This window comes from Rutilus rutilus (assembly GCF_951802725.1).
Source record: "Rutilus rutilus genome assembly, chromosome: 13".
Classification (NCBI taxonomy): domain Eukaryota; kingdom Metazoa; phylum Chordata; class Actinopteri; order Cypriniformes; family Leuciscidae; genus Rutilus; species Rutilus rutilus.
Genome location: NC_140218.1, coordinates 9,585,153 through 9,652,210, shown reverse-complemented (window position 1 = coordinate 9,652,210; position 67,058 = coordinate 9,585,153). Strand labels below are relative to the sequence as shown.

The 67,058-nt window shown below is 40.4% G+C and overlaps 5 protein-coding genes and 1 long non-coding RNA gene across 9 annotated transcripts in view; 3 read left to right on the top strand and 3 right to left on the bottom strand.

Moving 5' to 3' along the window:
- Nucleotides 1-6,399: 6,399 nt before the first annotated feature.
- Nucleotides 6,400-11,517, top strand: LOC311302912 (uncharacterized protein; the record flags this gene model as incomplete). The annotated part of the gene is made up of 6 exons (XM_084429038.1): nt 6,400-7,266; nt 7,372-7,505; nt 7,865-8,018; nt 9,168-9,416; nt 9,760-10,018; nt 11,320-11,517. The coding sequence occupies exons 1-6, from the start codon at nt 6,905-6,907 to the stop codon at nt 11,515-11,517; spliced, it is 1,356 nt and encodes a 451-aa protein (XP_084285164.1). The 5' UTR covers nt 6,400-6,904.
- A 361-nt stretch (nt 11,518-11,878) lies between these two features.
- LOC311302910 (uncharacterized protein) lies at nt 11,879-27,867 on the bottom strand (the record flags this gene model as incomplete). 3 transcript variants are annotated; one of them, XM_084429035.1, is made up of 13 exons in its annotated part: nt 27,453-27,837; nt 27,265-27,345; nt 23,736-23,942; nt 22,736-22,974; nt 22,538-22,647; nt 20,726-20,922; nt 20,265-20,462; nt 19,059-19,145; nt 18,609-18,859; nt 17,933-18,061; nt 17,710-17,850; nt 17,528-17,633; nt 11,879-12,096 (listed from the first exon to the last, which is right to left on the bottom strand). In XM_084429035.1, the coding sequence occupies exons 1-13, from the start codon at nt 27,514-27,516 to the stop codon at nt 11,879-11,881; spliced, it is 2,028 nt and encodes a 675-aa protein (XP_084285161.1). In that variant the 5' UTR covers nt 27,517-27,837. The 3 variants fall into 3 exon arrangements, with proteins under 3 accessions (XP_084285161.1, XP_084285162.1, XP_084285163.1); XM_084429036.1 differs by lacking the exon at nt 27,453-27,837 and adding an exon at nt 24,032-24,077 and having other exon boundaries at nt 27,265-27,399; XM_084429037.1 differs by lacking the exon at nt 11,879-12,096 and having other exon boundaries at nt 17,710-17,737; nt 27,453-27,867.
- A 325-nt stretch (nt 27,868-28,192) lies between these two features.
- On the top strand, nt 28,193-29,344 carry LOC311301864. Its single transcript, XR_014629516.1, has 3 exons — nt 28,193-28,293; nt 28,800-28,869; nt 29,000-29,344. It is a non-coding gene; the product is annotated as an uncharacterized lncRNA (long non-coding RNA).
- Nucleotides 29,345-52,564: 23,220 nt separating this feature from the next.
- On the bottom strand, nt 52,565-53,767 carry LOC311302377 (general transcription factor II-I repeat domain-containing protein 2-like; the record flags this gene model as incomplete). The annotated part of the gene is made up of 1 exon (XM_084428194.1): nt 52,565-53,767. The coding sequence occupies one exon, from the start codon at nt 53,765-53,767 to the stop codon at nt 52,565-52,567; it is 1,203 nt and encodes a 400-aa protein (XP_084284320.1).
- Nucleotides 53,768-56,453: 2,686 nt separating this feature from the next.
- On the top strand, nt 56,454-61,228 carry LOC311302117 (CD48 antigen-like). 2 transcript variants are annotated; one of them, XM_084427741.1, is made up of 6 exons: nt 56,494-56,597; nt 57,791-57,830; nt 57,978-58,304; nt 60,027-60,086; nt 60,620-60,862; nt 60,987-61,207. In XM_084427741.1, coding segments are annotated over exons 2-6 (771 nt in total). In that variant the 5' UTR covers nt 56,494-56,597; nt 57,791-57,829; the 3' UTR covers nt 61,127-61,207. The 2 variants fall into 2 exon arrangements, with proteins under 2 accessions (XP_084283866.1, XP_084283867.1); XM_084427740.1 differs by lacking the exon at nt 57,791-57,830 and having other exon boundaries at nt 56,454-56,597; nt 60,987-61,228.
- A 4,998-nt stretch (nt 61,229-66,226) lies between these two features.
- LOC311303072 (uncharacterized protein) overlaps nt 66,227-67,058 on the bottom strand; it is a 4,033-nt gene continuing 3,201 nt past the window's right edge. The window contains exon 3 of the mRNA XM_084429343.1: nt 66,227-67,031. Coding sequence (XP_084285469.1) covers nt 66,856-67,031 — 176 coding nt within the window. The 3' untranslated portion in view covers nt 66,227-66,855. The remainder of the gene's footprint in view (nt 67,032-67,058) is intronic.

Here is a 67,058-nt window from a genome sequence, read left to right as displayed (position 1 = left end):
TTCACAGAGACGGTGAGTATCTAATAAATTACCCAGACCTACAACATACATAAAAAGGATAGCTCTGTATAGTTCAAACATGACAAATTTCCGAAAAAGATAATAAATACATAACAATAGAACGAATAAAATACGAAAACATAAGAAATATACACAGTAGCTCGTCACATGCTAATTTGCATAATACCGCCCGAGATATAGTGGGAGACCTCGAGTACCGTAATTATCACAGTATTCACACTCACGGATTCCACCACACTTCTCTCCAAAATGCTCACGTTTTAGAAACAAGAGATTTTTTTTTTTTTTTTTTGTGGTGCTCTTGCCCTTTAGTAATGCTTAATTTCTTAGGCCTATATGAGGCATTTTGCATGACAGAAAATGTGCTGTCAAAAATAAAATACCAAATATTATAATCTCTATGGTAATATCGACTTCACATATTTGGATTGCCTCTTGTCTGTCATAACGTCACGAAGTCTCGTCAGAGTCGTAGTCATACAGCAATGCTATTTTTAGTTAATTGAAATAATAATATGTTAAACTGTGGTAGAAATGGCATCCAAACGCCATCTTTCTGGAGCTGAAAAAAGGAAGAGGAGAATGGTTGAGGAATAAAGACAAGCTCAAAGTAAAGGTGTGTTCTTCTGACTTCTATAAATAGTGCGTTATTTATTGCTGTATTATTAGTTTTACTAATAAATGTAACAATGCCCATGATCGCAGACAGACAGACAGACATGGAAAAATTGGGCCACATTCAGCGTGTTAAGAATTATCTACCCATGCATTTTGTATAGATTTTAATCCTCTGATGAAGTTATCGTAGTTTTTTTTAATTAAGGTGGACCATCTCAGACCTCAAAATGGCCGTTTTACCCCTTTTGATAGGCTATTTATGCAATTAATTTATATTAACTGTCTCTTTTTCTGCAATTTCTCAACTGAGAATAATGGTCATTAATAATCACTATTATAATTTTGAGCAAAATAATTGTGATTATCAGTTCCATTATTATCATGCAGTCCTAACCCACCCCATCCATTCTCCCTTCCCGCTAAAAACAGGTTTCTCCCTCTTTCCAAATTAATATTTAAACATTTCTAAATAATACAAAACATTTTTATTATTGTGATCATCAGTAAAAAGTTAAAATGTAGTAGCCTACTGCATTTCTAGTCATTATGCATAATTACTACTGCATTTACAAAAATACCTTTAATTTATGCTTTATTAATATGCTTTATTTTTTATGTGTGCTTTCTGTCTTTTATGTACTAGGCTAGGGCTATGCTAAAAATCTCTTAGTTTCTTAGTGTTTTTTCATATGTACGTTGAATGTTACACTTTTATAAACTTATATATTGAGCAATCTATAGCCTAATTCTTTTAATATATATATATATATATATATATATATATATATATTATAATTTATGTACAATTCATACATTTTATTTCATTTATTTGAGTTTCATGTAAATATTTTTTTCATTTTTGAATGCTACACTTAATACACATTTACAAACTTAAAGTCCACATGAATTCAAAATTGACCATATTTACTTTGTTTGCCTAAATTGATCGTTTTGTGGTGAACAATTCATCCATCCAAGTCAATCCACACAAAAAAAATTTTTGGCTTCGTAATCTTTAATCAAAATCTGAAAATGCTCCTCCCCTCTGCATTGGAGGACCTTCCCTGATGACGTAAGTTTGACGGCTTGGTTTGGGCAAACGCTTAACCACTCCCCTCAAACCGTTAGTCTGTAATGAGCGAGAGATGGAGAGGAGGAGCACTAGAGTAAAACCCTGCCCTCTGTTCAATATTCCTTTTCACTGGGAAATACGTCACAGCACTGGAGAAAAGTCGTTTGCAACTTCCGGTTCACGCGGACTTTAAATATTGAAATTGTCGTATCATGTGCTTTCTCTTCCTTCATGAAATTGTTATGAGAGTTTTTTTACTCCAGTGGGGCCAATTTTCATGATCTTGCCTAGGGCCCCACAACCCCACAGGCCGGCACTGTGTCCATGGATGATACAAGTAAGTATAATAGAGAGAATAAAGTCTTATCTGAATTCCTCAAAGTCCCATAATGTCCAGTATATCCTCCAGAAAACGGTCAGTCTTAATCCATATGCCTGCTGTACTCAATAGTAGAGTCCATGGACAATAAAGGTGATCGTCAGATGATGGTATGAAGAGCTTCGTGTATAAAGGAACTTATAAAACTTCCTCACATATTCTCAGTCTCACGGACCATAATCCTTCAGAAAACAAACAAGTCCTTCTACAACATTCAAAACAAACCATACTAAATAAACAGTCCAAATAATATAGTTCAAACACTTCCAAAACAGAAGAAAGAAACAAGTTAGACATACATAACATCACTTAATTTTAAAGTTGAGCATAAAACAAATGTTTCTCAACCAGGACTCAACAAACACATGACAAGGCCATGCTTCAGCATTTGCATGATACACCCAGTCCACCATGTTACATGATTTATACACACAAGTTGCCCTCTTGTACCCCTAGTGGTGAGGAAGATAACATACCCTATAACAGGCTTGTGACTGTAATAGCCTTTTCAACTTTGTTGCCATTGGCTTTTGGCTTGCTTAGTTGGGGACATTAAATGTAACATTTAATTTAATATTCAACAATAATATTGATCTGCCTGCATTGACACCATTATACAAGAACTGAACTGAGCTGGACAATGACATCACGGTTTACTCCAGAGCGGCTATATGCATATATATATATATATATATATATATATATATATATAAATTAACTAAATGAAAAACTTTTTTACAACAAAAATGAAACATCACTGAACTTGCTTAAGCTGGACAGTGAAGCAATTTTCTTCTGGAAACAAACTTTTTTGCAATATTTTCCTGTTATCTCCGTAAAGCTGCTTTGAAACAATCTGTATTGTAAAAAGCGCTATATGAATAAATGTGACTTGACTTGACTTGAATGAAGTGGTATGGGCTGAAGGGGAGGCGTATGTGTTTTGGCACTTTTGTCATGGGTTTGGCAAAGCTGGCATGAAGAGATTGCAGACTGAAACCAGTGTATGCAGTGCTGGATCAAAGATTGCCAAAGCTTGGCTGTTCAGAATGAGCTCCTTCTATTTCTCAAAGCTTTTCTGTGTGTCCTCAGTCCAACTGAAAACACCCACATTCTTTAAGTATGCCCTCATACTTAAGTAGGTTGGCACAACCACGAATCCAGGACCCTGGTGCTAGCAAAATAGACTGAATGTGGCAGTCATTGCAGTTATTGCCTTACTCAATAATAGTGTGTCCCAAGGCAACTACCTGCACAATGATGGCTTCTTTGATAACTGCATTTCTAACTTTTTTCTAACTTTTTCTAACTTTCTTATTTTCACCCGATTTACATAGCCTTTACCGCATACGATGGCCTATTTTGTTGTAGCCATCACATGTCTCACAACAGTGGGAGATTAGGGAGAGACCACTTAATTTCCAGCAATGGGAATACTGAGGCCAGACACTAAGTCCATGCCCAGTATAGGGCTGGCTTTCTCAACAACATAGATGCTAGTACTAGCCACTGCATCTCCATAATATACATGCGCAAGGAAGGAAGGAATCTTAATCTTACATCTTGGCTGCCGTTCTGCAGGAGGTAAAAAAAATAGGCTTAAAGGCCAACTAAAAGGCTTTCTTAAAAAGCGTGGGATAAAACCCCATCCCTAGAAAGAAAAGCCATGAATCGCACACTCTGGCAGCGTACAAAGTTAAGAAGACAGGAAAACCCATGTTAATTTCTTTTTTTATTTAGTTATTGTCTCGTTTTCGTATGTGAAAAAACGAAAAGACGAAAATAATGATGAAAATTATTCGTCAACGACATTTTTTCACAGACGAAAACGAGACGATAACTAAATAAAAACAGTTTTGAATGCAAAAACTATGATGAAAAATCTACTGACATTTTTGTCAATGAATAAAAACTAGAAGAAAATGTTAGGGAGGGAGGGTTTGGGAAGAGATCCAGTCAGAACTGATTTCCTGCATTTGTGGTACACTGTTAAATGTTTCTGTTAATTTACGCCCAAATTTCAACATGATTAACCTGTTATTTTTAATAACTGCGCCTTACTGTTAAATTTAGGAAATATATGTTAAATAACACCTCATTTTTGTTATTTAACACCTCATTGTTAAATAACACCTCATTTTTGTTATTTAACCGCAAAATCGAAAATTCAAGCAAAGATGTCGGATAGAGAAAGATCATGATGGTCTGGTATGTTTGGAGATAATTTTTTTTTAGGTTGCTAAACAACGATTACTAACAAACTAAATACTGTATGCATTTACTGAATGAAGATTAGACAAATTAAACACCTGTTTTCTCTACTGCAAATGTTATCAAGAATAATCTTGCATAGCCTATTCCATAGACAGAAATAAGAAAGTTTGCGGTGTTTTATGCATGCGCAAATGTGTTTGTTATCGTGGGTGTAATAGCCTTTTATTACCCTATTAATACCCTACACTCCGGATTTTACGCGAGACGGCTTATACATTTAGTTGAAGAACTGCGCTCCCAGTGTGTGTGTGTGTGTGTGTGTGTGTGTGTGTGCAGGGCCGTGCAGAGACCTCTGGAGGGGCAGGTGCTCAAAGTATAAAAGGGGGGCACATGGAACAAGGCTTTAAATGGGGCTGTGTTTTTCCTGGCTTAAAACGAGGCGGAGGTGGTAAAATCCTAATAATGTATTTTAATAATAAGATAATAAAATGTGTATTTCTTTGTAGATCATCATATAGCCTAATGTGTTTCCCACATCATTTTTGTGGGTGGAGCTTGGTACCTCTAGGGGGGTCCGGGGGCATGCCCCCCCGTAAGAAAATTTTGTACATTTTAAAGATAAATTCATTAATCTGGTGCACTTTGAGTCACCCGAATCTGCCCGAATCCACTGTTAAAAATAAATAATCCACCCGCAAACCGCCCATATTCTTTGATTTAGATATCTGCATCTGATCATCACATTACAATTATTCAAATTCTTAGTGTTAAGCATGATAGTATGGTAACATATCACACTGAAGTAGGCTGATTTAAAATTAACATTTATATAAAATAAAAGTTCTTCTTTTGGCAAAATTACATTTCCTTAATAGCCTAAACAGAGGCTTTTCTCCCTTCAAACTTAAATTGTCAATGTTTCATTACATCACTGTTTGAAATCTCTAATTTTTTGTATCTTTTATAAAGGCCGTCTTTCCCCTAATTTTATTAAATGTATGCTCCAACTTTCATTTCAAATTCTTAAATTTGATCAATATATTATAGTTATTATATTATAGTTACCAATCACATTAAATAATTTACATTGAAAAATTATACTGTAACTGTATTAAATTAGATTATTTTAAATATTTTTGAATATACAAAAATAAGGAATGTTGAAAAGATGATACTTTATGAAACTAAACCGCCAGTAGGAGGCGGCAGGCGACCGTTTTAATGAGCGAGTCATTGAGTGATTCATTCAAACGATTCGTTCAATCGGCTGATTTATTCAGAATGAGGCAGTTTGTGAATGGGTAATTGAATCTTTGACTCAACCGATTCGTTCAAAATGCTGAATCATTCAGTAATGCAACAAGTGTTGCTGTGAGATGCGCGATGATATTTGTTTGGAACTATTTTCACTGCTGAAACAGAACAAAAACAGTCATTGCGTCTAAAATGTAAGTGACTTAATTTTAACTATTTGTTTATTGACCTGTTATGAAATCAGTCTCGGTTTTAATCTTGATGGCATTCAGGGAAACAGTTACTTCTACAGCCTACACACTGCAATATAAACAACATCTCTGCATGCTCTCTTCACGTCGTCCTTGTAAAATAATAATAATAAGTAAACAAACATCAAAATCACTTCGCTGAAAATGAAACGCCACTTACCAGCAGCCGCAGATTTTAAGATATCTTCTGGTAGTGCGCGTAGCCGCGCGAAATTAAAGAATGTGCGTGCAGCGTGAGGAATCGTTCTGGATGAGTTCGTCAGGTGAAAGGTCATCATGTGGATCATTTCATTTACGGCTAAATTATTATTTATTAATTTTACTAATAGTTAGGTTGGGCAGGCATCCACAAAAGGGCCTTTAATTACAAAAAAAGGAGAGGAAATTTTGCCTTGACAAAAGGGCACTTTGGTCACCAAGGGGCAAAGGGGCAGGTGCTCGAGCACCCAACGCCCCCCCCCTCTGCACGTGCCTGTGTGTGTGTGTGTGTGTGTGTGTGTCTCCCCTGTTCTTTCTGAACACGGTGTAAATATCCGTATGACACGCAGCACGCTTGCAGGCGCCCGCGCCTCTTTATTACCGTATGTATGGAGGACCAAACCTGCAGAAATTAAAAATTAATAAATAAATAAATAAATAGATAAATAAATGTGATAAATAGATAAATAAATGTGATAATAGGAAAAGAAAGAAAGAAATAAACGACTTGATAAAATAAATATGATTCATTTTTAATCAAATTCATTTTTGTATTATTTTTTCCCCTTAATGTATTATTTTCTGCTTTTATACATTTTTACATTTTTTAAAAATCGTTTTAACTTTTATTTATTCGTTAATTATTGATTTATTTATGTATTTATTTTTATATTTTTATATTTATTCTTACATTTATTGTTTAGATTTATTTATTTATGCATTCATTTATTTATAGATTTATTTATTTATTGATTCATTTATTTTTACATTTCTTTGTCTTGTATGATAATTAGGTGGGTTGGTCTTGCTTACCATTGGTTCATCGTTGATTGAGGCGCTTGCTCGATTACTCTGGCTTTGTTGTGACGTCGGGTGGTGGTGAGACAGGTGTGTACTATGGCGGACGTTTTACAAATAGCTAGAGAGTTGCGCAACTTAGCAAATGAAGTTGATAACAACGCATCAAATGACTATGTGTTGTTTAGATTAGATGTGCTTATCGATGTTTTAGGAGAGATATTTGCCGACATGAACGTCGAAGAACAGCCTGAATTGTTAGGTTCTTTGCAAAATATTTCCCAACACATTCAAAATCTGTGCGAGTCAGATGGTACTACGGCGGGACGTCCATCGTACTTGCTTCCGATAAGTACTATTGAAACTTATCTCTCAATGGGTCAAACTGCTGTAAACATTGCAAAATTGTTTGGTGTCTCTGAAAGAACTATCCGGAATAGGATGGCGCATCATGGTTTAAGGTAAGCAGCTCCTAGTAGCATAGCCTTATAACCTACTAAGCTTTCACATTAGTGTTTATATTTGTGTGTTGTGTGGTTGATAATAGGTTTATTTTATTCTCATAGAGTAAGCGACCTGTTCTTAACTGTGGAGGACGCTGAACTGGATGCTCTGGTAGAAGATGTACTAAAGCGCCACCCAAATGCCGGATACAAAATGATGGTTGGACATCTCGGTGCACAGGGCATTCGAGTACAGAGTAAGGCGGGTTTTGTACCTTGACATATTAGCATCCTTGAGTAAAAAGCATGTAAAATAGAAATGAAATCAATTATATATATCGCCAATACAGATTATCTACCTGTTTATTACTGTGAAGTTTTTTTGAAATACGTCAGTATTGCAACGTTCATTGTTATTAAATAATTTAAAGCTAGAAAAACATCTCAGAAGTGTACTTATTCAGCTCAGTTAATTTCAAGTTTTTGTATGCACATCTGATAGTGTCAGTACAGTAATATTTTTGAACTTGTCCTTTAGGTCACCACTGAACATGTCAAAGGTGAACTCAAAGACTGGAATATTTACTGCATATTTTGATGAATTTACCTTTTTTAGGGCAACGTGTTCAAGAATGCATGAGACGGGTGGATCCTCAGGGTGTCCTTATGCGCAGTCTTCAACTGAACCCTCGGCGGCGTAGAAAATACTCAGTCCCTGGGCCTGCACCCAACAGTTTATGGCACATCGATGGTAACCATAAGTTAATAAGGTATGCTGACAATAGTAGAATATTATTTATTATTATTTATCATGTTCATCTGGATGCGTTTTCTATTTCAGACTGAAAAGGAAATGTCTGTACAGTTGAACAAAAGAAAATGCAATTTTTGCAAAAAGCAAAAGCATAAATGTGTAATTGGTGGGATGTGTTCATAGATTAATTCGATGCAGATCTCTTTAACACCATGAAATTAAATTTCATAACAACCATGTAGATATAAGTGTGAATTTGTTGGAGTAAGGTTGAACGAACTGTTATAAGAAGATGGCAATCAGACCTTTCCTCACTTAACTGTTCTAAAATGTAGATTCCATTTTGTGTGTGTGTATGTGTAATGCTAGGGAACTGAGGAACCCACTTGAATGAGTGGTGAAATATCTTGATCAACATAGAAACATATCCATTTGACTAGAACATCTTTGAAGATTTATTCTAACATGGTCTGTACAACTGAATTTTCAAAGACATTATTGGTGGAATTATACGAGCAGATCTTTGTGATTGTGTTGTTAAAGGTCCAGTAAGGGATTTCTAGAGAAACACTGTTGATATTTGAAATCACCAAAGCAAAATGCCCATACCCAAAAAGGATAACACCCCTATTTTGATAGCTCTGCCTCTAAATTCACGAAGACCCCTATGTTATGCGACACAGGCACCTCTTCCATCATGAGAGTACTGTATATGGTCAGTTGGAGCACTAAAATAAACTTTATCATCTGCCCTGCTCAGCTTAATCACCTGACTTGAGTATTATTGAACTACTGCGGGACATTTTTGGAGAGAAGTGTGAGTGAGAAGTAGATTCTCAACTTAAACATCTCTGAACAAATTGGCAGATGTTCTGATAGACGACATTCAACTGGAGACTATTAATGTAGTTAATCTGTTAATCTAGTTTAATAAGGTTGTAATCTGTATTAAAGGCACATTTTGATTAAACACAGTAATAAATAAATATTGTCTATTTCACACCTATTTTGTCCAACCCCTGTATGTAAAAGGTATCGTCTTAAGTATGTTATGTACTGTTTTGGCTGTTTTGATTTACTATAGAAAGTAAAATGTATTTTCCATCATTACTCAAAAGACTAGTTGTTAATGTTGTTGAAATAAATTTTCCTATATCTGTTCCAGGTGGCGTATTGTGGTTCATGGTGGAATCGATGGCTTTAGCCGTCTAATCGTATTTTTGAAAGCTGCCACCAATAATAAAGCTGCTACAGTCCTGACCAGCTTTTTAGAAGGTGTGAACCTGTACGGTGTGCCATCACGTGTGAGGTCAGATAAAGGTGGGGAGAATATCGAGGTTGCTCGTTTCATGGTTTCCACCAGAGGAGAGAACAGAAACTCGCACATCACAGGGAAGAGTGTCCATAATCAGAGGTATAATCAAACATATACAATGCCTTGCTACGGTTTCAGGCCCCTGGGTTTTTTTTTTTCTTTTTTACAAAGAAATGCAAACAATTACCAAGATATGCATGGTTTCTAGAATAAAATAAACCATTCAAAAATTGTTACCAGGTAACTACCATCAATCTTGGAAACAAAATTCTTTAATTTCTTTTTTAAATGTTTATAATGTATGTGAAACTAAATCCCCACATCTGTAAAATAGATTTTTTAATTCATATTTTAGGCTATGGAAACTCCACTTCATGTACAACATTATAAATATTGGTCGTTGTTTTAAATGTTCTGTATTTTGGTTATTTTACTGTGTTAGGATTGAAAGGTTGTGGAGAGATGTTTATGCTGGAGTGCTTGATCTCTTCTACACAATCTTCACCAACCTTGAGAATGACGGGCTTCTGAATCCAGATGATGAAGTGCATCTCTATGCCCTCCAAAGGTGCTTCTTGCCACATGTACAGAAACATCTTCAGTACTTTCTGGATGGCTGGAACCACCACAAGTTGCGGACAGAAGGAAACCAGTCACCAATACAGCTCTGGTTAAGTCATCAACTGCAAGACCCTATCCAGGTATTTATATCAAAGCTGGTTAGCAATTATGACATGAATTAAAGGGTTAGTTCACCCAAAAATGAAAATTCTGTCAGTAATTACTCTCCCTCATGTTGTTCCAACCCCGTAAGACCTTCGTTCATCTTCGGAACACAAATTAAGATATTTTTGATTAAATCTGAGAGCTGGATCACTCCTCCATAGGCTTCTAAGTGACTGAAACTTGCTCGCCCAGAAAAGTTATTAAAGAGATCGTTAATATAGTCCAAGTGACTTCAGTGGCTCAATCCTAAGTTTATAAAGCGACGAAAATACTTTTTGTGCGCACAAAAATAATGACTTTATTCCACTATTCATTTCCTTCTCTCTGGGCCTCGAGTTATTTCACGTAGTGTTTTAACGCAGCCCGTCTGTGTTATACGCCACACGTATCTCACACATGACCAGCGTCGGCCAATAGTGAGCCTACGTGGTGACGTATAACACAGAAGCGCTGCGCTAAAACACTATGTGAACCAACTCGAGGCCCAGAGAGAAGGAAATTAATAGTGGAATAAAGTCGTTATTTTTGTTTTTTTGCGCACAAAAAGTATTTTCGTCGCTTTATAAACTTAGGATTGAGCCACTGTGGTCACTTGGACTATATTAACGATCTCTTTAATAACTTTTCTGGGCCAGCAAGTTTCAGTCACTTAGAAGCCTATGGAGGAGTAAGCCAGCTCTCAGATTTAATGAAAAAATATCTTAATTTGTGTTCCGAAGATGAACGGGTCTTACTGTCTTACGGTAGGTCGTCTTACAAGGTCTTATGGGGTTGGAACAACATGAGGGTTGTTAAATACTGACAGAATTTTCATTTTTGGGTGAATAACCCTTTAACATGTGATTGAATGGATAGATAAATATTAGATGATAGATCAGAGGTCTTCAATCCTGCTCCTGGAGAGCCACTGTCCTGCAAAGTTTAGTTCCAACCCTAATCAAACACACCTGATTCAGCTCATCAAGCTCTTCAGAATCGCTTGAGTATTCAAAGGCAGGTGTGCTGAAGCAGGTTGGAACTAAACTCTGCAGGACAGTGGCTCTCCAGGAGCAGGAATGAAGACCTCTGTGATAGATTATAAATTAGAGGATCTTAAATTAGTCTAATGGGCTTCAGTGTGTTTAAATTGAGTTTTAACAGTCTTGGCTCATCAGCAGTTTTTTGGGGATTTTTCTGAGTTTTGATAATCATTTTTAGGAAAACCATAAGTTAGATCAATTAAACAACATATAGCAACCCCAGTCAGAATTTTTTAATTATCAATTGTCTATTACAGGTAGATGCCATGCAATATGGTATTGACTGGAGAGGTCCATGTGGTCACCATGAACCCGGTGTGGTGATTCCTGAAGTACAAATACATCAACTTGCACAGGAGGATGTTGAAAGATTGCCAGACCCAGATGTCCCCCTGTCTGATGTGTTGGAGGTGTACAGAGAGACTGTAATGTTATTATCCGAAATGCTTGAGTAGCAAGTATACACAATTTCAAAGAGCATCAGCAAGTTGCACTTATGTTGCATAAAATTATATGTGCCTGTTTTTGACCTCTTATCAACATTGTTTAAATATGTATCACTTGTTCTGATCTCATTAATGTAATTCAATTAATGCTATTAACCCCCCATTAACAAACCATTTAGTATAGCTAGAATTTCTAGAACAGTATCTTTTTAGTACATCCAAGCAAATAAATTCTTACATTTAATAACAAATGTAATGACATAGCCAAAGCTCTGAACATTGCAGCATACCAAACATGTTTGAGATTTTCTGACTAAATATCCGATTTAGACATGAAACATTTTGAAAAATGGCATCTGATATTATAAACTTAGACCATTCCAAATCCATAATCTGAGCTCCAGATAGCAGCTAAAATATCTCTCTCAAAGGAAACGTAGTCCTTGTAATGACTAGGAAGCTTGAGAGTTTGATAGCATGTGAAAGACTTGGGTAGGTCTCCATCCACCACCTCGACGTCTAGGCTTCTGGGCAGCACATCCCATCCAGTCCAGAATTTCATTAGAAACCGTAAGATATTACTAGAAGCTGCATTAAAAAAGAAAAAAAAAGAAAAAGGCATTTGTAGCATCACAGATTTACATATTGGATTTAAATGTTAATTAAAAATATGCTAACTGCTCATCGTGATTTCAAAATAAGTTAACCCTCACTCAGCATGTTCTTGTTCAAGAAATTACAGTGGCTGTAGCATTTCTAAATGTCCAAATATACAAAATTAAGTGGACTTTTGATTAAATGTTCTAAGCCAATATTAAACAAGGATTAGATTGCGAGGTAAAGTATAAAGGCAATCATTAGACCACAGGGGTCCTTTGCAGGCTCTTGTTATAATACATAATGTACATAAGTTATATTCTTTATATTATATTGCATTATGTGTTTTAACAGTTTTGTTCTAATAAACCATATGATAATTACTTTTGAACCAGTTATTGTCTCATTGTTATTAATAATTGTTCAAATAACTAGATATATATTCTAAGTCAAGGCTGTTGTTCACTTACAAATGTGTGCTATTTTTATTAATCACAAAAAAATAAATCAGATTGCTCAATTAATTGTCGGAATAATGAACCGACTACTCGAATACCAAAATAATCGTTAGTGACAGCTCTATTAACAGTGCACCCATAGACTGTAAAAAATATGGACAAAGCGTCTGTGACGTCACCCATAGACTTTCTGAAGAACGGTTTTGAAGCCGTTTATGGGGGTATGGGGGGCGCCATCTTGGAAAATCCTAACCCCACCCACCTTCTAGCCAATCCATATATGGGCAACTTACATTGTAGGGCTGGGTATCGATTCAGATGTTACAATTCGATTCGATTTCGATTCTCAAGCTCTAATTCGATTCGATTTCGATTCTCGATTCGATTTTCGATTTCGATTCTCGATTCGATTTTTCCAATTTTGATTCTAAATTAATTTCGATTCGACTCACTCAATGAATATTAAATACAAATCCTATATTTATTAAAGGTCCCATGACATGACATTTTCAATTTCTGAGGTTTTTTAACATTAATATGAGTTCCCCTAGCCTGTATATGGTCCCCAAGTTTCTAGAAATTTCAATCGGTATAAATCGAGCTTTTCCTATCTTTCTCTGCCTTTGAGAAAATGGAGGCTCAATCAGGCTGATCTTGAATCCCCTCTTTATGACGTTACAAGGAGAAATGTTACCTCCCCTTTCTCTGCTTTGCCCGCCCAGAGGATATTTCTCGCCCATGAGAAAATGAGCTAGGAAACAGGAACGCGCGCGCGCGATTTTAGTTTGTCCACGAGAGACATAATGGCTTTTGAACGAGCAAAGCATAATAATTGCTCAATAATTGGATGTACAAATGAACACTGAAGGGTCAATACAAAGCTGGGCTTGCTGAACGTCTGAAACTAAAGTCTGGATCAATCTCTTTGGCTCAGCTACACACCTCGGACAAGTAAGTCAACTAATGATATATAAGTGTGTTGCTTTACTGTTTATGGTTAGCTTGTTACACGTAGAATGTGGCTGTCACATGAGCTATGCAGTTTATGTGTGTGAATACACACACTGTAACGCGAGTGTTGTACACTTCTTTGTTATTTGGATAACCGTTTTCCTGTTGGTCATATGGCGCACGCGATATCCGCATTTCAAGATCGCAGAGCTTGATGTAATTGTAATAAGATAAATGACAGACGTTACAGATCTCATGAAAAGGCAACAGTAGGTTAGCGTTAGCTACATGATAATAACTGTAAACCATCCGAATAAAGTACCGTATCCAGACATAATATTTTAAACTAACCATTCGGAAACGTCCTGCTGGAGCTGCTGAGTTGCAGCTTCTCCATCTGGATCAGATTCTGGGTCAAACTGAAATGCTTGAACGACTGCGTGTCTTCGTGCCATTGCAATATATCCAACATAAACAAACATGCATGGTATCGTTGCGCAAGATGGTCAAGGCCACGCCCACCCTCCACCTTGCGCCGCCTTTCTCCTCCTCATTATCATTTAAGGCTACAGACACCGAAACGGCCTGTCTGAAGGAAGCTCATTCTGGGACTGGTTTGTAGTGGCTATAATTCTGCACCGAGGCTGAATTTTTGGAAAGAGATTTCAGATACAGTACTAGGGACCACTAAGGTCTATATTAAAGCCTACAAAAAGTAGCATGTCATGGGACCTTTAAAAAAAGAAAAAGAAAAGAAAAAAAAGTGAACAAGTTTTCAAGTGTTTAATTAATAAAAAGAAATTAAGAGCTACAAACCTGTATATTAAACTCTTTTTATTTTAGGTACACTTGGGTACATTAAAACAGAACCCAACTCTATATTTCAAATGCATACAATGAATAGACAGGATTTTGATGCAAGATGAAAAATTTATGCTGAAAATTGGACAAGTCAGAACAGTCGCATGTCTTGATCAAACAGGTTAACAATCCTCACATAAACCCACATATAAAAACGTTGCATATAATATAATATGTGCCCTTCCTGTCTAACAGCTAGGACATACAGAAATTGAATAAAATTATCAAACAGTCTGTGTTGCATTAATTATAAATTATATATTGACTAATCAAAGTTACAAAAGTTCTTTATTCAAGAGCAGTGAGTGTTTTTCTCTGTTCTCTTTGTTCTTTGATTAACTTAAAGGTCCCATGACATGCTACTTTTTGTAGGCTTTAATATAGACCTTAGTGGTCCCTAGTACTGTATCTGAAATCTCTTTCCAAAAATTCAGCCTCGGTGCAGAATTATAGCCACTACAAACCAGTCCCAGAATGAGCTTCCTTCAGACAGGCCGTTTCGGTGTCTGTAGCTTTAAATACTAATGAGGAGGAGAAAGGCGGCGCAAGGTGGAGGGTGGGCGTGGCCTTGACCATCTTGCGCAACGATACCATGCATGTTTGTTTATGTTGGATATATTGCAATGGCACGAAGACACGCAGTCGTTCAAGCATTTCAGTTTGACCCAGAATCTGATCCAGATGGAGAAGCTGCAACTCAGCAGCTCCAGCAGGACGTTTCCGAATGGTAAGTTTAAAATATTATGTTTGAATACGGTACTTTATTCGGATGGTTTACAGTTATTATCATGTAGCTAACGCTAACCTACTGTTGCCTTTTCATGAGAGATCTGTAACGTCTGTATTTATCTTATTACAATTACATCAAGCTCTGCGATCTTGAAATGCGGATATCGCGCGCGCCATATAACCAACAGGAAAACGGTTATCCAAATAACAAAGAAGTGTACAACACTCGCGTTACAGTGTGTGTATTCACACACATAAACTGCATAGCTCATGTGACAGCCACATTCTACGTGTAACAAGCTAGGTAACCATAAACAGTAAAGCAACCCACTTATATATCATTAGTTGACTTACTTGTCCGAGGTGTGTAGCAGAGCCAAAGAGATTGATCCAGACTTTAGTTTCAGACGTTCAGCAAGCCCAGCTTTGTATTGACCCTTCAGTGTTCATTTGTACATCCAATTATTGAGCAATTATTATGCTTCGCTCGCTCAAAAGCCATGATATCTCTCGTGGACAAACTAAAATCGCGCGCAGCGCGTTCCTGTTTCCTAGCTCATTTTCTCATGGGCGAGAAATATCCTCTGGGCGGGCAAAGCAGAGAAAGGGGAGGTAACATTTCTCCTTGTAACGTCATAAAGAGGGGATTCAAGATCAGCCTGATTGAGCCTCCATTTTCTCAAAGGCAGAGAAAGATAGGAAAAGCTCGATTTATACCGATTGAAATTTCTAGAAACTTGGGGACCATATACAGGCTAGGGGAACTCATATTAATGTTAAAAAACCTCAGAAATTGAAAATTTCATGTCATGGGACCTTTAAATGACAGAGATAATTAGTGGCTACAGTGTACTGTCCCTTTAAGACCAGCCGCTGTTGACAGAGACGCGGAACTCACACGCGGACTCATTCTCTCACGAGGCACAACTCTTCACGTTCGTCATAAGACTGCTCTTATGTTATAAAGATACTCGACAAAAATACATTTTGGCATAATTGTGTGTGTTCTTCGTTCAAGCGCGAAAGATAATTCTATTCTGTGCTGTCTTGTGCGCACGCACGATATCATCGCAAGTTTTTCTGTCACAGTCACGACAGCATTTTGGCAGCATTTTGGTCATATAGCCTAATTGCGTATAGGCTTGTCATAGCGATTGCGATATGATTAAACGTGCAGCACTAATTGAGGTTATTTTATGATTTAGATAAAACTACCATAAAATCTCACAGCATTAGCTATAAAATTGAGTTTGCAAGCCTATGAACAGTGGAGGAAAACTAATACATAAAGATGGAAAAAAAATCGATTCTTGGCGTTTGAGAATCGATTTTGAATCGACCACATTTTAAAAAACGATTAATCGAAAAATCGATTTTTTTGCCCAGCCCTATTACATTGCATTATCCTATACATTTATACATAGGTATGTGCAATCCCCTAGGATCGAACCCACAACCTTGCGTTGTTAACGCAATGCTCTTACCACTGAGCTACAGGAAAGCTATTATTAAAATTTAAAATGACAAAACTCAATCAGTCAAACATACAAAGTCAGCGCTCTAGTCTAACCATACAACGGTAAAGTTAAATAGCTTATAAAGTTATGAAACTTCCCCTCAGCCAAAACGATTGGCCAGGGAACGAATTATAGATTCACGAGACCAAAAATCGCCCGTTAGATATACACAAGAGGAATTATATCTCATGTTTAACCACTACATAGACGTCAGAGTCAGCGGCAAACGTCAGAACGACTAGCCGAGGAAAGGCTGTACCAGGCGGGGTACATGAACGCTGAGCGCCCGGTGATCGTCTGGATCTCACAACTGGATCAAATTTTCATAAATCTTTATAAATAAACCACAGATTTGAGCTTTAAACAACTACATTCTCACCTGAAAAACTCTTAAAACTACATTTCATGATACAGAAACAGTAGTATTATATTTTAACTGTGTTAAAAAATGGCGCTTCTTATGTTGTCATTCTCCTTGGCGCAGCCTATGCTCGTTATCAGCTGTCAGTCAAGCTGTCAATCAAAGTTAACCACGCCCTTATTTGTCATACATTTTATATCTAAATACGATCTAAACTAACGAGTTAGAAAAAAATTCACCCCCCTCACAGTTGTCAGGCACTCGGAACCTATCGAAAAATACAATAAAAGTCCATGGGACCAACCGTTAAAAACATGAATTTATGCTGTGAAAACGGACATTTTAACATGGTGGTCTATAGACATTTGCTCCCTTTTGGGACTTCCCTCTAGCGGATTTTCGATGTATTGCAGTTTTTCGCACTTCCGGGTAGGCTTCATTTTTCAGATTAGAATGTTGCTGCTTGAGTGCAACTCAAAAAACAAAATAATAAAAAAAATCCAGCATCTAAAGCAAAAAAATCTGTTGATTTCTCTTATAATTACCATTTCCAATGAAGGTGCGAAGGAATCCAGTGAGCCTACATGTGTCTTCAAGAGAAGCCTCGCTGTCTTCATCATGTGTTGGCCAAAATATCCTCTCTAAAACCATCTGACACATTGACAAAATTATCATTACTTAAGAATTGTAGAGCTCAACAAAATTACATAAATGGTCCATATCTTACCAGTGGGGTGTACACTGTATCACAAGTCCTAGGAAAGAGAAGAGGAATAGTGTCTTTCCTCTCAGTTAGCAAAGGCCAGATCAATGTTTCCTTCAAACCCCGCCGAAGCTGCTTTACTTGCTTGTAAGTTCTTTCAAGGACCTTCACATAATTTAATTTGGATTGGAAACATACATTACATTTCTAAATTTTAAGAGTATTCCAACCAATAGTGCATACTCACTGCATGAATGAGAAGTTTGTCAAGCAGCCATCTTCTGTTCTCTGATGTCACACCAGGCAAATCCCAGGACACTGCAAGGTCTGTAATAGCCCTCTTTTCCTCCTCTGATAATTCACCTGTGCCTTCCAACTGGTCATAAAATAATAATTATATACATTGCCTGGCCAAAAAAAAGTGTCAAAGTTTGGATTTTAATAGGCAAATACTTAAAGAGTCAATCTTGTATTGACAACACAAGAGGTGAGCACTCTGTAAAGTCTCCAGCACATCCAAAAGACTTTCACTGAGGTTAATGTCAGGACTCAGAGGTGCCAATTCACGTGTGAAAATTATTCCTCCTAATAGTCCATTCTTTCACAATTTGAGCCTGTTGAATCTGGACTTTGTCATCCTAGAATATGGCCATGATGTTTATTCCTACATGTGTGTTTAAGAAATGAAAAGCTGCACACTCCATCAATTAGGGTTAGAAGAACTGTTGCCAAACATATAACATGCTAGAAACATAATAATCACTGCAATAATGATCCAATCATAGTCTCTGAAGTATTTGCCTAATAAAATCTAAACAACAACTTTTTTTTGGCTGCATAGTGTATTTGTTTTTGTGTAAGTAAATGTTTTATTCCCAGCTAATATATTTAATGAAAATTAATAAGAGTAAAGATTAACTAACCATCTCTATTACTTGACGGACATCAGTATCCACACAGTCCAGTATATCTATTGTGGCAGTTTCAGGGGGTCCACCAAAAAGCACGTGGATTATTGCTGGGCTTAAACCAGTTAAGCATGGACCACCATGCAGGAATGAGTGTCCGATTATACGGCCTGCCACCACAAAGAAGTCACTATCCAGAAGACTCTGTGATGTTGAGGGTATCAAGTGATCCTTTTCACCCTCAAAAAGAAGTGTTCCTCCGGGCACTTAAAGAAATAAAGCCAATCACCATGTTACAATCCGGCATGCATTACAATAATACAAAATGCAGAAACCTTAATGCATCAACCCTAAGGCCAATGGCAAGTAATTAACTGTTGATGCCAACAAATTGCTGCAAACTTCTTTCAAAGTTATCCCAAGAAAACAGAAAAAGACAGAACATGTATTGTATAGGTCACTAACCAAGTTGTAGTTCAAAACCATGCTGGAGTTTTGACATGATGGTTGCGAAAACATGACGAGTCACACCGTCTCCAATTGCAGGATCCCCTTAAAGGCAAAGGTATAACAGGACATTAACGCAAACAAAAATCAGATTCAGAACTGTATCACATTATAGCAGGGGTGTCCAATCCTGCTTGTGGAGGGCCACTGTCCTGCAGAGTTTAGCTCCGACCCTGATTAACCACACCTGATCCAACTAATTAAGACCATTAGACTCACTAAAAACTTCAAGGCAAGTCTGTTGGAGCTAGTTGGAGGTTAAGGCCACATTTACGCGTGGTATTTAGAGAAACGAATATTTCCCCCCCCTACGTTTTCAATAATAACATTGTGCACACAACCTTGTTTTCAAAAAAGTTGTAATTTTAATAAAGTTGCATAAATACGCCGTCGAGCGCCATCATAACTATGTCATAGGGCACTCAAATAACGTTAAACATGACGTTAGGCATTTTCTGGTGCATAATGTGACGTTTGAGAACCCATTTCTCCCAGTTGACACGGCAACACATTGGCGGCGTTATCAGAAATCTCCACTTTGGCCGGAGTTTTTAGAAATAATCGTTTTCTATGATAAAAACAGGGTTTTCTTGTGCGTCTTCCCTTCGTGTAAACATGGCTTAAAGGTGAACTAAGTAACTTTTTTACCTTAACTGAACAGCTTCGGAGTCATTGGAATGGTTATATTACTTATTTCGGGTTGAATGGTGGTCGTTTCGCACCCCCCTGGTGCCCGTGAGCGGAAAATCCGCACTTGCAACTTTGAGCCGGCGGGCCGCCGCGTCAGGAAGCATCGCGTGATATCAGGTCTCGCGATGTAAACAATTGCTTTACGGCCAAAAGAAATCTGCTAAAATGCTGTCATTATTGCGCTCCCTCATGCTGTTCGAACCCGAATGAAGAAGATGTTTTAAAGAATGTCCCATCTGCTTTAATGTCGTTGCTCTGCTGGTGTCTGAGAATTGGCAACGAGTTTTTACAACAGTGTTGTCAAATATCTATTCTGAAGCTGTGGGGGGAGCTCTAGAGAGAAACCTGTGAGCAAAAAGCGAGAATACAGCGAAGAAATCCCGGAACTACTGAGCCCTGCTTTAACTCTGCAGGACAGTGGCCCTTCAGGAGCAGGGCTGGACACCCCTGTATTATAGGATTTACTTTACCTACCATGTAGTGTACATTTTAAAGGACAAGCCAATTCTACTTTTGCCATCTTGTAGAAAGTCAAGATTGCTCTCTCCCTGTCTTCAGGACTGTCTCTCATGTCCATCTGGAAACTGAGCTCCTTTCCCCTTTCATGTGTCTTCAAAAGGTTTTCTCTGTACTTCTTTGAGGCCTCTGTTGCATCTGGCTCAAATTTCCAATCTAAAACCAGAGACATTATCCACAGAAACAAACATTAAAAGGCATATGATCAGGTAAAGAAAAAAAAAAAAAACCAAAAAACATGACCCGTAATCTTTGAAGACCGTAGGCACATGTTGTGTTTTCAAATGAACATTATGAGATTTGCTTTTTGTTCTATACCTGTATTTCTCTGCTTAATTTATTAATTGTGGAAATAAATAAATCTAAAAATAAATTAATGCATAATTCAAAGATATATTGTGCAAGTCAACTATACAAACCATCAAGTTCAGTGCTCTCTTCATCTATTGTGATGAGCTGTGAAACTGTCATGCTTTCCTGATCTTGCATTGTGCAGTAACTGGTGCTGGGATTTACATCATTTCTTTCCTGCCTCACAACTGTACTTTCAGTGCTGCTTGAAGTGGCCCTTTCTGTAGCTCTCTCACTCACTACCTCAACACTGACCTCCACTGACCTTCAGAAAAGGGGTAAACACAGACTGTTTAAAGGGATAGTTCATGCAAAAATGGAAACTCTGTCATCAATTCATCCCTCTCATGTTGTTCCAGAACACAAATGAAGGTCTTTTTAATGAAATATGAGTTCTCAATGGACACTATTCTGTCTAATGGAGGGACAGTCAGATTTATCTTCATTTGTGTTGTGAAGATGAATGAAAAACGTTTGGGTTTGGTAAGACATGAGGACAAGTAATTAATAAATTTTTAATTTTTGGGTGAATTTAGCCTTTAAATGGTTTAAAAACAACAACAACAACAACAATAATAATAATAATAATAATAATGACATTTTAGTAACTAGGAGGGTTTATATACACTCACCTAAAGGATTATTAGGAACACCTGTTCAATTTCTCATTAATGCAATTATCTAATCAACCAATCACATGGCAGTTGCTTCAATGGATTTAGGGGTGTGCTCCTGGTCCTGTGAGTATTTCACAATCTGCTCAGTTACTGGGATTTTCACGCACAACCATTTCTAGGGTTTACAAAGAATGGTGTGAAAAGGGAAAAACATCCAGTATGCGGCAGTCCTGTGGGTGAAAATGCCTTGTTGATGCTAGAGGTTAGAGGAGAATGGGCCGACTGATTCAAGCTGATAGAAGAGCAACTTTGACTGAAATAACCACTCGTTACAACCGAGGTATGCAGCAAAGCATTTGTGAAGCCACAACACACACAACCTTGAGGCGGATGGGCTACAACAGCAGAAGACCCCACCGGGTACCACTCATCTCCACTACAAATAAGAAAAAGAGGCTACAATTTGCACAAGCTCACCAAAATTGGACAGTTGAAGACTGGAAAAATGTTGCCTGGTCTGATGAGTCTCGATTTCTGTTGAGACATTCAGATGGTAGAGTCAGAATTTGGCGTAAACAGAATGAGAACATGGATCCATCATGCCTTGTTACCACTGTGCAGGCTGGTGGTGGTGGTGTAATGGTGTGGGGGATGTTTTCTTGGCACACTTTAGGCCTCTTAGTGCCAATTGGGCATCGTTTAAATGCCACGGCCTCCCAGAGCATTGTTTCTGACCATGTCCATCCCTTTATGACCACCATGTACCCATCCTCTGATGGCTACTTCCAGCAGGATAATGCACCATGTCACAAAGCTCGAATCATTTCAAATTGGTTTCTTGAACATGACAATGAGTTCACTGTACTAAAATGGCCCCCACAGTCACCAGATCTCAACCCAATAGAGCATCTTTGGGATGTGGTGGAACGGGAGCTTCGTGCCCTGGATGTGCATCCCACAAATCTCCATCAACTGCAAGACGCTATCCTATCAATATGGGCCAACATTTCTAAAGAATGCTTTCAGCGCCTTGTTGAATCAATGCCACGTAGAATTAAGGCAGTTCTGAAGGCGAAAGGGGGTCAAACACAGTATTAGTATGGTGTTCCTAATAATCCTTTAGGTGAGTGTATACATTGACTGGTTCAAACTGACAAAGTCTACTGTAATTCAATAGATAATAGTTCTGTCCTGTAAACCCAAAACAATGATAAATAAACATTTCCATAAGAGACTCCATTTAAAAAATAAAACCTCAAATACCTCCCGCACTCATCACTGTGAGACTTGATAGCTGCAAAGGAAAATTCGTCTCCACACACAACACATTTCTGAGGTGGTCCAATTAACTCATCTCTGCTAGGAAGACTCGCCTGCAAGAAAACATCACAACAAAATAACATGTCATTCATGTTTAATGTAAATGTTAAAACATTCCCTGTTTGAAAGTATGTAACTTACTGGTTCAACTTCAATGTTACGTTGAAGTGGACGAATGAAAATGGTTGCATGACCAATTTGGTTTTGAGGATCTTTCAAATATTTAACATTGTATCCCTCATTTGGACAGGGTATCAGGCTGAGATAACGGCTCCTTGTGTTCCCAGATATTTTTAATAACTCAAACCCACCACCTTGTCTGAGTTTTGGATAAGCCTCCAAGATGACATCCTTAAATTTTTGGGGATCTGCATGGCACCCTTTAATAAAAATAATAATAAAAAGATAAAATGTAAGATACTGGGACAAATCTGACAGTTATCACTTATTTTTGACATACAGTTCAGTTCAGTTTTGAAAGCTCCAGACAACTTCCGTTAAAATTTTATTTAAAATGACTACTGACAGACCGTACTGGTTTTTTAAAAGAATATTTGCAACCAACAGTGTTGGGGCACCACTGAGAACCATATTATTGTGTCCTACTATACTGCCCTACAAAACAAAAGGGCAGTAACTGCATTTTTGGTCAAAAATGAGTTATTATCATTTTCATGACATTCAAGGCATCCTTTGTTATGTGACAAAACATCTTATCTCAAATGTGTGTTGTTTTGGAGAAAAATGGTAATAGTTTTTGGAGAATCTGTAGTTACTGCCTTTTTCCTTGGTATGGTGCCCCGTTTTTGGTAAGTAATACAAAGCAAGTTTACAAAGCAAGAATACAGTAACTGCAAAATAGGGGTAAAATATCAAATTAAATATGAGGATTGATATGTACAAAGAATAAGCTAATATAAAGTAACAAAACAGCCACATGTCCAATAATCTACCTACAACGACTTAGGCTGGATGACAGGATAACTTTAAAGTCGTTTTTCTCAGTTCTGCACTCTGCGTAGTTACTGCCTTTTTGCTTTGTAGGGCAGTATATAAGACAACAGTTAATTAATAATCCAAATGTGTTCAAGAAAACCTTGCTTTTAAACAATAACATTCCAATAAGCTGCTTTTTACATACCTCGAAAGGTGACACGTTTCTCCCCTAACCCAGCAGAGAACAAACTGTCTTTTGCACAGCGACTGGGTACTAATTCTGCATTTTTGTCACCAAGACAGCAAAAGTTATGTGTAAAGCTGCAGGATACTGCTCGACTCATTACAGGCAAGCTTGTTCGTCTTGCAAATCCTCTTCCTCTGTAAGGTGTAAATAGTCTTGCAACTTCAGCTAGAACGTGTAGGAAAGTAAACAAATCAGCCATCATTTTTAAGTGAAGGGGACAATAGTAACAGAAGTGCAATAAAAAAATGTCTGACCTTTGTCAAACTGACATGTTTTATTTTTCTTATTTCTTGCTTTTAGCTGGCAAAAAAAAAAAAAAAAAACTACTGAACAATAACCACTAATTTCTATATTTTATTATTCATTTTCTATGACAATTTTATGATCCAAGTAACTTACTACAAACAGTTGAGCATTAAACGTTTATTTTGCAGGTATGTAAAGTAACATAACTCATTTACAGAGTTATTTATAACCTCTTTATCATGGTCTGGGTGAATACTCGATTCTGATTGGCTGCAGGGTGTCCATTAAAAAGTGATAGAGGACACCTAGTAAAGGAGTTCTGGTGAAACTGACTGTTTACCGTTCGAAATTAATAAATAAATGCGCTGGCTACATCAGCTGCGAGAAACCACTTAAGGGTGTTTGTAAAAACTTTAGATTTCGATTGTAAAACTAATTAAAATATAAACTAATGTTTTAAAAATGTGTTATTTGGCAAGTGACCATGGTATAAGCGGGTTATTCAAGGTGTCCATTGTCAGGTATTAATGGACTTTGGCGGAGGCAACCGTTCACGCCTCGCCGTCGTCCATTAATACCTGACAATGGACACCTCGTCGGGCATTAACCCTTACTTATAACCTCATCAGTAAGATACTGTGTCTGGATTTCATTTTTATTTTTACCCAGTTGACATTGACAATCACAGAACCGAAAAATCCAGGGCCGCGTTTCCAAAAAGGCCTAGCCGTGGACCTATAATAGGGTACGGAGCCCCTAAAGGGACGTGGTGGTGGAAATTTTTTTAGGATGGGAGAGTTTTTTTTTTCAAATCTTTTGCGTTCCCCCGAGAAACTTTGCGTTCCCACGCAAAACTTTTGCGTTCCCACGCAAAGATATTTGCGTTCCCACGCAAAGATATTTGCGTTCCCACGCAAAAGTTTTGCGTTCCCTCGCAAAGATATTTGCGTTCCCACGCAAAACCTGTTTTGAGCTCGGACAGACACTTCCTGTTGTAATGTCCCGCTGGCAGTGTTTCAGAGCTCCGTACGTTAATGGAGCGTTTTATAGTGTTTGAACTTGGACTCAAATATAAAGAAATGCGGTCAGTGCTTAACTGAAGGAGTTCAGTGAAGTTGGCAGTATTCACATAGGCTATTCGAACTTCCCTATTCTTGAACTTAACTTTGTTAAAACACAAACGACAACTATTTACAATCACAGTAACCTAGACAACGAGCTATAACCCAATTCTCAAATCCAAATAAGGGGCCGTCTGTAAAGTGCAAATCTCAAAACCCTTCTGCACATTTTATATCATTAAACATATTCAATAGCTTCACTGTGACACACTGTACGGTCAGTACAGTGTGTCACAGTGAAGCTATTGAATATGTTTAATAATATAAAATGTGCAGAATTGTCACCAAATTCAGTTCACACATCACTGCTCTCCTGCTGGTTATACTAGGCCTACATTACTTAGTTTGATAAAAAATGCAGAATTTTTATGATTATTTATTATGAAATAAAAGCAATAACTTCACCCTTTTTAGAAATAAATATAAAATAACTTCACACTCTGTGAAGTGTAGGCTTAAGCCGCCTTTCCACTGCAAACGACAAACGACAGCCGTCGGACCGGAAGTCATTAATTTCCTATGGAGAGACGTACGGGAGCTGCGGGGAGTTCCGATCATATGTGTATGCGGAAATTTCGGATCCGATTTGAGCTTCGGATGCGTTGAAATATCTGAACTTCTGCGGCTAGACCGTATGCGACCGGTCGACCGGATGTGATGTATTCTAATCAAAACTATGAGCGCGAAGCTAGAATTACCAATATTTTAATACTTTAATGTAAACGCTATTCCTGCAAAATGACGGTTATTAATAATTATGGCAGAAAAAAATATTTGTATCATATTAAATCAATATTTATATTGATTAGCTCTATAAAATCGACTGTTTTTAATATATAAGATGTATTGAGGGTCATTTGTTTTGTGTGGATATATTCATGCATGCATTACATTCATTAAAATCATTAATTTTACCATTGTGAATAGCCGAGGGTAACGGTTGCATCACGACCAATTTCAAAGTTCCGTGCGACTGACACCAGGGGGCGAAATGCGACAATCGAATGCGAATGTCGTGCGCAGTGGAAAGGCGGCTTTACATACAGTGTAGGCTACAGTGTAATGCCATCAAATTCAGTAAGCAAATATAATGCAAAAGCTGCGTATAGCCTACCAATATAATTTGTGTAAAGAATAGGCCTACTTATTTTTTATGTGCAATTATTTCCCAAACTATTTGTTGTAGGCCTATAACCAACATTAGAGCAGTGATGTGTCAAGTGTAAACTAAATTTGGTGTGTTACAGTGAAGTTATTGAATATTTTTCATAATATAAAATGTGCAAAAGCAGTGTAGTATGACCAGTGGGTCACCATTGATACTGAATTGGGTGGCACTACAGTTTGTAACATTGAAGTTAATGATTATTCTACTGTGAGTTGATGCTGTAGTCGTTTTTGGGTTATATTGCACTTTGCAGACGGTCCCTTCTAACTTGTCTCTCAGCCGCCTGCTCATAGAGATCAATATTATAAAGCTTGTTTTGATGACAATCAGGTTTTAGCTCGTTGTCTAGGTTACTGTGATTATAAATAGATGTTGTTTGTGTTTCAACAACGTTTAGCTCAAGAATAGGGAACTTCGAATAGCCTATGTGAATATTGCCAAATGCCAACTTCACTGAACTCCTTTAGTTAAGCACTGACCGCATTTCTTTATATTTGAGTCCAAGTTCAAACACTATAAACGCTCCATTAACGTACGGAGCTCTGAAACACTGCCAGCGGGACATTAAACAGGACGTGTCTGTCCGAGCTCAAAACAGGTTTTGCGTGGGAACGCAAATATCTTTGCGAGGGAACGCAAAAGTTTTGCGTGGGAACGCAAATATCTTTGCGAGGGAACGCAAAACTTTTGCGTGGGAACGCAAAGTTTCTCGGGAGAACGCAAAACTTTTGCGAGGGAACGCAAAAGATTTGAAAAAAATAAAATTGTCCCATCCCCCAAAATGTTCACCACCACGTCCCTTTAGGGGCTCCGTAATAGGGAAACGCGGCCCTGGATTGCTCTGATTTTCATAGAACAAGCCATCGGTGGTTGAGAAACGCAACCATTTCAGTCATTTAGAGTGAAGATCTAGTCATTTATTACAGAACAGTCATTAGACTAGAAAACCAACCATCCACTGGGTGTCTGGGTGTCATAAACCCAGCGCCTGACGTCGACGTCGACGCCGACGGTTCCACACTCGATGACGATGCTGAGAGGGATCACATAAGTAGTTTCAGCTTCGTGTTATTATTTCTGGAAAAATAGTTGACGCAACAAAATATTTCGGCATAATGCGTTTAGGTGAAAATGACTTACAACTCTCCAGCTGATCTGCCACATCCCGTAGCAAACTTGACAAGGAATTATTTCTTGCCGCCATTCTTTTTTTTTTTCTTCTTTTTTTTGAAAAATCTCCTCTCTATTAGCTAAGCCTGACGATTCTATTCGTGAGCTCTCAACCAATGATGCACTGAAGCTACACAAGGACCGCCTTCCTCATTTCCATGTTACACACAGAAATGTAAAAATAAATGAATCAATAAATAAATAAATAAATCTAAAAATAAATACATGTGGAAATAAATAAATCTATAAATAAATGAATGCATAAATAAATAAATAAATCTAAACAATAAATGTAAGAATAAATATAAAAATATAAAAATAAATAAATAAATAATTAACGAATAAATAAAAGTTAAAACGATTTTTAAAAAATGTAAAAATGTATATAAGCAGAAAATAATACATTAAGGGGAAAAAATAATACAAAAATGAATTTGATTAAAAATGAATCATATTTATTTTATCAAGTCGTTTATTTATTTATTTCTTTTCCTATTATCACATTTATTTATCTATTTAACACATTTTTTTATCTATTTATCTATTTATTTATTTATTTATTAATTTTTAATTTCTGCAGGTTTGGTCCTCCATACATGACAGCACAGAGCCAGGTGGAAATTTGAATGGTTTCTTACTTGCTTTAACCTTGCAATTTACTGCTAATCTATCAATAAGTCTAATTGGCTTGCATAATGTTTTCTTGCCAAACTTGTGGACAACAGATGATGTCGAGCGGTCCTATCAGGTCATCCATCTTCTTCTGTCTCACTTTTCTGAAGATGTCTCAGGACTCATTGTTCTTGCAGATGTAAGTTCCCCTACACACAAACACACACACACCTCTCTCTGCCTCTCTTTCTCTCACACACACACACTCATCTCTGACCATCTATCTCTCCCTCACTTTGCCTCTATATCTATTCCTCTATATTTACCTATCTTTCACTATCTCTCTCTTTTTCTTTACCTACCCTGTATCTATCTCTCTGTTTTATCACTCTCTCCCTATCAATCTATCCCTATATCTTCCTCTATTTCTACCTCTATCTCTCCCTCTTTCTCCCTCTCTCTGTCTCTCCCTCTATATCTGTATCTATCTAACTCTCACCCTCTATCTCTTTTATCTATCTCACTTCCTATCTATTTATCCATCACTATCTCTCTCTGTATCTTTCTCTATCTCTCTATCTATATCCCCCTCTCTCTTTATCTATATTTTCCTGTCTCTCCATCTCTCATTCTATCTATATATCCATCTCACTCAGTGGTAGTCTTATGTCATTAATATTGTGTTTAATTTGTTCTATGTCCTAGGGATATGCCACTGCAGCTGACCTTGAGAGTTCACTCTCTATACCTGCCACTCCTCGTCTGATACTTCTTGGTAAGTTGGTTTTAGATAGGACAGTTTGGCTTTGGTGTTGTATGTAGTGAATTCAATGGTATCAAACTAAACTGTATTCAAAATGAAAACTAAAACATAAATTTGACAGTTTAAAACATTTCTGTTTCAGGAGAAACGGAAAGCCGCTTCCAGCGCTGGATGCTCAGCCTTGAGGGCCAAATCATTTGTGAAGGGATCCAGTCCACCTTTGTGACAGGGCTGGCATCTTTTTTTACCGTTTTTACATCTTTAACCTACAGTACCGTACAGTAACATTTTTATGTGACCAGGAGTCACAGTGTATATCTTGCACCAACACAGCGCAAAGCCAAACGCAAGTGTCTTTGCTAGTTTAAGACAGACGCAGTTGTTATTTTTCGTCCAGCGACCACAGATGTCAGCAATGAACATGATATACAGTATATTTCTGTGATTGGTCTGATCCATGTCTGCCTACATGTGTAAGTATTTACCTGTCAGTGTTTGTATTACAATAAAAAAAAGTTAATTTCAACATGGAACTATTAGTTTTCTTTCACTTAAGTGTTATCTGATGGATTATGCCTATTCTTGTATTAACTCAAGCTAGAATATGTCTATAACAATCAGTGGTACACGTTACTATGCTAAAAATAATTAACAATATTTAATGGAAACAAAATAAATGGTGATTTAACAGGAAAATAATGGTAACACTGCTGCCAGTTGTTTCCTGTTTTTTCTGTGATTCACAGTAAATTCCTGTTGAAAAACATTACGGGGAGTGCACTGTAAAAAAACAGTAACAGGAATTAACTGTTAAAATAACAGGAAAATAATGGTAACCCTGCTGCCAGTAATTTCCAGTTATTTAACAGGGAAATAATTAACAGTCGGGCAGATTTGAAATGTAACTGATCTACGCGGTGGGACATGAGTTGGCATGCGCTTGATGCATGTATCATAAAACGTTAAAAAATGTAAACGTCTGGGAGAAAGAGAAGAGCATATGGATAGATCTGAATAAGATTTCTGTGCGCACACACCCAGCCATGCACATACAGTAGAAAGCTGTACAGCACGCAAATACTGAATTGAGCTCTCTTTCGTGGCTGAATGGACAAGTACACACAACATTATGTCTAAATGTCAGTTTTGGAGAGTATTCACGCAAACAGTTGGTTATGTCTTTACAGAACGTAAACAGTTGTGAGAATATCGGATCTGTATCAGTGCAATTAGATCAGCGAACATTAGGTCTTAAAGGGACAGTGCGTCATAAACCTAATGCAGTCTTTGCCCTTAATATTTATCAATCAAACAGCAAAAGAAAGGGAAAGGCATTCACTGATCTTTTATAGCTTTAATAAGGATTAATTATATTTAATTATACAAATAAATATGTCGGCTTGAAAGAATAAAGAACTACTGTAGATTTAGTCAACTAAAATCTTATTGTATTTCGTCGACTAAAATTAAAATAATTCAGATGACTAAAATATGACTAAAACTAAATGTCATTTTAGTCAAAAGGACTATGACTAAAACTAAATCAAAATTTGCTGTCAGAATTAACACTGAGGAGAACTAAACATCACCTGTCTAAAAGAGAAAGCAGGCCATGCTTGTTGCTCCCCCAGAAGACCTGTCTGTAAAAGACAGTGTGCTTCTTAAAAATTGCTTCTGAATAGTTTGTACTGTCACAACTATACTGTTGATTTATTCTCATTACTGTGAACACAGACTAAATTAATACACTTTACAAATAGATGTGTTGTTGGAAAAAATTGCCTTTCCAAAATTTGCACGTCTAATGTGCATTTCTCATGTTAGAAAAACAGAATTTGAATATTGCATCAATGCAAAACTGCTCAAAAAAAGTCTCAAACGCTCCAATAGGTCACTGTAATTCAGTTCTTCAGCATTTAAAACAAACCACACTCAGTCCCACCTTCAATCGTCTGGAGTCAAACTAACATCTACCGTATCAAGAGCTTCTTGTGAGGAAACATTCTTTATACTAAATAAAAAAAAGAAAAGTTTACACTTATTGTTACCTATTGATCTCTCCACTTTTTCCTTTGCTTTCTTATAGATTACAAAGAAAATACAAAAATGGTGACTTGGGAGGAAACCAACACTTCAACATGCATACAATCGTTGTTCTCAGGGAACTCCAGCTCGTGCTTCTTTATAGCCTCCTATTTTACCGCTTTCTCTCTCAGCATCAACCTGGTTCTGGGTCTTCCAGCAAACTGTTACATACTATGGCTGAGCGTGAAGGAGATGATTAAAGGACAGTCCACTGAAATCTTTGTCTTTAATGCAGCACTTGTTGAGGTTTTCTACTGCCCTTCCTATGTTTTTGTCATAGAGCTGTATTTCTTTAATTGTGCTGATTGCATATTTGGCGTATACTTTCCTGGAGTGGTGTTGTTGGTCGGTCGTCCTCTGTTTCAGAGCTGCATCTGTGTGGAGCGTTACATAGGGGTTCTCCATCCTGTGACCTTCCTGAAGCTCAAACCCATGAAATACAGGATTGCCATATCTGTCATTGGATGGATTCTGATCATTAGCTCAAGCTCAATAGTTTCAGTGAACATCATTGAACTTAATAGCTTAGTCTTGCCAGAGCTCCTTGTTTTTTTCAGTATCAAAGCGTTCAGCTGCTTGATGGTCCTGAAAGCTCTGAAGCATCCTGGACCTAGTGACGACTTCAAGAGGAAAGATGGAGGGAATCAAGACAAACTCAAGGCTTTTCGCATCATTCGGATCGTGCTGGCATCTACAGTGCTTATGCACAGTCCTGTGATTATCTCTCTTGTGCTTTATTATATTATAGATTTTAAGACATTTCTTTTGTCCTGGTCTGGGGCCTCATGCATTCTGATCATGTTAGGGTTTGTGCAGCCTTTCCTCTATCTCAAAAGAGTTGGAAAACTGCCATTTTGCTAGAGGCAATTCACATATAGTGTAGGGGTGGGTGATATGACCAAATTCTGATTTCACAATAACGATATATATCATGATATACAGTGGGTACGGAAAGTATTCAGACCCCCTTAAATTTTTCACTCTTTGTTATATTGCAGCCATTTGCTAAAATAATTTAAGTTCATTTTTTTCCTCATTATTGTACACACAGCACCCCATATTGACAGAAAAACACAGAATTGTTGACATTTTTGCACATTTATTAAAAAAGAAAAACTGAAATATCACATGGTCCTAAGTATTCAGACCCTTTGCTGTGACACTCATATATTTAACTCAGGTGCTGTCCATTTCTTCTGATCATCCTTGAGATGGTTCTACGCCTTCATTTGAGTCCAGCTGTGTTTGATTATACTGATTGGACTTGATTAGGAAAGCCACACAACTGTCTATATAAGACCTTACAGCTCACAGTGCATGTCAGATTAATATTATTAATATTATTATCCCTCGTCCCTAGTCTGGAAGGTCCTGGGCTGTAGATGGAGGAGCTGAACACGCAGCAACATCGAAAGGCCAGGTTCTGAATAGTCTGGGATGAGGGAAATTACAAGTCTCTGATTTATTGCCCACAGTAGATGGCGGTAATGCTCTATCTAAGAAGCAAGCCGCCAATAAAAACGAAAAAGAAGAAGAAGTGCATGTCAGAGTAAATAAGGACCATGAGGTCAAAGGAACTGCCTGAAGAGCTCAGAGACAGAATTGTGGCAAGGCACAGATCTGGCCAAGGTTACAAAAATATTTCTGCTGCACTTAAGGTTCCTAAGAGTACAGTGGCCTCCATAATCCTTAAATGGAAAACGTTTGGGACGACCAGAACCCTTCCTAGAGCTGGCCGTCCGGCCAAACTGAGCTATCGGGGGAGAAGAGCCTTGGTGAGAGAGGTAAAGAAGAACCCAAAGATCACTGTGGCTGAGCTCCAGAGATGCAGTCGGGAGATGGGAGAAAGTCGTAGTAAGTCAACCATCACTGCAGCCATCCACCAGTCGGGGCTTTATGGCAGAGTGGCCCGACGGAAGCCTCTCCTCAGTGCTTATTAAGTGCTTATCTACTAAATACTGAGCAAAGGGTCTGAATACTTAGGACCATGTGATATTTCAGTTTTTCTTTTTTAATAAATGTTCAAAAATGTCAACAATTCTGTGTTTTTCTGTCAATATGGGGTGCTGTGTGTACAATAATGAGGAACAAAAATGTAATGATTTTAGCAAATGGCTGCAATATAACAGAGTGAAAAATTTAAGGGGGTCTGAATAGTTTCCGTACCCACTGTAGTTATTTTGTGGTATTTTCTCATTTCTGATAATCAAGCCAATATATTAGGGTTAATTCCATAAAAAAATCTGCTGACAAATGATGCCTTTTTCACTCTGGCTCAAGCCGATATAGCTTTATAATTATGTGTTTATCAATCCCTCTTGACATTATTTGTAAATATGTCTATCATCTTGCAATTCAATTTTGATAACTGTAAAAAAAAAAAAGTAAGAATTTAAGTCCATCATTGTATATATTTTGGTGTAATTGAGTGTCAGTTTCTCTCTGCAGATGATGAGATTCTGCCTGATAACAGCATCTGAAATAGACATTTGAGTTTAGAGTTACAATGTGTCTCTTCCATTTGTTTATGTAAAAGTAATTAGCCTATGTTAATATATATATATTTATTTATTTATAATTTTTTTATGTCTAATAATATGGATTCAATTCAAAATATTTGTTACTTAGTAGAGAAACGTAGAGAAGTATCCTCAACTGAACAGAGATGGATCTGATAAACTAAAAAGAGAAAATGACATCATTAGGAAACCAGTTGCAAATTTGAAAGTGAAATGTATAGTCATTTTAAGAAAGAAATAATTTACCTGTTGACAGTCTGTGCAGTTGATGGTTGTGCTCCAGAAAATGAATAATGAGGCTTTGGCAGTTACAGATTTAAAAAACCAAAAGGTGGGAATGAAGATTTCTTAGCTATCCATGACATTATCTAAGCTTCATTATACATGTATTTGGGTACTTATCCCAAAAAGCACATCAACTTATCTAGTCTATTTCTTTTATAACATTTTTCAGAGACATTAATAAAATATATATTTTTTTTAAAATGGTTCTTGCAATTTTCTTTATGGGTTAATGATAAAATGTCTTATTTGAGGTTAAGATAGCTATCTTTAGAAGGAATCTTAAATTGTTCTTGGAGTTGTGAAAATGATTGTTCTGTTCTCTTAAATACATTATTTATTATACCAAGACCTTTCTCCGCCCATGTTCTGAAGACACACACAGAAGGAGGAAACTCGATAGGCTACCAACAGGTATTGCCGTGAGAAATTAATTGATACTGAAATATGAAACTAAAACCAAACCGCTGATTCATTCAAAATCAAAACACCGTTGTTGCTCAAAGATGTACAATGGTGGTTTTGTTTGGAACAATTTCAAGCAATTCAACCCCAATATTTCTCGAATTCTGATGGTATTTTTAGTGGTGTCATTTATACCCCTATTAATCAGCGCTGCCCTGTAATGATTTCCTGTTTATTAATTTAATAATTTAAGCTATACTCTTCATGTATAGCTTCCCATTCATCTCACAGGCAGAGATTGTGGGCATGTGAATTACCTACAGTATGTGCAGCATCTCTCTACTAGGTTTATAGTGAAACAGTGAGTTAAATTACTTAAAGGAGTCATAACCTGCAATTTTCACTTTTCCACGAGAATCAATGTATGTTATGATCGACTAACGATTATACACTGGCCGGGAAGCCGATATTTAAAAGTGAAGCGTTTGTTTACCTCAGGGTAAATAAACCAGCGCGCGTGCACGCGCACTCAAATACGAGATTTTGATTTCAGCTCCCTCTTGACGTCATGAGGTAGTAGGATATACCATATATGGACACCGCAGCAGGAAGCCCCCCCCCTTCCCCTCTCCCCCTCTCCCCCTCATATTCACTTCAGTCGAGAAAGATGGAGAAACCGAGTGCACACCGGACTTGCTCTGTGGTTGATTGCCATAAAAAACATGTAAATGTATTTTATCTCCCAAAATCGGACGAAACTATCAGGGACCAGTGGATGAAATTCATTTTTAATGACGCTGTCCCAACAACCCTTTCAACTGGCGTGCAGAGCCATATAGAGCGTCCACGACAGCCAAAACATCGCATTGATCTCGCGAGACAATAATGCCTTCAGAAATAAGGGTAAAAGTAGGTCTGTGTTTATTTTTTTTCCACTTTTCTTTTTTAGAAGGGCCTGAAAGACTATAATACAGCAGTAGGTATCCAATGTAATACTAGGTTATGACTCCTTTAAAAAACAAAGCAATATGCAAATAAATATAATAGCCTATAATAAACTGTTTAGTTGCTAAGCTTTTTTATTGATACTGTAACAACTCACAATATTATCAAGATTACACAAAAGCAAATAAATACGGTTCAGCCACTTTCATGTGCAAAATTTGTGTATTGTACAACCCATCCATACCATAACAGTCTTAGTCTCTAACTGATCCAATAGTATCTCCAATTTCAGCTGAAGCGAATATCCCTTACTGTGTAAAAAGTCCCAAAAAGATATCCGAACGTCACAGCGATGTATCCAATTGCATACCCAAACAGTCACGAAACACTCAAGAAAGCACATGTAAATTCAGCTAGCGAGGCATTGCAGCAAACTTGGGCTGAATCCGAAATTGCCCCCTAAACCCTCATTCACTATTCCCTATGTTAGTCCACTAACACAGTTCACTTGAAGGAGTGAAGGAAAATGAGTGAGCGAATTCGGGCAACCGTTGAGTGTACATCGTCTGTACACTCATTGCAGTGCAATGTGGGATTGAATAAGTGCACTCAATAACTGCCACTATGGTTTTGGACACCACTACAAATGGCTGTACCCTTAAATAATGCCCTATTTGAGGGTATAGGGAACCAATTTCGGATTCAGCCTTGGAGATACACCTGGTAAGCTAGTGGTTCGTCCAGTGGAAATGGTCCCAGGGAGAGCATACTCCCCGAACTATAGTTCCTACCCCTCAAACTGAATCTGGTGTACTTAATACAATCACCAGTCATAAATGAACGTATGCATGACTCACTGCTTTAATGAGGTTTGATTTGATCCTCCATAGATTCTGGGCGTGCCAAAAGTGGACTGGAGGTAAACGGCTCCAGCTAGCATACTGCTTAGAGCCCTGCACGGGCCAAAAAATCCAGCCCTAACCCAGCCCTGGCCCGTGGTGTTCAAGCCCTAACCCGGCCCCAGCCCGACAATGTCTGCAATTTTTCAGCCCGAACCCACCCCGAGACCAACATCAATATCACTTTAAGATCTCTCTGACGCGCGCTTCTCTGAGGCGCGCTGTCTCTGCTACACGCACACACGCCACTACTGTAGAGGTAAAAATGTATTATAGGCCTCAAACATAACTACCACCACCAACAATTATGGCCACAAATATTAATACAGACTGTCCATTAGTAGAGAAGCATAAGCATGCAGTAGAGAATATTATATAGCCAAATGTGATCCAGCAGTAAATAAAGATTTACGGCCTACCTTTTTTTTATGTTAAGTAACTTTACTGAAGAACAACGTTTGAAAGAATTCTTCGCCAACTGGCTAATGTTAAATAATAATAAAACTATAATAAATAAATAAAATCTGTTGAACTGAGTAGGCTACATGTAGGCTACTTTGGTCATCATTCACTGTTTATTCGCGGGTGTTGTGAAGAAAAAGAATAGCATCCACTGTTGAAGGCTTCAGGCTCATTGTTTGTTGTGGTAATCAAATCAAAACACTTTCAAAATGCAGCTTTTCCTGAAGTATTGGGAACTTTTAGTAACTCCTCACGCTCCAACTTCTCCCTGATGCTCTGCATGGTCAACTGTCACCTAATGCATTGTACTCACGTAATCGCATATTGCGTTGCATATTTATAATATTATCAATATAACAATATTTCATACAGTAGCCTGCGCTCTGCATGTATATTATGGGCACGATGAAAAAGGAGAGAAGCTAAATGAGCCAGAGTCCGACCCAAGCCCGATCTGTAAAAAAAGAAAGAAAAAAAAAGCCAATAAGTGACAAAATAATGCTAAAATTTTCCTATTTACATGTTGTGATTTGTATTACAGCGTGTACAAATAACAAGGTCAAGTGGTTGTAGGGCAACAAGTACCATCCATCCATATTCTTCCGCTTATCCGGGGCCGGGTCGTGGGGGCAGCAGTCTAAGCAGGGATGCCCAGACTTCGCTCTCCCTAGACACTTCCTCCAGCTCTTCCGGGGGGACACCGAGGCGTTCCCAGGCCAGCCGGGAGACATAGTCCCTCCAGCGTGTCCTAGGTCTTCCCCGGGGTCTCCTCCCGGTGGGACATGCCCGGAACACCTTCCCGGGAAGGCGTCCAGGAGGCATTCGGAAAAGATGCCTAAGCCACCTCAGCTGACCCCTCTCGATGTGGAGGAGCAGCGGCTCTACTCTGAGCTCCTCCTGAGTGACCGAGCTTCTCACCCTATCTCTAAGGGATCGACCAGCCACCCTGCGGAGAAAGCTCATTTCGGCCACCTGTATCCGGGATCTTGTCCTTTCGGTCATGACCCACAGCTCATGACCATAGGTGAGAGTAGGAACGTAGATTGACCGGTAAATCGAGCTTTAAGCCGTGAAGCCGTGCACGAGCGCAAAACCTCACAACACCCACCTCACAACACCCACCCCCTGTCGGTGATTGGTTGGAACACTATTTATTTTGGTTTTGAAGGGTTGGTGAAACCAATTGTTTTTGTGTGCAGATCTCAGAGCCTAGGCTGCCTACAGAGACACGTTTTTTTGACGGCCTGCTTATGGGGCGGGCAGCTAGCGGATCGTTAGGAAAGATTAGATGAATGTGATAATTTATGTTTGGGCTTTTTTTGGGCCTGAAATCGCTGATACAACCTTTTACTGCTACTGAAAAATGTTTCCAAGTTAACATTGCTGCATTTCGTCCCTTAAACATTTTAAAGAGTCACACTGTTTTCTGACTACAGCAGTTTTCCACACAGTCAAGACATTTATAGGTGTTTTTAGTACAAAATTAAAATAAATAAAAAACACATGGTTGTAACAGTTGTTGTTTTTTCCTGCAGGGTTAGAACAGTTGGTGCTACAGAGTTTGCAACAGCCAAAGTGGAGTTCACACCAAAGCTGCCAGGACAAAGAAAATGCAGATGCTGGCACTTTCGAATTTTTCCAAAAACTTGAACTTCCCAAATGCCAGTTTTGGTGCAAAAATTGCTTCTGAAAATGTTTGTACTGTCACGACTATACTGTTGATTTATTATAATTACTGTGAACACAGACAAAATGATTCCACTTTACAAATAGAAATGAGTAGAACAACTCCAAGAACAAGTTAAAATCAAATAAGATCTGTTTCCTTTAATACATGATTTATTATACCAAGAACTTTATCTGCAGAGGTGGGTTTACTTGACATTTAGTATTTTTTTGGAATTTTTTTACTTTTAAGAGTAGATTTAAATGTGGGTACTTTTATTTTAACTCAGTACATTCCTAATGAAAAAAAAAAAAAACTACTTTTACTTCGTTATAGTTATAGCTATAGTTATTCCAAGCGTGCGCGGTCTCTTTTTTCTGGGACATGAGCGATGCCCCATTCACAAATGAATCTCTTTTGAGTCGATTCTTCTAAAAGAAATGATTAAACAAGTTGGCAAAACTATCTGAATTGGTTCGCAAATCAGTTTGAATTGTTCAGTTCCCTGCATGCACTGAATCATCTGAAGCCGTTTCTCACTGTAGTAGGCTAGTACAGTAAAAGGAAATTTAAGAGCATTTGTATGAAGTGGCCGTGGACCTACAGTCAAGTTGAAAGCAAATCTGCAAATGCATCCAATTGTTTGCCAGCAATGAAGACCTTTATTAGTTGAACATCTGCATATGCTGTCTGTGAACAAGCTACATTCAATTTCAATTCATTGAGGTAAAACATTTTACAACCAAACAGATTACTACGCCACGATACCACTGCTACAAAGTATGACATTACCAGTTATATTTGGACATATACCTAAATTTATGCATTAAATTAATGAACGCCCGCCAACCCGCAGTAATCTGAGTATCGCGCAGTGGCGGCGACCTGCTCGTCTTGAAAACGAATGTCTTTGCTTAGACACAGTTAGATACACGCGCCTACAGAAATGAAAGCACTAGCGTAAGTTCTGCCAGGAAGACTCAATTGTTACGTCACTTACCCTCGGATTGCGAGCTACGGATGGGGCCTACGTCAAAGAATTTTATAACACAATACTTGCTTGCTGGGCTGTTGATAAATTAATGCTTTGTTACGTCATTTTGCCTCCTGAGTCTTTCTGGTATAAATATACATTTGGTTTAATTTTGGAGAACAGACAGAAGAAGATCGGTCAGTGTGCATTTGATCAGTGTTTGTGTTCAGATATTCAGCAGCGGTTATGAATGCGAGCTATGCGTTTTCAATGTCAGTGGTTCCTGCTGTGTTTTGATACTGTTCAAATAACACAAATAAGAGTCGGGACAACAGTGTTCTTCTTTTGGTTTACTGTGCAACACGAATTACCAAACTCTGTGAACAAAGGTTCCCTTTCGTGGTCACTCCGAGTTACGTCGGATGACGACGATTGGGGTTTCGCTTAGAAGCCTATCACCTTCGAGTATATAAAACGAGCCAATGGCAATGAAATGCCATGGGTCTGCGGAATTTGCATAGCGTAACTCCGCCCGCCGCAGGGGGTATATAAGGAAGTACGCTGCACAATGCAGACATGCTTTCGCTTCGGAGCCGAGAACTTCTCCACTCCTGCAAGCCAAAGATTCTGAGTTAGTCTTCTCTTACCTTCGAGACGAGCGAGCTCTCCGGTGTTGGTGTGACGGCGATTTCAGCGAGTGCACACTTCCCTGCTGATCTTGTCAGTGATCTGACAGTTAGTGTGATTTCTCCCTGTTCGCTTCAACATCCGCGGAGTTTTCCTCTCACAAAAAGAGCATTGCATGTGGCACGTCTTTTTAAAGATGTCTCGCCCGTGCACTTCTGGTTGTGGTCGCGATGTATTTTCTCCTGATGGGCACAATCTCTGCTTAGCGTGTTTGGGCGTTGATCACGCTGAAGCAGCGTTTGTGGATGATTCATGTTCTCATTGCGGGAACATGACCATCTCCATGCTGCGGTCGAGACTCAATGAGCTCATCAGAGCGAAAGTCCCCTCATCCACACCCCGATCTACGGTCTCCCCGAGAGGCTGTACTTCAGCTGGTGGCCAGGGTGACCTGAGGGTATCTGTGTGGGACAAACCGCCGATACGTCCACGGTCCACACACCCCTCTTCAGCATTGGTACCCGCGAGTGTGCAAATCGAAACCGCCGGTCCCTCTACGGAGGCCCCGCGCGTTTCGTTTGGCGTTCCACAGGAGGATGCAATGTCGATCACTGCATCACAAGGTGGGCATGAGTCCTCGGGAAGTGAGGATTCGGCTGTGTTGCCGCCCTCGGGCGTGCCAGCATTGCCCGAGTCTGATCCCGAGCTGACTGCCATGCTTTCCCGGGCAGCCGCGGCCATTGGGCTCGAGTGGTCCCCGCCGCCCGATCCAGTGCGCTCGCGGCTGGATGATTGGTTTTTGGGAGCGGCCGCTGACATTCGTCGCCGCCCAACCCCAATACCATTCTTCCCGGAAGTGCATGAGGAAGTCACGCGGTCCTGGAAGGCTCCCATGTCTTCCCGCGATCGTTCGTCGGCTTTCTCCGCCTTTCCTCCCCTCGATAGAGCTGATGCTTGTGGGTACACTGGGATTCCCACGGTTGAACGTTCTGTCGCGATGCAGCTGTGTCCGGCAGGCGCTTCATCACGTGGTGATCCTAAGCACCCGTCCAAAGCCTGTGGATTCTCGTCCACTCTCGTGGCGAAGTCTTACAGTGCGGCGGGACAGGCAGCTGCCTCTTTGCATGCCATGGCCATTCTGCAGGTCTACCAGGCCCAGATGCTTCGTGACATGCACGAGGGCAGGACAGACCCAGGGCTCGTTGATGAGCTGCGCGCCGCCACCGACCTCGCTCTCCGAGCGACGAAGGTGACCGCGCGCTCCCTGGGTTTGGTGATGTCCACAGCTGTGGTCCAGGAGAGACATCTCTGGCTGAACCTGGCTGATATGTGTGAGCCCGAGCGGACTCGTCTGCTGGATGCTCCCATATCCCAGGCCGGCCTTTTCGGCGGTGCGGTCGAGGATTTTGCCCAACAGTCCTCGACCGCCCAGAAGCAGACTGAGGCTATCAAGCACATTCTGCCCCGACGCTCTGCTGCTCAGCCGTCGGCACAGAATCCTCAGCCTGCTCGCCGCCGAGGGCGCCCTCCCGCGGCCGCCCCTCCCGCACGGCCCCAGCAGCAACCTTCACCCGGGCCGTGTTGTGGAGGGAGCCGCAGGCAGGCGCCACAGCCCTCTCCAGCCCCGCCGCCCGCTAAACGCCAGGCCGAGCGGCGCTCCTGAGACGGGCTGCTCAGGGTTGGCTTCAATTCTGTCCCAGGAGCTGGTAGCAGGGCCACTCCTTCCCCCGGTGGAGGGCCGGGGGAGAATCTTTTGTTCTCCACTCCCCGCTGCTCGTCCAACGACGAGCAGTACTTTGATGTGGTTGAAGACAGAATTGAATTCCCCAATCCTGAGCCGACAGAGTCCGAGGGCCGCAGTGCGCGCCACCCTCGGGTCCCGCCACTGCCGCCCTCCTCTGTCCCAGAGGTGTGGGATGACAGCACGCGCCGCCCACGGGCCACGCTCCTCTCATCCCCCTCTGTCGCCAGACCCCTGCCAGAGCACGCCCCCGTGGGACGCGCGCCCTCCCCTGGCCTCCTCTGGCAGGACGCGGTTAATGACCGTGCCCCCGCACAGGGCCGCTATGCCACCCTCGCCGGTGCCGGTCATTTCGCCTCGCTGCCCCACCGACGGTACGTCTGTGGTTCGTATGACCCCGCTGGTGCACTTTCTGGAGGCCTGGCTAGAGCTTCCCAGACTGTCCCGCTGGGTCGCGAGAACCATCAGGCTCGGCTACGCGATTCAGTTGGCGAGATCTCCTCCCCGCTTCAGGGGAGTCCGCTTCACTATGGTCGGTGGCAATGCCCCTGTCATGAGAGCGGAGGTCGCCACCCTGCTGGCGAAGGGTGCGATCGAGATTGTCCCTCCAGCCGAAATGAAGTCCGGCTTCTACAGCCCTTACTTCATTGTACCCAAGAAGTCCGGTGGGTTACGGCCAATCCTCGACCTGCGCGTCTTGAACCGCTCCCTTCACAGGCTGCCATTCAAGATGCTCACGGCCAAACACATCCTCCAGTGTGTGCGGCCGCAGGATTGGTTTGCAGCGATCGACCTGAAGGACGCCTACTTCCATGTCTCCATTTTACCTCGACACAGACCGTTTCTACGGTTTGCTTTCGAGGGGCAGGCATACCAGTACGCGGTTCTCCCTTTCGGGCTAGCCCTGTCCCCTCGCGTCTTTACGAAGGTCGTCGAGGCAGCCCTTGTTCCCCTCCGGGAACACGGGGTTCGCATCCTGAACTATCTCGACGACTGGCTGATCCTAGCTCACTCTCGAGACCAGGTTTGCGAACACAGGGACCTAGTGCTCCGGCACCTAGTCCGTCTGGGCCTTCGGGTCAACTGGGAGAAGAGCAAACTCTGCCCCGTGCAGAGGATCTCTTTTTTCGGTATGGAGATCGACTCGGTCGCCATGTGCGCGCAGCTTACGAGCGAGCGATCGAGTCCCGAGGTGGGCATGGCAACACGGCACGCTCCAAGTCCCAGTGACTCCAGCCTGCCGTCAGACCTTCACCCCGTGGGCGAACCTCAGTTTTCTACGGGCCGGAGTGCCCTTAGAACGAGTTTCCCGGCATGTTGTTGTATCAACAGATGCCTCCAACACGGGCTGGGGCGCCATGTGCAATGGTCATGCTGCCGCGGGCTCCTGGACAGGACCCCAGCGCCTTTGGCATGTCAATTGCCTCGAGTTGCTGGCTGTACGTCTCGCCCTGCACCGCTTCCATGCGCTGCTCAGGGGTCAGCACGTACTAGTCCGATCAGACAATACCGCAACAGTAGCGTACATCAACCATCAAGGTGGTCTACGCTCCCGCCGTATGTCGCAACTCGCTCGCCACCTCCTCATATGGAGTCAGAAGCATCTGAGGTTGCTTCGAGCCATTTATATCCCGGGACACCTGAACCAGGCGGCCGACGAGCTGTCTCGAGTTCGGCCTCTCGCTGGAGAATGGCGACTCCATCCCCGGACGGTTCAGCTGATTTGGGATCAGTTCGGCGACGCACAGGTAGACCTGTTTGCCTCCCACGACTCGTCCCATTGCGACCTGTTTTATTCCCTGACCGAGGGCACGCTCGGCACGGATGCACTGGCGCACAGCTGGCCGCGGGGCCTACGCAAGTATGCGTTTCCCCCAGTGAGCCTTCTTGCGCAGACCTTGCGCAAGATCAGGGAGGACGAGGAGCAGGTCATTTTGGTTGCCCCGTATTGGCCCAACCGGACCTGGTTCTCCGAACTAGTACTCCTCGCGACAGCACCTCCCTGGCCAATTCCTCTGAGGAAGGACCTCCTTTCTCAGGGACGGGGCACCTTATGGCACCCTCGTCCCGATCTTTGGAACCTCCACGTGTGGCTCCTGGACGGGACGAGGCAGGTTTGAGTACCCTACCACCTGCGGTGGTGGCTACCATCACTTCCGCTAGAGCATCGTCCACGAGACATGCCTATGCATTGAAGTGGAACCTCTTCGTCAACTGGTGTTCTTCTAAACATCAAGAACCCACGAAATGCCCGATCAGTGTCGTGCTTTCCTTCCTGCAAGAAGGGTTGGAGCGAAGGCTGTCTCCCTCCACCCTGAAAGTGTATGTTACCGCCATTGCCGCACATCACGAAGCAGTTGAAGGTAAGTCTCTGGGAAAGCACGACCTGATCGTCAGGTTCCTGAGGGGAGCGAGGAGACTAAATCCTCCTCGTCCTCCCCTCGTTCCCTCTTGGGACCTCTCAGTGGTTCTAACTGCCCTGCAGAGTGCTCCCTTTGAGCCTTTGCAATCAGTGGAGCTTAAGTTCCTGTCAATGAAGACAGCGCTCCTGGTTGCATTGGCCTCCATCAAGAGGGTAGGGGACCTGCAGGCATTTTCGGTTGACGAAGCGTGCCTGGAATTCGGGCCGGCTGACTCTCACGTGATCCTGAGACCCCGGCTTGGATATGTGCCCAAGGTTCCTACCACACCCTTTCGAGACCAGGTAGTGAACCTGCAAGCGCTGCCCTTGGAGGAGGCAGACCCAGCCTTGGCACTGCTCTGTCCAGTACGCGCCCTCCGTGCTTACGTAGACAGAACGCGGTGTTTCAGGACCTCAGACCAGCTCTTTGTCTGTCATGGTGGGAAGCTGAAGGGAAAGGCTCTCTCAAAGCAAAGGTTATCTCACTGGATAGTGGATACCATTGCTTTGGCATACCAGCAGCAAGGTCGTCCGTGCCCCCTTGGTGTGAAAGCCCACTCCACACGTAGTGTCGCTTCCTCTTGGGCTCTAGCGCATGGCGCCTCGCTAACAGACATTTGTAGAGCTGCAGGCTGGGCGACACCCAACACATTCGCGAGATTCTATAATCTCCGCGTAGAGCCAGTTTCTTCTCATGTACTCGCTTCAACCAGCCGGTGCTAGATTCTGCTCAGGTGTCTTCGCTTGCTCGCCATTCCTCTCCACGGACGGGATACGTGCGATTTTCTTCTCAGGTGAGTCTGATAAGCTCTGAGTTTCCTCCAGCACTGGTGACGTCAACGCCTGAGTTATGCCAATCTGCCATAACGCAGCTTTTGCGCTTGACTAGGTGCCTCCATGTGCATGGTCCCCCCTCTGGGCGACCCCCACATGTGTATTCCACTGTAAGTCTCCTTGTGAGCGTGTGTCTTTCCCTTGGCAAGCCACCTTGCCAACCCTGGGGTTTAAAATTCCACCTGCGGCTGGACTCCCCAGTGATTCTCCATATGCATCCCTCTGGGTCATATGTGTATTCTAAGTCCCCCCCATCAATGGCTGGGCATGATTGCATATTTCTCTCTGGAGATATGCTTCCCAGTGTACCTTGGTATCCCTGTGTTAAGTAGGACTCCTTCGTTCGTGCTAGTCTCACAACAGGGAGCTCAGACTTACGCAGGGCACTGGAAGACAGCCGAGGTGGCGTGATTAGACTGGAACCCCAATCGTCGTCATCCGACGTAACTCGGAGTGACCACGAAAGGGAACGTCTCGGTTACGGATGTAACCCTCGTTCCCTGAGTGGGAACGGAGACGTTACGTCTTCCTGCCACTTCCGCTGTACCGCTGAAAAACGCCTGGGGCCAGTCTCGGCTCCTCAGCGAAGGCATGTCTGCATTGTGCAGCGTACTTCCTTATATACCCCCTGCGGCGGGCGGAGTTACGCTATGCAAATTCCGCAGACCCATGGCATTTCATTGCCATTGGCTCGTTTTATATACTCGAAGGTGATAGGCTTCTAAGCGAAACCCCAATCGTCGTCATCCGACGTAACGTCTCCGTTCCCACTCAGGGAACGAGGGTTACATCCGTAACCGAGACGTTTTTTGGAAATGAACTGGCCAACCAAAAACTAACCCAGAGTTAATCTCTAGAGTGGCAAAACAGTGCTTATTCCTGAGTTTACATACAACCCACAGTACATACACTACAGGTCCCTTTACATGCCTTTGAACGCAAATTCTGCCGGTTCACTTTATTTCGACATTGTCTAATAATTCAAATGTACCTGTATACATTATTATTATTATACAAAGCAAAGGACATGCAATGATATTTGGCCTACAGACGCCAGAAATAATGCTTGTCTATTATGTGTTTGTTGCAAAGATATCTAATTATAATAATTTATAATTTCCAAAAAAATTGGAACAATTTCCAGCAATTCTACCTAAATATTTCTCTAATTCTGGTGGTATTTTTAGTGGTGTCATTTATGCCCCCTATTAATCTGCACTACCCTGTAATGACTTCCTGTTTATTAATTTAATTATTTAAGGTACACTCTTCATGCTTTTAACATTGTGCAATTATTGTTGTGCATGCCACCTATGAGCAGCATCAGTCAGTGTGTAAATAAATATTCTTGTATAAACATGACATGATTAAGGTATTGCTTATTTGCTTATTTACTCATTTCATTTCATTATTTATACAAAGTCTGTGGTGCCCGCATGCTGTATATGCAGGCACCACAGACTTTGTATAAATAATGAAATGAATGAGTAAATAAATAAGCAAAACCATCCCATTCATCTCACAGGCAGAGATTGTGGATGTGTGAATTACCTATGTGCAGCATCTCTCTACTTGGTTAATAGTGAAACAGCGAGTTAAATTACTTAAAAAACAAAGACATATGCAGAGAAATATAATAGCCTATAATAAACAGTTTAGTTGCTAAGCTTTATATATATATTATATTTATTTAGTAACAACTCACAATATTAGCGAGATAACACAAAAGCAAATAAATATGGTTCAGCCACTTTCATGTGCAAAAAGTACAACCCATCCATAACATTCATAGTCCAAACCCCTTCACACACTGATGATAAATGCAGGATAATGCTTGTGTGTACAGGTCATGTCTCAAGTCTAGTTTATTTATTGAGCCCTATCCACTACAAAGTAGACCAAAGGGCTGTACAGTTAAAAGCAGTCTACAGATAATAGCAAATCATAATAAAACAGAACACAAGACAACAGTCAACAGTAACAAAAACAAACAAACAAAAATAACAAAAAGTAGCAAAGGGAAAGAACTAACATACACATAAAACAAAATACAACTGTCACGGGAAGTCAAAAGGTGAGGCGAGGATTCAAGTGCAGAAAGGAATTTTAATGAATAAACAACAAAACAGACCAAAAACCAAAACTCCCTCGTGGGGGAAAAACAAGGCAGGCAAATACTCAAAACATAACACAGGGGAAAACAGAGACAACGATCCACACAGACTGCAAACAAGAGGGAACTAATAAAGGGAAACTAATCAGGGGGAACAGGTGGGAGAACTCAAACAATAATCAGATAACAAGTAGGGCGGGGCTAACAATGACACAAGCACATGGCACAACATAACAAACACCCAAGTGCAGAACAAGACAAGACAGACATGTGACATAACCCCCTCCATAAGGAGTGGCTTCCAGACACTCCACTAGAACGGGGGGGACAGACCAGGGCGGGACGGAGGGACAGGCCAGGGCGGGACGGGAGGGACAGAACAGGGCGGGACTGGAGGAACCAACCAGGGCGGGACGGGAGGAACAGACCAGGGCGGGACGGGAGGAACAGAACAGGGCGGGACGGAAGAGACAAACAGTCCATCAGGCGGCCAGGGTGGAGCAGATTGTCCATCGGGCGGCCAGGGCGGAGACTTTCCCTCGGGTGGCCAGGGCGGAGACTTTCCCTCGGGCGGCCAGGGCGGAGACTTTCCCTCGGGCGGCCAGGGCGGAGACTTTCCCTCGGACGGCCAGATCGGAGACTCTCCTTCGGGTGGCCAGGGCGGAGACTTTCCCTCGGGCGGCCAGGGCGGAGAAGACCCCTCGGGCGGCCACGGTGGTGAAGACCCCTCGGGCGGCCACGGCGGTGAAGACCCCTCGGGCGGCCAGGGCGGTGAAGACCCCTCGGGCGGCCAGGGCGGAGAAGACCCCTCGGGCGGCCAGGGCGGAGAAGACCCCTCGGGCGACCACGGCGCAGGAACTGGAACAAACCCCACCGGCTCAGGGACAGACGCGTGCTCCGGCTCAGGGACAGACGCGTGCTCCGGCTCAGGGACAGACGCGTGCTCCGGCTCAGGGACAGACGCGTGCTCCGGCTCAGGGACAGACGCGTGCTCCGGCTCAGGGACAGACGCGTGCTCCGGCTCAGGGACAGACGCGTGCTCCGGCTCAGGGACAGACACTGGCTCCGGCTCAGGAACAGGAACAGACATCACCGGCTCAGGAACAGACACCACCGGCTCAGGAACAGACACCACCGGCTCAGGAACAGACACCACCGGCTCAGGAACAGACACCACCGGCTCAAGTGTGTGTGTAGCCCACACACACCACATGGCTGTGGCCATAATGGCCAGTGTCGCGGTCACTGAGGGCTCAGGCTCAGGAACAGACACCACCGGCCCAGACACAGGCTCGACGGCGGCCATCTTGTCCGAAGACCCAGTCTTGGTAGTGACCTTCTTGTCCGAAGACACAGGCTCTACAGGCGTAACGTGAACAGGTTCAGTGGTGGCCATCTTGTCCGAAGACACAGGCTCAGCAGACGTGACGGGAACACTCTCGGCGGCGACCATCTTGTCCGAAGACCCAGGCTCGACAGGCGTAACGTGAACAGGTTCAGTGGTGGCCATCTTGTCCGAAGACACAGGCTTGGCAGACGTGACGGGAACACTCTCGGCGGCGACCATCTTGTCCGAAGACACAGGCTCGACAGGCGTAACGTGAACAGGTTCAGCGGTGGCCATCTTGTCCGAAGACACAGGCTCAGCAGATGTGACGGGAACACCCTCGGCGGCGGCCATCCTGTCCGAAGACACCGGCTCGGCAGACTTGACATGAACAGTCTCTGGCTGGGCAGACGTGACGTGAACCGTCTCTGGCTCCTCCGCAACGGAATCCTCCGGGATATTGGGGAGGCCGGAGGTCTTCCTCTTCCTCCGCCGTCTTCGATGGTGAGGTGCAGGTTCAGGTCTGGACGGAGTTAATGGTGGATGGAACTCTGGGCTGGGCAGCAGCGATGCGTTCTCTGGGCTGGGCAGCGGCGATGCATTCTCTGGGCTGGGCAGCGGCGATGCATTCTCTGGGCTGGGCAGCGGCGATGCATTCTCTGGGCTGGGCAGCGGCGATGCATTCTCTGGGCTGGGCAGCGGCGATGCATTCTCTGGGCTGGGCAGCGGCGATGCATTCTCTGGGCTGGGCAGCGGCGATGCATTCTCTGGGCTGGGCAGCGGCGATGCATTCTCTGGGCTGGGCAGCGGCGATGCATTCTCTGGGCTGGGCAGCGGCGATGCATTCTCTGGGCTGGGCAGCGGCGATGCATTCTCTGGGCTGGGCAGCGGCGATGCATTCTCTGGGCTGGGCAGCGGCGATGCATTCTCTGGGCTGGGCAGCGGCGATGCATTCTCTGGGCTGGGCAGCGGCGATGCATTCTCTGGGCTGGGCAGCGGCGATGCATTCTCTGGGCTGGGCAGCGGCGATGCATTCTCTGGGCTGGGCAGCGGGGATGCAGGCGGGTCCGATGTATCCCACCGAGCACGATGGTGGAGATACTTAGCGAAACCCGGGAAGTCTAAAATTTCCAGCCCCTTCATCTCCCACTGAGGCAAGGGAACATCCAAACAAATATTAAATACATCTTTGAGGACTATATCCCCAAGCCCGAGTCCCTCTGCAGCCGCGCTGAATTTCCGGGCGAAATCCTTCACCCTGGTCCCCTGCTGTCGGAGGGAAACCAACCCGCTGAGTTTCATGATTCGCTCCAGGTGAGGGCAGGAATCCCTTTGCTGAATCCTCATTCTAGGTGGATCGTTCTGTCACGGGAAGTCAAAAGGTGAGGCGAGGATTCAAGTGCAGAAAGGAATTTTAATGAATAAACAACAAAACAGACCAAAAACCAAAACTCCCTCGTGGGGGAAAAACAAGGCAGGCAAATACTCAAAACATAACACAGGGGAAAACAGAGACAACGATCCACACAGACTGCAAACAAGAGGGAACTAATAAAGGGAAACTAATCAGGGGGAACAGGTGGGAGAACTCAAACAATAATCAGATAACAAGTAGGGCGGGGCTAACAATGACACAAGCACATGGCACAACATAACAAACACCCAAGTGCAGAACAAGACAAGACAGACATGTGACAACAACTGCCAAGATTTCAAGAATTTAAAGCCATAGAAAACAAATGGGGTTCTGGGGTGCTTCTCAATATCCCTCCTCGTTTCCTCGCTTCTCCGTCCTCCATCCTATGACCCGGAAACCGATCGAGCTCAGCCATCTTGAAGGACATCTCAATTCTCTAATCGTACCGTGAGGAGTCAAGGATCGAGGAGCGAGGAGGCTTCCTGAGGAGCCATAAGTGAGGAAACACAGGTGTGTCCTTTGCGGAAGAGTTTTATCGACTAAACGTGACACATGTATAAATTCTCCTCCCCCTTATCATCGGTCACAATCATTTTAATTTATACTTTACCTTTGCAGTTTATATAAACCACACATCTCACATATTTCAACGGGGTATCTTGCTTTAATATTATTTATTATGAATTTAATAACCAAACTAAAACAACATAAGGGCAGATCCTTTGAGCGCTGCTGATGACGCTGTGAAGTGACGCTCGAGTGATCAAGTATTCCAATGTATAAAAAAGCTTTCCTTCAATCCCTCCGTCCTCCTTTTCTTTCCTTGCAGCCTTCCCTCGCATCCTACAGGGGGTGGAGCTGAGACGCGAGGAACGGTAACGAGGATGCACAAATAAGAAATGAGAAGCACCCCTGATGTCAGGTGGAAGGGTATTCCACAGTCTTGGGCTGGCAACAGAAAAAGCCCGATCCCCTTTAGTTTTCAAGCGAGTTTTAGGAATTGCGAGAAGTAAACAATTAAGTGATCGTTAAGGTCTGCATGAATTCATGTGAATTAAGTTAATAATATATTCTGGAGCCAGGCCATGGACAGCTTTATAAACGCAGAGTAACACATTATAATGAATCCTATATATAACCGTATCCCAAAACTGGGATTATATGCTCCCTTTTCCTACTGTTCATGGGGAGCCTTGCAGCCGCATTCTGGACCATTGCAACTTAGAAATAAGAGATTGACTTGCTCCCAAATAAACTGCATTACAATAATCAAAGCGGGAGGAAATGAATGCATGAATCACTGTCTCAAGATCAGCAGCAGACAAAAAAGATTTCATTTTTGCAAAAGTCCTTAAAGAGATTGAAAATGAGATGCGAGTCGGATCTGCTTCATGTGCAGTAGCAGCAAATCTTAAAGTCACAGCAACCTAATAAGCTGTGATGTATGTCATTAGTAAATCAAAGTACAAAGGTAACAGAGAAAATTGTAGCTTTAATAAGGAATAATCTATATTTAATTTAAAATGTATGCAGTTAAGACTGTAAAGCAGGGGTCACCAAACTTTTTTCTCTGGGGGCCACATTATCGTTCCTGACTGTGATGGGGGGCCGGGTCAGCTATATAACATAGAATTGTATGACCCAGACCAAAATGACCACCAGCAGGCCTCATTGTGTAGTAGAGATTACTAGCCTGGCACAGCCATCCCCACTACTATATCCACACTACTATATCAACACTTGATTCCTGGCACATATTTGTATCTTTACTAGTGGTTTGCAAAAGTAGTAATCGAGTCTTCACACTTTGTTTTCATTTGAAATACCACAGATATTCCATTTATTTATTTTCTAATAAAAATAACATCAAAGCTGAAAGAAGAAAGAAACATCTGCCTAGTTGAGGCGATTGACACTGGCAAAGGTGAGTGAAAAATTATAAATTATATTTAGGCCTGTTGATATTAATACTAATATTAATAATAATTATGTGCAGCACTTAATAAATGTAAAATAAATAGGCCTATAAAATAAATAAATAAACATTGAAATTATAATAACATGAGTAATAACATGAGTAATAGAACAACTAGACAGCTCTTTTGCCTATCCAGGTGAGCATGTTCAGTAAACATTTTTTAGGTCAAGGTGAAAATGAAATGAGCAGTAGGCTCAAAACTAAAGCACAACAATAATACAGAATTATGGGAATCAAAATCAGTGGTATATGTAGGTGAGCTGGATTTGTACTTTGATGAATTGTGCTGTCTTTGGAATGGGGTCATCAACAGCAATCTCCTCTCCTCACTTCAGGGTGCCTTCTGGAGCCCTGGCATGGAGGGATGACAGATTTAACACAAGAAGCACCATAAATTCAGTAAATGGCAAGACGTGCTGCTGTCTGCTTTTCTCTGTGACATAATTGTACAAAATATGTAGCAAATTAAAAGAGCCTTAATATTTTATTTTAATTTGTTTTAATTATTCTTATTTCTTTTTATTATTTTAATTTCTTCTACTTTGAATTGCCATTGTGTATGAAATGTGCTATATAAATAAACTTGCCTTGCCTTGCTTATTTCATATTTATAGCAATTAAAATCAATAATTGTTAAATCAGTGTGCTTACCATATCAGTGTGAACTGTGTGCTTGCTTCTGGCTGGTGAGAAGTTCAATGTCTGGTTGCAGGCTAGTGGTAGCCAGTCTCAAGGTCTGATGCAAGTGTTTATCTGTGAGTCTGTTCCTTGTTGGATTCTTGGTTTGCTTCATGCGAGAAAAGGTTTGCTCACAGATGTAGGTGCTGCCAAAAACTGTGGACATCTTCATTGCATGCTGTTTGATGTGTGGGTAGGTTTCCTCTGGGAGCGCAGCATAGAACTCAATGAGACTATCAGGTTTGAACGCGTCTTTAAGGATATCGCAATTCTGCAACTCAGCTAGTTCAAACTGAAGAGAGGGAGGGGCATCATTTATGTCGGCAGCAAAGGGGTTCTGGAACAAGCGTATTCCTTAACCGTTGACATGAAGCTCACGGAACCGCGCACTGAACTCTCCCTGCAGCATTTCCAGTGCATCCTTGCACTTTTCGACTGGGAACGGGACAGCTGGTTTCTCAGCGCTGTAGCTTTGGGTGGCAGGGAGATGCGTGAAGTCCAGCTGTTGGACCTGTCGCACAAGCAGCACTAGTTTGACCTCGAACGCTTTGATGTGGGAATACATGTCACTGATTAGCTTCCCTTTGCCTTGGAGCTGGACGTTAAGGTGGTTCAACATTTCAGTCACATCAGTTAAAAACGCGAGGTCCCATTTCCATTCTGGCTCGGTCAGCTCTCGTACTGTTTCACCTTTAGACTGCAGGAAGGTGTTGATTTCGGGTAGCAGGTCATAGAAACGGCGCAACACTCTGCCTCGGCTTAACCATCGAACTTCTGTGTAGTACAGCACATCACCGTAGGCAGACTCAAGCTCGGAGAGAAAGGCCTGGAACTGTCTGTGTTTCAGCCCATGTTTTCGGATGTAGTTGACACAGTGCACAACCACCTTCATGACATTCGCCCACTTCAGAACTTTGCAGCATAGTGCTTGCTGGTGAATCAGACAGTGGACTTGTAGTGGGGGGGTGAGACCTCGTTCCTCGAATTCGCTGTTCAAGCGCCCTACTAGCCCCCTCGTTGTGCCAACCATACTAGGTGCGCCATCCGTAGTGATGCTGGCCAATTTAGACCAGTTTAGATTCAACTGTTCCATTGTTTTGCACACTTGGACAAAAATATCCTCTCCTGTAGTAGTACCTGTGAGACTTTTTAGAGCTGCCAGCTCCTCAGACACTTCAAAGCTTGCGCTAACTCCACGGATAAAAATGAGCAGTTGTGCTGTGTCCTGCACGTCATTACTCTCATCCATGGCCAAAGCAAAAAACTCAAATTCTGACGCTTTCTCATTCAGCTGGTCATACACGTTGTCCCCCAAATCTTCGATCCGCCTGGTCATAGTAGTTGCGGAAAGACTCACCGCGTTGAGCGCATCCTTCTTGTCGGGACACACCTCCTCGGCCACAGCAAGTATGCATTCTTTAACAAAGTCCCCATCAGTAAACGGCTTTCCATGGGTAGCTAGTAGGTGAGCTACCTTATAGCTAGCTCGGACAGCAGCCTGGTTGACCTGAGTTTGGCGAAGGAATAAATTCTGTTGTGCAGCCAGTCCGCCTTTCATCCTCCGAATCCTGTCTTCTCTTGCTTGCCCTCGCAAGCTAGCATACTCTTTGTGGCGGGTTTCGTGGTGACGACGCAGATTATATTCTTTGAAAACCGCCACACTTTCTTTACAAATAATACAAACGGCACGGTCCTTACACTGCACAAAAAAATACTCGTTGGTCCACTGTTCTTTGAAAATTCTGCACTCTCTATCAACTTTTCGTTTAACGCTAACCATTTTGCTGTCCTGAACACTGACCGTTAGCTGATCTGACAGTTCTGTGTGCGCGCGCGCGCGCGCGCGTTGTCTGTCACTGCTTGATCTCGAGCATGTCGGGTGACGAAAATTCTAAAAATTCTAACATTTTTAACTGAAAAAATCAACAAAATACCAGATGCAGACATGTTATTATTTTACAAAAAGCAATTTAAAAAAATAGGCCATGACGACTTTTGGGGATTGCCTCATTGGGCCGGTTCAAGTAGCGGGGGGCAGAGGGGCTGGGGGGCCAGTCAAAGGGGGGTGGCGGGCCTGAGTCGGCCCGCGGGCCTTAGTTTGGTGACCCCTGCTGTAAAGTATGATAGCTATTCACTTTCTGCCAGACAGGAAGGCCAAAGGTAAATATGACATTTATTATAATGGGTTTATGTGAAGATTGTTTAAAGTTCACTTAAATTAAAAGTTATTTTTTAAAGCCTACTAAATGTTGGAATCGATAGCTTTCAATTATACTGTAATACTGAATATCCATTATTAATGTTTAAAAACCAAAATCATTTATCAAGACATCAGTAACAGCATTAGTATACTGGCCTTTACTCTAAAAATGTCATTACAACAAATATTTAAAATATGCTGTCTTTAAGTTGATTCAACATTAATTTGGAGAGTAAATGTGAAATTAATACAAAAAATATATATATAAAAAGCTCAGATGTTTTATTGTATTAATTACAGAAAAATTGTGTGATTAATTAGGCTAGTTAATTTTTTTAATCGATTGACAGTGCTAATATATTAGTAGAGAGAGAGAGAGAGAGAGAGATAAAAAAAAACATTATGTACTAAAAGTACATCAGAAATTCATAAGCAAATAATTTAGTTTGCTTTCACATCAACCAAATGTCAAATAAAAACACCCTGCAATTTGGTTCTGACACTGATGGACTGAGTTTAGAATATGCACCACATGAAGTAGACCCCTTTAAACAACCAACAGGTTTCTGCACAATTTACATAGTTTCCAGTCATTTAGTCTGGTGCACTTGTATGTTTTATTGATTGTGGTCTATACCATGACAGCTGTGTCAATAAAAAGTGTGCTTATCCTTGATCTTGTCTATTATTCTCTTTTTGCATAGCTTGACAAATGTCATGCACAGGTAGAGTACAGAGGAGGAAACGAAGGAAATAGAAGACAGATCTGCCTTTCTTGTAATTAGGCTATCTTGGAAAATGATTGATTTATTTACCAGTTTACGAACGTAATGCATCGTGTCTTAATAAAACAAATCGTGCAACAAAAAAACTTGCATGTGGTCAGTCTTTCGCTAATGTAGGCCTATATTGCACATTGTTATTAGTTATGTCTGTAAAAAGTACTTGTATGATCTGAGCTTCAACATAAACGTAGACAAAAAAAACTAGTCTACTTCAGAGTTGTCTACAGAACGAAAGCTAATAAGCTACAATGTGCGGTTTATACGCAAGATTACATCTTATTCATAGAGTAGACTGCAGCACTGACTTATTTTCGATGTGACAAACATGCCCTCTCATGAAAACTTTGTGAAAAACACATGAGGGGTCATAATTTAAAAACCAATCGGCCCACACTAGCACCGCCCATATGTCTTTCAATAGACTACATCATTTAGTATGCTTTGGCGGCGCTCGTGTGTTTTAATTAGTCAAGAGTACTCACAAACCAACGATAAAATCCAGTCGCGATCTAGATATCCAAGACGCCAATCCTTCAAGCTTCAATGAGGTGTTTTAGCTGAAAAACGGCTCTCAGTCTCACGTCACCTCACGTCTCCTCACGTCTTCGCGCACTTTTTTTTTCTTCCTCTGGTCGCGCACTGTTCCCGCCCCTTCTACTTTTAACGGTAAATCAGCTATCCAGTTAATTATCATCCAAAATATAAAAAAATTGTTAAAAAACAGAGTTCAGCAAATGTTTTTTTTTTTTATTATTTTTTTTAAATAGCTCAACATATATGCAGCATCATGAATTCTTTTCTTTAAAAATCCATATGAATTTAGTTCGATTTGAAGAGCTATACATAAAGATTTATTTATTTATTTTTATTTATTACATACGGTTTTAAAATTAAGAAATGATAGAAAAAACAAACAAAAGGAAAACAGTCCAGAACAAAAAGAAATACTAGGCTAACAAATGCTTCTAAAGTTAATATATTAAAGGCCTAGTAGCCTAGTTTTCTCTATTAATTTAAACATACATTTTTTCCTAAACAGTCTGTCTTTACCCTCAGACATAATTGTTAGAAGGCAAAAGGAATACAAAAATAACTAACACATTACCATTAATTGCTGCTAAAAAAAGAAAAAGCTAATCATGTACATCTGTCTGTCTGCTATGTGAGTTAAACCGCCTTGTTTATGCATTTTACTCTCAGGTGAAAACAATAAAAGTTGTTGAGAGCCAGTTTTCAGCCCTCGCGCACTGCCATCTTTCGGTGGGACCAATATAAGTGATTTGATTGCAGGTGTCCATCCTGCTCAGTTGAGCTGCAGGCGCAGTATCGAGAGAACAAGAACAACACATCACAAACATTCATCAGTATGTGGGCTTTCATCTTATGTTTCATCTGTGCGGAGGGTAAGATACACACATTTTTAATTGCCTCCTAATGTTAAGTAGGTTGAATTGTCTTTAATTGTCCTCATTTTAAAAGCTCTAAACTTTTGTCTGGAAACTCAGTTTTACTGCTATAAGAAAAATCATGAAGAATCAAACATCCAGCTTGATTTGCATAACCATGAACTTCTGTGTTAAAATGCAGGAGAACATGTCAATAAGCAGCATAAATTAATGCTTCATCGTCAGTAAATTTACACAATTTATAATAAATCTAATCAATATGCACAGTAAATAATTGTTCTGACTGTTTTAGTCAATGTTTTATAGTCAAATTTGTCATTGAAATCATTATCCTGATGTTCATAGATCAGGAAAGAAAAAGAAAAATGAAACATTTACTTAACATTACACACATTATGTCACCTTAACAGAGAGAGTGATATAACCATTTCCTGCAACTTCTGGTTTTTTAAATAAGATTTTCGTAATTCCGTGCAAAACTGTAGCATTGTTTAAACTAAAATGTGCCACATTTTTATCTCTATTTGTTGGTTTCACTTTTCACAGAACAGAAACAACTTCTGGTCAAGTCATTTATATGCAACACTGTCTGAAACCACAAGAAGAACGACTTCCTTTATCCCTCCTTAGATCATGTCAAACCACAGACCCGCTAGAGTTGCAATACAAACATGCATGAAAAAGTCATCAAAGAACTTATCATTTATTAAAAATCATAGCATAGTTCATCAGTTGTTTGTTGTTCAAGCACCCCTTCTGTTTTAGCCAATCTGCGACACTTTAACCCAACTTGTGCACAAGAGCTTAGAGATATTCAGCTTGAATCTGTGCATCTCTGGTTGCACATAAACCACAACACTTCACAAGATTACAGTGACAATCAACATATAAAAAATAAAAGTATGTAAATGTAAAGAAATAAAACAAGTTCCTCGCATCACCACATCACAGTAATCTAATAGTGATGACAAAATCAACAACAGTATTAACAAAGTCAGATGCAAACAATAATCCTATTATAGCAATGACATAATTTATGCATGCTGTAATGTATTTTTGGAGATTGCAACAAATCCATAATACTTCTCAATATGAAATTGTTCTGACAACCGTGAATTGTTGGTCCTAATATGCTTTATGCAGATTCAAAAGGTCCTAAGATTGGTTATTTGTTATTGCTTTATTTACAGTGAATGCAAAAATAGAAATGACCCAGACTACATTAAATCAGTTTTGTTTGGTTTGTGTCGACCACAGTGTGTTTAATGTGGTGAACTATTGGCTGTAACCATTGAAAATCAACAGGAACCAAAATTGTCAATATCATATTAATAATTTGTTTACCTGTATATTTAACAAGTTTTCATATTGTTTCAGTGGGTGGAGAGATTGATGCCACTGAAACAGTTCAAGTGAAGGAGGGAGGTTTCCTCAATCTGCATCCGGGACTTCATGATCTAAACGGAGACGTTCAGATACTGTGGACGTTTGAAAGCGGCAGACAAAGTACTCGTATTGCACAGATGCATCAAGGGAAAATATACACACATTACGACAAGAGACTCACTGGCAGAGTACAGCTAGACCGAGACACAGGCATTTTAACCATCTCAGACATCAGGACTAATGAATCTGGACTGTATGAAGCATTAATCATTATCAATACACACATCTCAGGATGGAGATACAAAGTTGATGTTTATGGTGAGTTGCAGCTGCAGCCACTGTAGAAAAATCGCTTTAATAATATAGGATCTATCTTTGTCGCCATCTCTGTTTGAAACCTGAAACTGCAGTTATTTGTGGAGTTATCTTTAATGTTTTGAGGTGTTTGTGTGGGTTGTCTGTCAACACCAGTGTGGATCTTCACTGTACATCAGAATTACAGCTACTATAGGTATTGGAAGTATATCCAAAATAAGAGGTTTCACTGAAATAAGTTCACTTTACCGATATGCTTTTCTTGGAGTCGAGGTGAATTGCTCTCTCTCTCTCATAGCTAGCACAAAATAACTGAAATCTACCCCCATGACCATAGCAAAGTGAGAGAAAAAGCTCAATAACGTAAATTCCATGTATTGATTAAGCAAAGTGTGCTACTGTTAGGCTTCCTAATAATCACCCAATGAACCACTGAAATGTCTTACCTTTATAGCAGAAAAAAAGCCATCTCTGCATCCGGTTTCAACCCTTTTAAATCACAGAGTTCACGCCACCTTTCAAAAGCCCTGCCAGATTTATTCCTGTTTTCGCACAGGCCCGGTCGCTTTCCCTTTTTAGCTGTAGGCTCTCCGCAGTCCGAAGTCTTTTACTTTTGACTATAGGCTACTGGTGATTCCCCAGTTGTCAACGATGATGAATGCCATTCATCAAAATGGCAAAATGGCATAGCTTCCTGCACTATAAAAGCAGGATGAAAGTCCGGATCGTCTTTACCTTTCTCGCCTCAGAGACCAGGTACAGGAAAGCTGAATTAAAACGAATAATCCACCATTCAGTTCATCACCTAAGTGTTACAGGTGCGTACTAGTGAGGGTCATTTTTTCAAGTTTGCATTTAATTACCCTTGTCCTTCGGATGAGACGTTAAACCGAGGTCCTGACTCTCTGTGGTCATTAAAAATACCAGGATGTCCTTCGGAAAAAGAGTAGGGGTTTAACCCAGGTATCCTGGCCAAATTTTCCCATTCGCCTCTGTCCATCATCATGGCCTCCTAATCATCCCCATATTGACTGATTGGCTTCATTACTCTCTCCTCTCCACCAGTAAGCTGATGATTTCATAGAATTGATGTCACCTGTGCAACACCTGTGAGAACTGCAGTTCTGATGTCTGTTGGCCAGCGAGATTCAGATAATCCAAATTCTTCTGTTCCTCACGACCCTTTTGGTATGAGTCCTAAATCCTATTTAGACCGTAGTAAGGGTCAGAGTGAGGTCAAAACAGATCGTAAGTTATGAATATAACTATGGATCTGTGAGACCGAAGGATGACTGTCACTATCCTTGTCGATCGAAACACTAAGGGGTTCAGGGTAAGAGGACGACCCGGAAGTGCATCCCGCTTTTAGAGTGTGGGAAGCTCCGCCTCTGGGGTCATGGGCATGACTTTGTTTTCATAATGTCTCGGGAGAAGCCGGAAAAGGGGTTTCATTCTATTTAGACCGTAGTGACGGTCATCCTTCGGTCTCACAGATGCATAGTTATATTCATAACTTGCGTTGTGAATCGGGCTTAGATAAGGAGATAGTTTTGAACACTGATTGTGTACTTCCTCAGTAATTGATTTTAGATCATTTTTAACAACAAAATAAATTACGGATTGCAGCTTTAAGATAATAATTGATTAGATATGGGACAATGGTGATTGTGTCACACCAATATTGTCCTTTTAAAGGTGAAGTACATGTTTCTTCTCGTCCTAAAGCACCTGTCTCTGTTCCTGCCATCAGGAGCAGCTCAGCAGTTACTGTACACACATCTACAGGCAAGTCTTTATGATTTATTATACAATTTACTGCCACGAAAAAAATATAGCCTATATAAAATAATAATTGTGACTTCTTATCTCACAATTCTGACATTTTTCTCACAATCCCAATCTCATTGCACGTTAATATCTAATTGCAAGTTAGGCCATAGAAATTCGGACTTTTTTTCTTTCATCTGATCTCGCAATTCTTTTTGTTTTCAGAGTTTATATCTCACAATTCTGACTTTTCTTTATCTCACAATTCTGACTTTTTTCTCAGAATTCTGCATGTGCAAGGTGTCTAAAAATTCAGAAAAAAAGAACAGAATTTCTAGATATAAACTTGAAATTGCAAGAAAAATCACATTTTTATTCCATGGCAGAAATGTTTTTCCATAGTTTGCTTCCAGAACTTTAGCAAAAATACATAAAAAATGACACCCCTTTGAGTACTTTTGATTTTATGTAGTTTGTTGGACTGTTTTTGTAAATTATGACAGTACTAGGAATGTAAGCGCTCTGGAGAATCAGTCTTTCATGTGTTTCAGGAGCATCAGAGGAAATCTGCTCTGTGCTCTGCTCTGTGAGAAATGATCGAGACGTGTCCATCTCATGGTATAAAGGGAGTGAAATGATGAACCAGACCAGCCATCCTGATCTCAGCATCATCCTCAGTTTACCATTAGAGCTTCATTATAAAGATTCAGAGATCTACAGCTGCATGACTGCAAATCCAGTGAGCAATAAGAGCGTCCGGCTTCACATGAAAGAGATCTGCACACGACATGAAGGTACGAGAAGTTAACATAGAGATCTCTTCCTGCCACAGTGACCCCTGTGCAGCTTCTGTGTCTCCACCGACACAGACTTTTAATGAGACAGAAGATGTTTATGAATAAGTCTCTTCTGTTTCAGATTGTCTGGATCATTGTGGCGGCACTGAGGCTCTGATTCGACTGGTTCTGTCTGGTCTGGTGGCAATTGCCACTGTTGTATTTCTGGTTGATCATGTGAGGATCTTCTCAGTTCAGAGAAGAGCTGCTGCTTCTGTGTGATTGTGATACTTTTGTGAAATTTTGTGTAATTGCCTTCTTTCTCACCAATAAAAAGAACCAGTTTCTATCGAGAATACTCTGAAAAAATTGGATTTCTATTATAACAAAGAGGCTCATTCTTTTATGGTCTGATGAATATATGTGCAATACACTGTACAAAAATCTAAATGTACATAATGTGGTAACAGTTAAATTAACTGGTAAAATATTTAATTTAATTGGAATAAATATCAATGAAACGACCTGAATACATTAATACATACTGACAACCTGTATGAATACATACATTGAACAGTCATATCAAGTATAAATAGTCCTTAACCCAGTGGTTAACCAGTGTTTAACTGGTAACTAGTCCCCATATTCACATTATACATACCACTTCTTATTATAGAAAATATGCACAGAAATGTTTTATACATGTATCTTTTGTACATTTGTGCACGTATAGATTAAATAATAGATTTAGTACATGTTTAATAAATGCATTTATAAATAGATTTAATAGATTTTGATATTTAGATTAACTAACTACAGCATTTTTAAATTAGTTAATTAGCACATCTCACAGCTAATGATAATCAATGACACTAATATGAATCTGATCATTTCTGCAGCGATTCAAATGTTTTCACAATTCACAATGTGATCAATTCAGCCAACTCACTTAAGTAACAGGAAGGACAGCATTTAAAGTTAAAACTGTGTTTTATTCATTCTTTTATCTTTTTCTTTTTTGCTTCTGCTTTTATCATCCAATCAATTGACATTGTTGCATAACCAGTTTCAATCTGTCCAGTAGGATTGTGCAGATGTGACATTCTCTTTCTATATATATCCTGTATACTGTATGTCCTGTATATATCATGTGCATGTGATTGAAATTAAGACACCATAGTAAATGTCTTTGTTCATAACAGTCTAACAAAGTATAGTCTTCAGTAACACTTGTTTATTTTATTTTTAAATAAATTCAATTTTCATACAATAAAAAAAGTGAATCAGATAATAACAGCAATAAATACTGCCACAAACGGCAATGATCTTGGTTCAAAACTGATAGCTCATGTAAATGATTAGGTGATACAACTGCCATGTATCATCTCTGAATCAAATACAACAATCTTTAATCTACACTGATAAGTTATAAGGTTTGATAAAAAAGCTTATGAAAATACATGTTGGCCCCAAAAGAAGCTGACTTTCCCTTTCAAGTGGGAAATCACACCTTCTTACTGTTAAGATAACAAATAAGTTTACTAAAGTAAAATAGTAAAATAAATAACTGCAACTTATTTGTAGGACCATTGAACATTGACAAAATCAATGTTCAATGGTCCTACAAATAAGTTGCAGTTGTTTTTGGCCATTATTAGACTTATCCTTTGGCTCCCTCTAGTGAGCAACCTTTAGTGATTGGACACCTAATAATAATGCTTAAAGATTTATAAAAATGACAAATGGGACACCCTATCCTAAATGGGTCTGGTGGAGTTCAAGTATACACATATTTCATTGTTATAATAAGCACCTTTTGTGCCAATACGATCTGCACATTCCAGATTGATCCACACGTGGGATCAGCACAAATGTCCCAGTAGTTACACTTTTTACTCATAGTTCACTCTTTCTAATTTAACATGGAAAAAATGACCATCTGTTTTTCCATTCAGCTTAGTCCTGGACTGGATGAGGTTGCCAGTGAAAAATAATTCCTCCACATTGAGTATTTACCAATAACTCCCATAATCACTTAGGGATGGCACCTTCTGGCTGCAGTGTCCTCCTCTTGTGACACTCTGTAAAAATTTGCCTGTAAGTCAATACAAAAAACAGTTACAGGATGTCATGCAAACCAAGTGAAAATAATGGCCTGGATACAAAAGCATAATCAATAACTATTTTAGCGTTATAAAATCCAAACCATGTCATTTCACAAGGGGTCCTGACTGTTATACTTTTTTTCACTTTTTCAACTTTAGTTAGTGTGTAAAGTTAGCCTGGTCCTACATTTCATTTGTACAGAGAATCTGGCCTCTCTCCATTGACAAGCGTTAACTTCCTTGAAGGTGGGTACTCTGTTGAAGTTTAAAACTATTGGATGTGCCCAGAGCCACTCTGGATCTGCTATAACCAATCGCTAACGTTTGGCGTTTAACGTTTGGTCGTGACGTATGACCTCAACGTCATTGTTCTCAGCCACTCCCTCTGTTTGCTGATTGGACAGGTAAAAACTGGCCGGAGAAAACCTGCGAATATACAGCAAACACAGACAACGTACTGAAGGAAAATGAAAACTGAGCGGAAGTACATAAGAGGGCGGAGCCAGGCTAGTGTAATGTTGCTGTTTGGACTAAATGAAGATCTGCAAGGTTACAAAGATCAAAGTCCCTCCAAAGTGTGTTATTCTCTTTAACAGAAAACCCTTTTCAAGAACGACAACAAACAGCTTGTTGGGACTAAACTCTTCTTCCAGATCTTAGTCACAATGTCACTCATTTAAATAATCCCCACCCACAGAATAGCGCACACACTGTAAAAACGAACTTTTTGGTATAGTAATATATATTAAATTAACCATCATAATTTTTACTTTATAAAATTAAAATTCAATGAGAACTAGAATTTTCTAAGTAAAATTTGAAATATCTACACATTTAATTCAAGTAATAAATTAACTGGTTGGAAAGAGTAAATCTTATTATATATTTGCTTGTAATATTTAAACATTTTATAGTCACTTCACATAAACATAGTAATTTTAAGTAAATTTTAATCGAAAAAGTATAGCGCGTTTGAATCCGCACATGCGTCTTTGGACAAGACAGTCTAACTGCCACTTTGGGTCAGACGGATTGACGAGCTGCTGCGTGGCTGCTTTTTGTCGTGTTTGAGGTAAGTTTGTCTTTCTGTTTTACATTTAATAAAAGATGGGTCTGTGAGGATTTTGATTGATGATTCTTGTTTACTTGACTCAATAGACATTATCGTATAACTGCCCGCGGTCTTATAACATGGATCTTATAACATGGCCTCGTATTAGTGTAACGGGTCTGGGTTATCCATATTACATTAACGTTATAACCCCGCCTTTACATTTCACTTCCTACATTAGTTAACGGATATTTAATCGGAAAAGTTTTCAATAGTTTTATAGATTCACAAAGCACTGTTTTTCGTGTAAAAAATTCAAACTGATTGGATACCGTTGTAACTGCTAACGTTAGCTTGCTAACATTAGGCCTTAAAATTAACATTAACCGCTTTCCTGCTGTAACGTTAAGTAACGTTAACGTTATACTGTTGACTATGGAAAAGTTTGAATTTTCTTAATGAATATTGCCCAGGAAGGTCTACACATAAAGCTACAATTTTTCAATTGCACTAAATCGTGCATAAATGAGGTCTCAAAATAAGGTCTGTGTTTCTAAAAGCATCGTGCGCTAAGTTGATCGTAGAGATAATACTTTTTTTAGTAAGTGTATGTGTTCATTCTGTTGTGATAATGAAGTCACTTTCTATTTTTGTTTCTCAAAAGATTTATATTTTTTCTTCTAAACTGTATGCAGGAGGACAACTGCAGTGACATCACTCAGCACATCATTCAAATACTGGTCGTCCATCCATGGTGCTGATGGAGAAGATCCAATTGATGCATCCATCCTTCTTAAAGGAGAACTCCGGTCAATTTTAATATTTTTTTGTAAATTTGAAGTGCTGTCAGTACAGAGAACAACGACAAAAATCGGTGTTGCCTACACGTGTTATCCTTCTTTTTTTTTTCTGCCCTGTTTGCACCCTGTTGACTTAAATGGGGCACGTTTTAAACCTGCTTTTAGCCTCTTAACATCCTTGATGTGTCATTACAAGTGCACAGCCATGTGAGTGATTCCTTCAGAGTGAACACGGGTGAATCTGACTGCAGTAGATCATAGGTAACTCAGCAACAGTGGAGAACTCGACAATCGACTACTGTGGACTTCGAACCGAAAACAGGAAGTAAATACAGGTATGTGCACTGGCTGAATTAACATCACTTTTATCCATATCTTTCACATCTACTGCAGTCAGATTCACCCGTGTTCACTCTGAAGGAATCACTCACATGGCTGTGCACTTGTAATGACACATCAAGGATGTTACGAGGCTAAAAGCAGGTTTAGTACTTGCCCCATTGAAGTCAACAGGGTGCAAATTTTTAAAAAGAGGATAACACGGTGTAGGCAACACCGATTTTTGTCGTTGCTCTCTGTACTGACAGCACTCCAAATTTACCAAAAAATGACCGGAGTTCTCCTTTAATCTTTACCCAAAAGTTCAAAGATTAAGGATGAAGTTGTATTAAATGCTATGGTATGATGTAACTGTTTAAACATTCAGCTGTTCATGTTTTAATACATTAAAGTTGTAATGGTATTCTTTAAAAGTTCACTATTTCAGAGTGCTGTTTTGAATGTTAAATGTTTTGCATATATATATATTTTTTTAATACATTTGTTATGTTTAAAACAAGGATTACAGTATAATTCTGAAGTTTTACTGAATTCACCTGTGTCAAGAGATGACTGTGAATGTTCATTTTTGTATGAAGAACATTTTTTGATGACTGAAAAATAAACTGTTTAATTGTATTTTAATTGTGTGATTCGTGAAAAATATAGAGAATATGTTAATTTATTTATGTTCATGATTATAAAAAAGAAATTAGCAATGTTTACATAATTATAGGGAGTATTATAATTTCATAAAACTAAGTAAATGAAAACAAAAAAACTTAAATAAAATCTACTTATTTACTTCATTAAATGGTAAGATTTACTTAATAATTTCATAAAAGCAAGCTTCCTAATTATAAAACAATAAATAAACTTTACTTAATTACTTTAAATAAATATAACTTCTAAATGAAATGTAAATAGGTAATTTTTACTTAATTTCTTCATGAGCGTTACATTCAATACTAAGTAAATTTTACTTGATAATGACACGTAAGTTGTACTTGATATTATAGCAGTAAAATTTACTTAAAATATACTTGTGCAAATTGTTACGAGGATTTTATTAAGTAAATCTTACAAGTAGTTTTTTTCAGTGCAGAATAGCGTGTTGTTGCTATTTCAGAGAAACGCTGTTTTTTCCACTCCGGTTCCAAAATCCCTGTGTTTGGCCTTCCTAAGATGGACGAACTTAGAACTATTTATTTTTAACACTGTTTCTGAACATTATAACCTCAACATTTGTCTGTGCACTACACATTTTAGGGAGGACAGCTTCCAGAACCTAAGAGAGTACAATACCGGCTATGCACAAAAGCTTCTCCCGAAAGATGGGGCAGTTCCCGTTTTATTGGGACAATTAATTGTTTATGGATCACAACCTGTAACTGTGTTTTATTATTTGTTGAGTTTTCTATTAACAGTTACAATTATACATTTTATGTTGTTGCTATGATGTAAACAAAGGGCAAAGCTGTTTGGCTCCGCTAGCCAACATTACAGTGTCGATATAGTGTTTAGCTACAGGAACTCAACATAGTGCTTGAGACAGAATGGAAAGAGAGGAGCTGCAACAATGTAAAATATGTAAAAAATAATGTTTTTTGAACAATCAAGCATCTAAACATGTACACCCCAAAATCAAAATCAAGACTTTGTAAAAGTGCATAATAGGACCCCTTCCAGGGGAGAAACCAAGTGTTTCATGTTCAGTGTTGTTGTTACTTGACAGATTTAGAAAAACTGGTCTGTGATGATACTTGCCTTCCTGTTTTTCCAATAAATTACAGCAATGATAGCAGCAGTGATGAGCACAGGGATGCCCAGAGCTGTGGTTATGCCTGCAGTGAATGATTTATTGTAGATGGCAGAAGGTGTTGGTCCTGGGCTGACAGAAGTGGATGGAGGCTCTGTAAAAGACAAACAGAACAAAATAA

Coding starts and splice junctions, on each gene's coding strand:
- LOC311302117 (XM_084427740.1), top strand. CDS start 56,561: ATGTGGGCTTTCATCTTATGTTTCATCTGTGCGGAGG. Junction 60,087..60,619: donor TACTGTACACACATCTACAG/GCAAGTCTTTAT, acceptor CATGTGTTTCAG/GAGCATCAGAGGAAATCTGC. Junction 60,863..60,986: donor GATCTGCACACGACATGAAG/GTACGAGAAGTT, acceptor CTTCTGTTTCAG/ATTGTCTGGATCATTGTGGC.